The sequence below is a fragment of the Dendropsophus ebraccatus genome, chromosome 7 (genome assembly GCF_027789765.1).
Source record: "Dendropsophus ebraccatus isolate aDenEbr1 chromosome 7, aDenEbr1.pat, whole genome shotgun sequence".
Lineage (NCBI taxonomy): Eukaryota > Metazoa > Chordata > Amphibia > Anura > Hylidae > Dendropsophus > Dendropsophus ebraccatus.
This window is the reverse complement of record NC_091460.1, coordinates 124,993,240-125,054,814: the sequence shown is the minus strand read 5'-3', so window position 1 is coordinate 125,054,814 and position 61,575 is coordinate 124,993,240. Positions and strand designations below refer to the sequence as shown.

Genomic DNA, 61,575 nt, shown 5'->3' with positions numbered 1-61,575 from the left:
TGCAGACGCGTCTGGTAGCCTCGGGGAGCTGCACAGTAAATCTATCCTGTGCCGCTGGGAACCATATCAGCACAATCGTGCCGATTGCTTCCCTTTAAAGCAGTTGTTGCAAAACTACAATTCCTATCATGCCTGGTCAGCCAAAGCTTTAGCTTTGGCTGTCCAGGCATAATGGGAATTGTAGTTTAGCAACAGTCGGAGGCCCAATGGTTCTCCATCCCTGTTTTAAAGCATGCTTGCCAACATTTAACCCTTTCACGACTTGGGGTCATTGTAACTCTTTCACGACTTGGGGTCATTGATGCCTCAATGCCCAGGTCATTTTAGGATATCAGCTTATGGGATCATGATGATCCCATAAGCTGATGTTCCTGGGTCTGCCCCCTCTCCTCAGTCCCCTGCCACTGTTACAATCTTGTGACAGCGGCAGGGGAGAGAGGGGAGGGGCAGAGCTCACGGGCACGCACTCAGCCTTCCCTCCCTCCCCCCACCGGCCTCCGTAGCCAGGAAACCGGAAGCCTGAGGCTTCCGGATCACTTTGCAGAGCCCCGATGGACAGCGGACAGAGAATTCTCCCTCTGTATAGGAAGAATTCTCTGTCAGAAGCCCTATAGATGTTGCGGTCATGCTGACAGCATATCTTTAGGGTTAACTCTCAGCACCGGAGCACGGCTCCAGTGCAGAGAGTTGCAGCGGGTCTCCAGCTATCAATGATAGCCAGGACCCGCCGCGGATAACACAGGCGCAGCTCCTGCGCCTGTGTCATCTGGGATCGTAAATTAACGTCGCTGTAGCATCAGGCATAGGCTGCAGCAACGTTAATTTACAGTGCAGCGGCGGGAGGGGGTTAAACTAAGAATCAGGAAGATCCTGGCTTTAGCTTTGGCTGTCCAGGCATGATGGAAATTTTAGTTTAGCAACAGTCGGAGGGCCAGAGGTTCCCCATCCCTGTTTTAAAGCATCCTTGCCAATGTTTAAAATAAGAATCAGGAAGATCCTGGAAAAAGTAACAATGCCAGAGATGCCACACCAGATCTCCCCAAAAAAGATGTATTCACCAAACTCCCTCCACACTATACTCACTCCAGCCTAACCCTTTATACATATTCCAACCCTACCCTGAAGTAGATATCTACAGGCAAGGTTATCCAGACAGAATTTCATCTTTTAGGCTGCTACCATGGAGACCTCACCAGAGCTGGTTGGTCATCATGGGGACGTGATGCTGCTTGGCTGGACTAGGTTTACAGCTTCTAGTGGCAAAAAGCCATCATATTGTAGTTATGTTTCTTCAAGGGCATAAAATAATTTCATACCCACCCCCTTCTTGGTCGAACTTGATGGACATGTGTCTTTTTTCAACCAAACTAACTATGTAACAATGTAAAAAGATAATATTACGGGCCACCACCAGGAGAAGAAAGATAATTAAAAACATGCTATCATTTTTATCAAGTGACATCTAGAAGCTCCAGATCTACTTTATACTTCTACCATTATAGCAAGTGCATGTTTTGTATTGTTAATCACAACTTGGCAATTTATTTAAATTGATACAAACTCTAGTTCAACAATGTTGTCTGAGAGACTGTGGAGCCAAGAGCCAATTACCTGATAGCAGTAATAATGTCCAGGGACGCTGTTCACTGTTTGCAGCCAATTATTCTGGGTCAAATCTACTTCTAACTGCTATTTTAATTCTGTACATTTCCAATCTAATATAATTGATTTTAAGCTGCTTCTAGTGCAGTAAGGTCATGGTTTTTTTGTTCGGCTTGGTATAGTATCTAGCATAAAATGATCTCCTCCTGACTAAAGATTAAATAATCTCGCGCATGCTTGGGTTAGTCCAAACACGAGCCTATGGCATTCGATTACCAGTGGCTGCAGAAGTTGGATTCAGCCCTGAGGCTGCCTGGAAAACATGGATACAGCCATTTGAAGCCACTCATATTCAAATATTTTCACTGTCTATTTGCTTCTTAAATTAAACAACTTTTTAAGAAGTCTTTATTAAAATTTCCTACCATTTTGCAGCTCAACGATCTGTCTAAATAGTTTACATAGATGGCTGAACTTCTGCTTCTGGAATACATAAGATAGTGTCTGGGTTCTGTTCTTTTAAAGGGAACCTGTCACCGGGGACGCGGCACAGAGCCCGCCCGCCCGACCCCCCAATGCAGCCCCCTCATACTTACCCTTTCCGGCGAGTCCCACTCCTGGAGCCCGTCCCGGGACGAAGCTCCAGTCATTCTCTATGGGCATCGGACTCATCTCGGGTAATTTACATACAGCGCACGCGCGGCATGGGGCGCTGATGTCTTTATCCCGGGACCCGTTCCAGGAGAGGGACTCGCCGGAAAGGCTAAGTATCCGGGGGCTGCACCGGGGGGGTCGGGCGGGCTCTCTGCCCGCGTCCCCGGTGACAGGTTCCCTTTAAATATATTTGTAAGTAACATGGAAGAAGGTTTGGTAGATAAAGTTTGTCTGTTTGCTGATGATACAAAAGTGTGCAACAGGGTTGATATTCCTGGAGGTGTCAGTAATATGGAAAATGATTTAGTTTTACTAGATAAGTGGTCCAAAAAATGGATATTTACGTTCAATGTTTCCAAATGTAAAATAATGCACTTGAGGAGAAGGAATCTTGTATCAGAGTATCATACAGGCAATTCTGTGTTGGCAAAGACTTCAGAAGAGAAGGATTTAGAGGTAGTGATTTCTGACAGCTTTAAAGTCACCAGTGCAACCAGGCGGTGGGAAAATATTATGTTCTCATAATATTCAGGTCTGTGATGTAACTGTGGGTTGTTCTTCTGTTAATGTGGCAGCCATAGGCCTCTTGAAGACCTTTTACTATGCCACTTCAACTGTAGCTCCGAGGATCCCCTATTTCCCATGATCATCTCTGAGATCATGGTCATGGTTTCTACATCTCAAATGGAGTCTACCTGTGGTAATGTCAGTTGTCTGGAAATTATTTTTAAAGACACATCTGTCTGCCTAAGTTATTTTTATTTTTTATTAAATTATTTTTAAAGACATGTCTGTCTATATAAGTTCTCACAGCTGACAATGAAGATCAGAACGAAAACCATGTCACGAGGTGGAAAGAACTGCCAGTAGAGGCCATATACAGGATTGGGTGGAGGCAAAGATGAACTGAGAGTCCAAAAGAGCACATCAGACTCCATAATTCTTAAATAAAAAAAAAAATCTGGAGCAATCAGGACTTTTTCTAGAGTTGGCTGCCCTACAAAATTAAAAGAGTAAGCCCTTGATAGCAGAGATAGCAGAGTCCTCTGTACCTCAGACTGGGCTAAAGGTTCACCTTCCAACAAGTAGACAATGGCCCTAAGCATACAGACAAGACAATAAAAGGGTGGCTTAGGGTCCTATTAGACAAAGCAATTTTTAACGATTAACAATAAACATTCGCAAACTAGATCATTTATGGTTAACCTGAAATTGTTCACCATATTACATGGAATGATAGACGTTATAACGATCGTTTACTCTATCTGATCCCAGCAAATGAATGAGCCATGTGGAATTACATCAAACATTTAGCGAACGATTAACAATGATTTTAGGGTCAGATCTAAATGAACGATCAACGACACACAAGCGATTTTCCGATCCTTGCCTGCAATTTTACAGAACGATTATCATTTGAATTTGAACTATTTACCGATTTTCCACACGATAATCGTCCCGTGTAATAGGGCCCTTAGGGACGACTTTGTGAACGTCCTTGAGTGGCCCAGCCAAAGACTTGACTTTAACCCAATCCAACGTCTCTGGAGACCTAAAAATTGCTGACAGAGTTGACAGAACGTGGGAGGATCTGCAGGAAAGAACTGCAGAAAATCTCTAAATCCAGTTGTCCCGAGGTCCCGGATGCATATAGCACCCGGGATCGTGGCAGTTCAGAACGGGATCGCCGCGTGGCCCCCCCTCTGAACTCCCCTAGTGGCACCAGGACATTCAGTAACGTCCTGGTGCAGCTAGGGGTTAAAGGGGCTGGGTTACATACCCGAGTGAAATCCGCTGCGATCCGGTACGTGTGAAGGCACCCTACAGGTGTCCAAGGCCTGTAACATAAACAATAGCTGCCAGCCCTCAGTATTGCTAATTCACTAATGCAGTTCTCTGCCATTAGATTCCTCTAGTTCATTTACCATACATAAAAGGATATAAAGAAATACTCACATATTAAACTTCAACCATTAGCAGTTTATGCACATATTTTCCTATGTCTATTTAATACATATATATCAGACATAATATTGCATACGCAGACACAGTAATCGCGGTAATGATAGGCATCCACCATTCCAGATATCCACATTATGGAAAAATCTACAAATGTTTTCCTATTGTTTCTAAGACTAATTGCCTGTTAAGAAAAAAAGAAAATTCTGTTACCATGGTAATGTGGCCGATTTAAATGTCATCAGTATATACTTTATGACGGTCAGAGTTAGCTGAACATAGTAATCCTGCATAATAAATAAATACATAAAAAAATATATAACATTACATACAAATACTAACATAAATATTTGGGAGAAACTGTAAAAATAAGCACTTGCCCCATGCTCACCACACTATATATTTGGAGGCATCAATGAGTGAAATATATAACAATAAGCGTTAAAGGGCAGCAGTAGCATACAGTGAACATTTCCTTTAAGGGTGCGTTCACACTTACAGGATCCGCAGCAGATATGATGGCCCAGATTTGATTTGATTTGCTTTGAATCTGTGACTTTAAATCTGCACCATCAAATCTGCTGCAGATCCTGTACGTGTGAACGCACCATTAAGGACAAAAAAGTATAAAAAAAAAAAACAACAACACAGGCACACACATACTTTATACTTACGATCCCTCCGGTGACAATTGCCACTTGAATCTCCCGCTGGCCGTGTCCCTTTCAGCTCCAGCCTGCGTATTCGGAACTCCCTCACTTCTGGGTTCCAGTGAAGTGAATAGGAGAGGAAAAGGCTGCCGGTGCGCATGTGTACCGGCAGCCTTTTCATTGGCTGGAGCGCATCATATGGCTTCCAGCAAGCTCAGCCAATAATGGCTGAGCAAGCTGAAAGCCATGTGATGTGCTCCAGCCAATGAGAAGGCTGCTGGTGCGCAAGTGCACCAGCTGCCTTTTCCTCTCCCATTCACTTTACTAGAAGACGCCGAAGAGGAAGATGACCAGGCACAAGACCTGACAACATCGGCTCAAGATGGCGCCCGGGAGAAGAAGACGCGGTCGACAGTTATTGGGTATTATCGGTTATTATTATTTTTGCCAGTATTAGTTGGATCCTGAAAGCCAAGAGCATAGGCTTATTATATGCCATGGAGAGGCCAAAGTACTGTGTAGGATCCATCCCAGCATGAGACCACCTTATCGTTGGTGGGATGGTTTACACTATTTGCAAATGGTATACCAAGAGCCTCATTATTTTTATGCAGTTTTTTTAGCAGTTGGGGGGCTGCTCTTAGTGATTTTCATATGTGTATTGGGTGTGCATCTTGCCATTAGCGGCGAGCTGTTGCACTTTTTGTATTTTGTGTGTTTGCAATTTCAGCCGTAGCAACGTGCTCCTGCCTAGTGTGAATGGTGTTGTAGGAGAGCTGACCAAATTTATCTTTTAGCTGTTAGGTATGTATGCTTTATTTCACTTCCAGAGGGGTGGGGGTGGGGGTGGGAGAGGATAGCTTATTAACTCACATTACATTACAAGTTATAAAACTTGAGTTAAATTAGCTAAAAACACATATCACTGGAGTTGTCCTTTAGATGTACTGAATATAATGTCATTTATATTTATACCCTTGAATAAGTGTAAAGACTGGAGTCGTGGATTCACTGGACCGTCACTAGCGATGGCGTAAGCCGCACCAGGGAGCGGAGTCTAAGGGGCCGCTGGTCTTCACCAGAGCCCGCCGCAAGGCGGGATGGACTTGCTGCGCCAGGCGACCCCCAGGTCGCTACCCCTGGCTTGGCTTGCTCGTGACGGCGGACGAGGTGTAGCAGGAACAGTAGGTAAGCAGGCAGGCAGGTAGGCAGCTGGACACATGGGTAACAGTCATAAGCGGAACCGCAGGTGGCAGAAACAAAGGGCAGGAACAATGGCAGGAACAACAGGTAGCTGGGACTGAACACACTAGGAAGCATGTAGAGGCTACAACACCTGTGGTGGGGCAGGGCTGCAATTTGTAGGAGAGCCTCAGAGCTGCAGCCAATTAAAGGCACACTGACCCTTTAAATCATAGCAGAGTCGGTGCACACGCTCCCTAGGAGACAGGGATGTGCCCGTTGAGCTGACAGGGAGATGGAGGAGGAGGAGCCCCGGCAAAGAGCAGGAGATGGGGCAGCAGTGGCGCGGCGAGAGGTATGTGCCGCCGCGGCGGATGTGACAATAAGTGACAATTGTTAGATTAATGAGCTCTGACTGCTGAGACCACTGCAGGTTATTAGGACCACTGTTTCCTCTAAGTTGTATGTTCTTCTTACCTCTGTAGAGCGAAAAACTTATGATTGGCCTTGACTAGGACATTAAACCGTTTTTCATCTTGTATACAAACAGCCAAATTCATCAGCTAAATGACCCATGAACCATAAAAAGTCCCCTCCACCTCCACCCTTCAACGCGTTTTGTATTCCGTTTTTCCAGGAGCAATAAGATGGAGGGGATGGGGAGAGCTATTTATATCAACACCTCTTGTGAGATGGGCAGTCATGAACTACCGGCGTCATCAATTTCCGACTCTTCCACACGTGGCTGCCACCCCATCACACATCTAATGGCTATGTCCACACTAAGTAAAAAAGAAAAAACAAAGTCTGTTAAAAAAAGGCCTTTATTGCTGCTTTTTAATTGAATGTAATGGAACTCATCAAAGTCAATGGCATATTTGTCATTATCATTATTTTGATGTCTGCACAGATAAGATCCATCATTTTATACACTATTCATTACGTCGAAGTCAATTAAATTGCAGCAATAACGGATGTCTTTTTGAATAGGAAAAGCGGACACATTTTCAGTTTTGTTTCCCATCCTCTCCATTCCTGCTATAATGTGCCTGCACTTACACTCAGCTATACACTGTTGCTATAATGTGCCTGCACTTACACTCAGCTATACACACTGGTGCTATAATGCGCCTGCACTCGCACTTCGCTATACACACTGCTGTTATAATGTGCCTGCACTTACACTCAGCTATACACACTGCTGCTATAATGTTCCTGCACTCACACTTCGCTATACACATTGCTGTTATAATGTGCCTGCACTTACACTCAGCTATACACACTGCTGTATAAAAAAGAAATCATTGCTGTCATGTGAACACACAGACCTCTGACAGCAGCCCTTCTCTTTTCTAGTCTGGAAAGGAAAGAGGAAAAAAGTTTTTTTGTTTTTTTAAATATGGCTTTTTAAACAGGAGGAGTTAAAAAAAATAAATAGCAAAAAAACAAAAATTGGCTGTGTCACGAAGGAGTTAATGTGATAGAGATTTCTCACTTTATTTTGATAAACAAATGACACATGTAGCAGATCATTCATACTAAGCTGAAGAAGTCAAGTGACAGGCAGATTAGATTACTGTAGCTTGTACTGCTGCAGCTAATGTCAAAAGTAAAATAAATCAACGCTGCAGAGTAAGAAGCCAAGCAGGGAAGCCCAGTATTCAGAGTATATTGATGAATGCACAATAGCAAACTACTGAGAAATTAGACCTGTCCATCAGCAACATGAATGGCGGCAGATAAGCTATAGAGAATGAACTATGTGTGTGACACGTGCAGACACACTCTATATTGTATGCATCAAATCATTACATCGCTTGTCTATAATAGTAATTTTGTTGTATGTATTTCTCAATTATCTAACCAGACCATCTTTCACCACTGGACTATTGGAAAGCTGCGTTTGAAAATTAAAGGGGTACTCCGGCAAAAATATTTTTCTTTCAAATCAACTGGTGTCAGAAAATTATACAGTTTTGTAGTTTACTTCTATTTAAAATTCTCATGTGTTCCAGTACTTATCAATTGATGTATGTCCTGCAGGAAGTGTTTTTTTTTTCAGTCTGACACAATGCTCTCTGCTGCCACCTCTGGCCGAGACAGGAACTGTGCAAAGCAGGAGCAAAGCTCCATAGAAAATCTCTCCTGCTCTGGACAGTTCCTGTTTTGGACAGAGGTGGCAGCAGAGAGCACTGTGTCAGACTGAAAAGAAAACAACATTTCCTGCATAAAGAATGGGCAAGGATTTCAATCTAGAGGTGTAAAATGTCAGTAATTGCTAAAAATCATAGTTATAAAAGGCGCATCATAGAGGGATGGGTGTTTCCTACCACTGAGGGTGGGCCGGCCTGCCTCCAGTGCTTTAGCCAGTGCCCAGGAATAGAATGCCGCCGGCCCACCCCCAGTGGGCCCATTCGCTTCAAGCAACTGCAACTACTTAGTCATCATTATCAGCAGTTCCCTGCTTGAACCAGGAATAATTACGTGACAAAACTGACTCAATGCTGTTATTCTGCCACTGTTTACTTCCTTTCTGCTCACACAGCGGTGCATCAATAACCCTTACTCCCCCCCCCCCCTATTTTATGTACAGTTCTGTACTGTAAATTACCCCACAGCACAAAGCCACCTGTTTAATTTAGGAAGTGCATGGTGAGACTAACAATTCCTTTCATACTTGTTATTATCTTTCAGTCTCCTTCCCCCAGTTCTGAGCTGCTGCTTTCTGCTGAAGACATAAATATCTATGTGTGAGCCTTTCCTTCTCTCTCCCTCCTCCCTTCTGAGAAAGCTGATGTAAACAAGTCCCTGACTGGCTTTATCTGCAACATTGTAGCTTCTTTGTAATGCTGGGAGGGATAATCACAGTGAGTTCATTATCAACTTCAGACCTCAGATAAACCCTCCCAGCATTACAAAGAAGCTAAAATATTGCAGATGAAGCCAGTCAGGGTCTTGTTTACATCAGCTGTCTCAGAAGGGGCGGGGGAGAGACAGAGAGAAAAGCTCACACACAGATTTTTGTGTCTTCAGGAGAAAGCAGCAACTCAGAACTGGAGGAAGGAGACTGAATAGATAATAACAAGTATGGAAGGAATTGTAAGCATCAACATAGACAGCAACATATCAAAAGTTATGTTTGAGTGGAATACCTTCTTTAACAGCACATTGTCATGACATGTGTGAGTACTGCTGGCAAACAGCTGAGCTCTGGTCACACCCCCTAAAATAAACAGAAATGATATACAGTGGTATGTTGGTTTAGGAGTAACTTGGATTGAGAGCATTTTGCAAGAAGAGCTCACAGGTTTTCTAAATTGTAACTTGGTTTAAGAGCATTGCTTTGGTTTAAGAGCTCTCTGTACTGGGTGGGAGGGGCATGGTCTACAGCCCTGTACTCTGACCCAGGAAGTCTCCCTCACCTTCCAAATCATAGCAGTTCCACTTCAGGCTGGGGCTTGCATCAGGGGACAGGACTGTGGAAGTAATCTTTCCATAGTTGTAACCTCTTTCTCCCTGGACAGAGAGTGCTGCTATACTGTGCTTACCCTATATCCCTGCTCATTCTTTCCTGCAGTCTCTGTCATCCCTTGTGTTTCCGATCCTCTCCATTCCTGCTATAATGTGTCTGCATTCACACTCAACTATACACTGCTGCTATAATATGCCTGCACTTACACTCAGCTTTGGTTTAAGAGCTCCCTGTACTAGGTGGAAGGGGGAGTGGGGGAGGGGTATGGTCTGCATAGCGTGGTCTACAGCCCTGTACTCTGACCCAGGAGGTCTCCCTCACCTTCCAAATCATAGCAGATCCACGTCAGGCTGGGGCTTGCATCAGAGGACAGGACTGTGGAGGTAATATGACCCCTCTCTCCCTGGACAGAGTGCTGCTATACTTTGCTTACCCTATATCCCTGCTCATTCTTTCCTGCAGCCTATGTCATCCCTTGTGTTTAGCATCCTCTTCATTCCTGCTATAATGTGCCTGCACTTACACTCAGCTATGCACTGCTGCTATAATGTGCCTGCACTTACACTCAGCTATACACACTGCTGCTATAATGTGGCTGCACTTACACTCAGCTATACACACTGCTGCTATAATGTGCCTGCACTTACACTCAGCTATACACACTGCTGCTATAATGTGGCTGCACTTACACTCAGCTATACAAACTTCTGCTATAATGTGGCTGCACTTACACTCAGCTATACACACTGCTGCTATAATGTTCCTGCGCTTACACTCAGCTATACAAACTTCTGCTATAATGTGGCTGCACTTACACTCAGCTATACACACTGCTGCTATAATGTTCCTGCGCTTACACTTAGCTTTGATTTAACAGTGATTTGGATTACAAGCTCTGTCCCAGAACAAATTATGCTCGTAATCCAAGGCACCACTGTATACTGTAGCTGTGCACCAGACAGTACAGGAACCACAAAAGTCACCTTTGTCTTAACTTGCCACCTTAAAGGGTTTATATAACAACCATGCAAAGTTTTAAATTTCTTTGGAAAGTACAGGTAAGTTTTAGTGTAAAGAATAGATCAGATTAGCGGTGTAATAACTGCATCATAAAAAACAATAACGGGAATCCTGTCTCCTTGGAGGCAGAAGGCCTGATGCAGTTAATTTAGGACTCGGTGGTATCAGACAGGTTGTTGTGCCAATAATCTATCTAGCTGGAAAAGCTCTATATTTAGCAGTCATGAGTGAACAAAACAGATGGAAGAGCAGAGATCAGATTTAGTCTAATTTTCAACAAAATGGAACAGGTCCACATCAAACTAATTTTATTAAGTTCCTTCTAAGAGCTTTAGAGGCTTCTGACCGATGCTGTGCTGATTTATCTGCCATATATATAAATGCCGCTGCATTAGGCTGGCGTTTTGTTACGACATCTGGGTTATATGAGCGGGAAGACGTCCTTATTTACAGGGAAACCACCCCGGCTGCTTCATGGAAAAGAAGAACTGTCATGTGAAAAGAACCTGTAACATGGGGACAGGTCCCAGCTGAGACAGTGATGACACGTAGCTGCACAAAGCCGCAAGCTCGCATACACACAGTGCAGAGTTTGTACTAGAGATAACAAGATTTCCTTATTATTCATTGCAGAAATTCAAGAATCTTCCCAGCTGCATATTGTAGCAGTACAGTCACTGGAGGTGAGTACTAGGATATTCAGAGCCTGGGAAATGTATGCCTAAGTGGGACAGCCATAGTGCGCCATTACACAGGTACAGATTACTAATAAGAGAAATGAGGCTGAACATCTACATGCTGGACTGCATGCTGTATGACGTGACATGAATGTTTAAACCCCTTCACCTTTAATGCATTCTAGGATTTAGTGTTACTAAATATAAAACTTTTTCATGTTTTAGATTACTTTTGTTGTTTGTTTGTTTGTTTGTTTTTTTCAAAGCAAATAGGGCAATTACTTATCATATTTATATTTGCTAAGTAGCAAATATGTTTTTAGGCAATATCAACATAAAAAAAAAAAAGAACCTGTGTAAATCGGACGGGGGAAAAGCGTAGGAACAGAAATAATATATTTTGGAAATTGTCTAATCTTTTCATTTTATTGTACATAGATTACAGTTTGTACACCTATTTGTGGTGTGCCCCTGGTGTGATGTTATATCGGAGGATTAGCCGGTTACTTGCTAGCTGTTGTAGTGTGTAGAGTTACATAGTCTCCCTGCTCTTACAGTAAAGAATATAGAGAGTTCTATAGTCTCACTGCTCTTACAGTAAAGAATATAGAGTTCCATAGTCTTACTGCTCTTACAGTAAATATAGAGTTCCATAGTCTCACTGCTCTTACAGTAAAGAATATAGAGTTCCATAGTCTCTCTGCTCTTACAGTAAAGAATATAGAGAGTTCCAGTCTCCCTGCTCTTACAGTAAAGAACATAGAGAGTTCTATAGTCTCACTGCTCTTACAGTAAACAACATAGAGAGTTCCATAGTCTCCCTGCTCTTACAGTAAAGAATATAGAGAGTTCCAGTCTCCCTGCTCTTACAGTAAAGAACAAAGAGAGTTCCATAGTCTCACTGCTCTTACAGTAAAGAATATAGAGTTCCATAGTCTCACTGCTCTTACAGTAAAGAACATAGAGTTCCATAGTCTCACTGCTCTTACAGTAAAGAATAAAGAGTTCCATAGTCTCACTGCTCTTACAGTAAAGAATCTGCATCAGTGTGCTGATGGTGAAACCTCCTTTCCTCTAGACGTAGAGAATGCCGCCTTGTCATAGTTACAGGCCTAGGTGTAAAAAGATCACTAGAAAGATCTCTGTACTGTCCATTCATATATTTGTACATTGTGATCAGATCCCCCCTAAGACATCTTTTTTCTAAACTAAATAGCCCCAAGCTTGACCTGTCTTAGTACTGTAACCCACCCATTCCCTAATGACCTTGGCGCCCTCCTCTTGGTAGAGGATAAATTACCATTAGTGCGTATTAGTCTCCTTATATAAAGATCATCAGTAACATATTAAACCATAGAAACAGATGTAATTCGAAAGGCTCTTTAGGAAGCAACTGAGTTGTGTCCTTCACACAGCGATCCACATGTTGATGCCTGACACAGCTGCCATTGTTGATGTCCAGCCAAGACTATTTCAAGGAAATGTGTTCTTCCAAGTACAACCCCACAAAGTACAACATCTTGTATGGTAATGCCATGAAACATATCCTCTGCTTTATGTCAGCAAACTACATACATCTCAGAAGAATAGCTGAAAAGAAAAACAATGTACGGCCATAATGCTTTTATGCTTGGTCATGCCTACTTCGATGTGGCATGGCCAGTGTAAGATGGCAAAATGACAATTTTTTTTTGCTAACACCAGATGCTCAGGCAAACGTTTGCAATTATTCTACAACAAACCACAGGTGTAAAAGCTTTATTGTGGTGACCCCCTGCGGTGTTATGGCAGAGGTACAGCTGGTCACTTGCCAGATGGTAAAGTGTGACGCCAGCTCTATGGTGGTTGGCCGCAGGGCCGATTCTGGGGTTTCTGAGGTTCTGAGGTTTGCCTCAGGCGGCCGCCCCCTCGCAACCCCCCCCCCCCTCGCCGCCGTAACCGAATCACCCGCGCCTGCACCCCCCGCACACACCCCCCCCCCCCCGCCGTAACCGAATCACCCGCGCCTGCACCCCCCGCACCCCCCCCCCCCCTGGGCCGGCCCTGCAGCCACTCACCTGTCCTGCAGCAGCCGTCCCGTCCCGCTTACCGCTGTCCCTCGCCGACAGTCAGCAGCTGTCATCGCCGCCAACGCTCACCGCTGTCTCCCGACCCTGCAGCCGCTCACCTGTCCTGCCGCAGCCGTCCCGTCCCACCGCCAACGCTCACCGCTGTTCCTTTCCGCGCTCCAGTGCCGTTAGTCAGCAGCTGTCATCGCCCTCCAGAGAGTCGTGAGTGCCTGGGGTCAGCGGGGGCATCGCGGCCCCCGCTGACCCCGGGCACTCACGACTCGCTGGAGGGCGATGACAGCTGCTGACTGACAGCGCGGGACAGCGGTAAGCGTTGGCGGCGGGACGGGACGGCTGCGGCAGGACAGGTGAGCGGCTGCAGGGCTGCTGTCTGCCGCCCCCTGCAGGGGCGCAGAATCTGCCGCCTGAGGCGGAATACGGGCCCAGTGATGTTATGTCGTGCTGCCAGTGCCGGTTGGGCACACAGGTATGGTGGCACACCTGCTTTTATTTTAAAGGGCCAGTTATACCTTGTTCTCCTGTGGTCAGTGACCTGGTGGGCTGTTGTGGGGTTCCTTGGGTTGTAGTCATGGTGGTTCAGAGTGGAGTAATGACCCACCCATACTATTGGCACTGCCACCCACAAAAAGGCGAGATGTCGGGGTTTGTCGGATAGTTTTAGCTTGCATAGGGGGACTAGGCAGGGCTGCCCGTTATCGCTCCTGTTATTTGCCATAGTGGTGGAGCCCTTGGCCTCACTGATTCGTTCATCTGCAGATATAAAAGGGTTTCCCTGGGGGGGAGGGGGGGGAAGGAGGAAAAAGTTTCCCTATACGCGGATGACATGTTGTTATATACGGATGATTATGATCACTCCATTGGCCCTATTATGAATGTCATCACACAGTTTGGCTTTACCATTAATTGGGGAAAATCTGTGGTAATGCCCCTGACGGCCCCGCTATCGTCACTAGGCTCCCCCCAAGTTCCCCTGCAACAGGTAGAACAATTTAAGTATTTAGGGGTGATGGTGTCGACGCAGGCAGGAGACTATATCCGGTATAATCTAGTGCCGATTATTCGGAAAAGTGTTGCCAAGGTGGATGCATGGTGCCGACTGCCCCTATCAACAGTGGGCAGGGGTAATCTTATTAAAATGGTGCTTATGCCGCAATTACTATACATATTGCATAATTCCCCCATATGGATCCCGAATACATATTTTAAAAAGATTAATACCATGTTTAGGGAGCTTACATGGCAGAAGAAATCGGCTACAATTAAGTTGGATACCCTCCAAAGGCCTAAGACCGAGGGAGCCCTGGCGATCCCAGATCCCTTCCTATATTTTATTGCAGCACAACTGCAACACATAAAAGGGTGGGGACAAACAGAGGAGATTGGTATAGTGGGCCGGATGGTTTCCTGGTTAACAGGGCATACGCCACCTTTGGCTGCAGTAGACACGGCCTGTGTTATGGGCAAGGGTAGGTCTATGCCTACTCTGCGCTTACTCAGTAGAGTCTGGAGTCACGCAAAAACTGTGTTAGGTGTGTCTAGTTTTACTAATTTCACCCCATTGTGGAGGAACCCACAGCTGCCAGAATTGTTTCGGCTGGAGGGTTTCTCCCCGTGGAAACATGCAGGAGTCTTTTATGTAGCGCAGGTATGGAGGGATGGTTCAATTGTCTCCTTTGATGCACTCAAGGACATTTTTCTTTTTACAAATGTAATGTTCCATAAGTACTTACAAGTTCGCCACGCGTTACAGGCCCAACATAACCTAACACCTCTAACTATGTCATCTCATCGCCTTCTAGATGCTGTGGGAGAAAAGGGAGCAAGGCGGGGGGCTATATCCCTCGCTTACTCCTCATTATTGCAATCAAAACTCTCTACAGCTCCTCTAGCAATTAGAGATAAGTGGGTTCAAGATGTTGGACCTATTGATGAGGCCCAATGGCGGGAGATACTGGAAATGGTCCCACTATTGTCCTTATGTGAAGCCCAACAGATGCCACAACTATTTCTGTTGCACAGGGTATATAAAACACCACATATTATGCACAAGATAGGGTACCGGCCAACATCTCAGTGTCTGAGGTGTGATGAAGGGGACGCTCATATACTTCATATGTTCTGGGACTGCCGGGTACTCACTGCATATTGGGAGGGGGTGAGAGATATTATTCGGCAGGTCTTTGGTATCTCTATATTATTATCTCCGCAACATTACATATTGGGGGTGATTGGTGCCTTACAACTGGATTATTATACGGTGTTAGGGGTACAAAGGATATTGTATCAGGCACGTAAATGCATTGCTTCCAAATGGATCAATAGAGAGCCTCCGACCATGCCTGACTTCCTGAACAGAATGAACGCTGTTATCAGACTAGAAAGAGGTGTATATGTTAAAAGGAAGTGTCTCCGCAAGTTTGAGCAAATTTGGGGGAGATGGCTGGATACACCGGGTATTCCGACTCAAATATTGCTACAGACTTGTAGAAACCCCCTGCAGCAGTTTCTTACCGCAATGGCCAGATACACGATGTAGTACATTAGGACCAGGGTTAAGGTACCGTATACTAAGACCCTATCTGGGTACTCACGGGTAGACGTGAGGAAGCTCATTATATATGCACAGAGGTGGGGACTCCCCTTGAAGGGAACGCAGGCAAATATGCACAAACACAGTGAGGGCCGCAGAATTTTTTATGTGTTAAAATCTACTTTTTGTGTTTTTCTTTTACTGTTCTTATTTTTCCAATAGTTGGTGTATAGCAATTCCATCACAGGGTATCGTGCAATTTGTAAGGTGTGGTATACCTGATATGATGTTCACAAGCATGTGGGAGAGGGGATCTTTTTACTTGTTTAAGTCCTATCTGTTTGGTTCGGAGGAAAATATAGAAAATGGTGGGATCATTTGAAGATGATGCTTCATGATCCTGGGATATGTAAAATGCACTTGGTATTATATGTTAACTGTTTTACCATTGTTCTTATTTGCACTATTGTATTGACCAGAACTATGTATCAGATATGTTTTCAATATGTGACTGCACTGCAATGAACGTGTTAAAAAAAAATTATCTGATTTAAAAAAAAAAAAAAAAAAAAAGAGAGGCGAGATGTCCCAAGGAGTGTTCGTGTGCTGTGTTGGTGCGGGGTGAGGAATCACAGAGTCTCTTTATCATAAATAAGGTCTTTTTTACTTGGAGAATACTAGTGTACAGCAAATCATACAGCTTTGCCTTGAAATGATACGTCACACTTAATAAGACACTTGATAAGTTAGGATCCAGATCTGTAATGAGCGTACAAGGAGTAGTACAGTCGTGTGGACTGAGTTGCGTGCTAATAGTATAGAGTAAGAGGAATAGAGAGGAGGATGTTGTGAGAGACCCAACCCAATTAGTACTGTGCTCTGCTGAGATGCTGGAGGATGAGGTAGAAGAATACTTGAGAAGAAAGAGAGAATACTTGTGCCTGTGTTTTGACCTTTGGGTCTTTGCACCAACTAATGCCCTACCAGTATCGAGGGACCCTTCCTAGTGGGTGAGACAAGACCCAGACCTTGTCACCTGGGATGAGCGGAACGCTGAGAGTTCCCTGCTGACACCCGCGCTGCGAGATAGAGTTCATAGGCTTCTAACAACTTTGCTCTATTCGGATCAGTTCCTAGCCTTCTGCATTGTGGAGACTGTCCTGCCCTGTGACTCTCCTTGTCCACGGCGTGGGTTGAGATTATCAGTGAAAACCTCGCACAAGTGGCCCCATTATGGAAACTACACCCTACAAGGAATGTAACAAGGGGTGTAGTGAGCATATGGACCCCAAATGTGGAACAATGTGGCGGGAAAATGAAATATTAAATTGTTTACACTATAATGTTGGTCTAGCCTTGATTTTTTCATTTTCACAAGGGGTTAAAAGAGAAAAAAAACACAAAAAATGTAGAGCAATTTCAGTCCATAAATACCCCACATGTGGACATAAAACGCCATGTGGGCGCAGGGCAAGCCTCCGAAGGGAAGGAGCGCCTTTTGGATTTTGGAGGCTGGAGTTGGCTAGAATGGATGATGAACACCATGTCGCATTTACAGAGCCCTCGTGCTGCCAAGACAGTGGAAACCCCCCGAAAGTGACCCCATTCTGGAAACTACACCCCTCAAGGAATCTAACAAGGGGTGCAGTGAGGATTTGGACCCCTTGATGACGGGCACATTTGTGCCCGTCACCAGTGGGGTCCATATGCTCACTGCACCCCTTTTTAGATTCCTTGAGGGGTGTAGTTTCCAGAATGGGGTCACTTGTGGGGGGGTTTCCAGTGTTTTGGCAGCACAAGGGCTCTGTAAATGCAACATGGCCCTTGAAATCCATTCCAGTGAAATCCAGCTTCCAAAAGCCAATTGGCGCTCATTCCCTTTGGACGCTCGTCCTGCGCCCACCTGGCACTTTATGTCCACATGTGGGGTATTTCCGTACTCGGGAGAAACTGCCCTACACGTTTTGTGTGGGTTTTTTTCCCCTTTTATCCCTTTGTGAAAATAAAAAAATGAAGGCTAGAACGTTTTAGTGTAAAAAAAATTTTATTTCTTTTTTCACGCCACATTGTTCTAAAAATCTGTAAAGTACCTGTGGGGTCCAGATGCTCACCGCACCCCTTGTTACATTCCTTGAGGGGTGTAGCTTTCTAAATGGTGTCCCTTTAGGGGTGTTTTTTTATGTTTTGGCACTCCAGAGCCTCTGCCAACCTGAAGTGGTACAGTCAAAAATGACCAAAAATAACGGAGGCGTTGAAATTCACTGGGCGCTCCTTTGTATCTGAGGCTTGTGGTTGCGTCAAACAATGCAATAGGGCCACATATGGGGTATTTCTATAAACTGCAGAAACGGAGCAATCAATATTGGGGTGCATTTCTCTGGTAATAGGTTTATAATTATGAAAGATATTGGATTACAATAAAATTTCTGCACAAAAAAATTAACATCTTTAATTTTTGTACACATTTAGCTTTTATTTCTTTGACTCACCTAAAGGGTTAAAAAAAACTTTCTGGATGTGCTTTTGCAGAGTTTGGGGGGTGCAGTTTCTGAAATGAGGTGCTTTGTGGGGCTTTCTAACAACCAGTCCCCTCAAATACACCTTTAAGGCTATGTTCACACTGCGTATGAGTCCGGCCGCATTTCGTACGCCGCCGTACATGTGCGGCTGAAACTACGGGCGTGGGAAAAATCGACATGCGGCCGGATGCATATGAACCGCGAACATACGCCCGTAGTACAGTTATGCTTCCCTAGCTTGTTTCGAAGCGATCTGAAACAGGTCATTTACTTGGAAATCTTCGCCCAGCCCAATAAAACACACAGAACCTTTTGGATCGAAAAATCAAGTTCAATTTGGCTGAAATAAGTACTTCGTACGGGACCGCATGGAAATCCACGGCCGTGAGTTGGAACATTTCCGTCCTCAAACAATGGTCTTGTTCATTTTTCACAGCGCCGTATACGATCCGTCCGTAAACTCATACGTAGTGTGCATTGTGCGGCCGTATATCGTATACTTTCAAGCGAACGCATCAACCTCAAAACTACGTGCGTATATTCGCGGTTCGCACTACGGCCAGACTCATATGTAGTGTGAACATAGCCTAAGGCTAAGTTCATACTATGTAAAACTACGGCCGTAGTTCTCGCCGCAGAACTACGGCCGTAGTTTTGCCGTGTGTGACATACCCTTATCTTCAATGGGATCCCGGCCGGAGCGTGCACACATCGTATACGCTCCGGACGGGATCTGTGCGGCCCCGCAAATAACTGACATGTCAGTTTTCTGCAGCCGGAATTCAGTGAAGTCCAGTTCACACAGTGAAGCGAGAGGCTCCGGCCGCTTGCTTCACTGTGGGCTATAGGAAGCCCTGATGCGGGCGCGCACTCATGCGCCCGCATCAGAGCTCCGTGGCCGAAAGATCATCCGGCCGATACTTAAGTACTGGCCGAGATGATCCGGCCAGAGACCGGCCGTCCGGTGCCCCGGCCGGGGTCACGGAACGGCCGGTCTCTTACGTAGTGTGAACATAGCCTAACTGGGTTCACACTACGTATATTTCAGTCAGTATTGTGGTCCTCATATTGCAACCAAAACCAGGAGTGGAATAAATACACAGAAAAGATCTGTTCATACAATGTTGAAATTGAGTGGATGGCCGCCATATAACAGTAAATAATGGCCATTATTTCAATATAACAGCCGTTGTTTTAAAATAACAGCAAATATTTGCCATTAAATGACGGCCATCCACTCAATTTCAACATTGTATGAACAGATCCTTTCTGTGTTTTAAATCCACTCCTGGTTTTGGTTGCAATATGAGGACCACAATACTGACTGAAATATACGTAGTGTGAACCCAGTAAACCTGAACAGGTCCCTAAAAACACCTGGAAACACCCAGTAGCCTTGTTTGCTGTCACTGAATGGAAACACACAGAAACCTTGCTTGCTGTCACCAATTTTGGGTTGGTTTATATGCTACCTCTGTTTTAATGGTTCACTGTGTGATCACTGCCAGGCTGTTGCCCAGAGTTTGGCTTAATGGTGCGATTAGGCAGTCTCAGAGACATCCATGCATGCTTCCCCTCCTGTCGCATATGCATCCAGAGGAGTTGGCATCATTTCCTGAGGTTTCATTGTGCACTTTGTGACCTCCAATTCGTCGAATCTTGATTTCCAGGTCCCAAGGATTTTTCTCCCATAGACTATAATGGGATTCGATATTCGTTCGAATAGTCGAATATCGGGAGCTATTTGAATCTAATCCAATTGAATCGAATATTTCACTATTCACTCATCTCTAATAACCAGGTAATTCACCTTTATAATATTGACTTGTGACTTTATTACCATCGATTTTGGGGTGTCAGATGCTTCCCCTGCTGTCCCAGTTACATTCCAGTGGTGTTGGCATCATTTCCTGAGGTGTCATTGTGGACTTGGTGACCTCCAAGTGGTTGAATAGATGCTTTTCAATAAACAAATACTTGTTCCCATAGACTTTAATGGGATCGAATATCAGGAGAAATGCGTACGCATATCGAATATTCGAATATTTCACTATTCGCTCATCACTATTAGCAAGGTTCGTTTTAGGTTCAAACCGAACCGAACTTTTCAAAAGTTCGCTCATCCCTAGTTTCAAAGTTGGAAAAATGCAATTTTTTACGTTATTTTGGTTTTCATAAAGATTCGTTAAAGTATTGACTCCAATTTACCAGAAATGTAAAGTACAATATGTCACGAGAAAACAATCTCAAAATCAGCCGGATAGGTAAAAGCATCCCGAAGTTATTAATGAATAAAGTGACACTGGTCATATTCATAAAATTTGTCTCTGTCCTTAAAGCGACTCTGTACCCACAATCTGACCCCCCCAAACCACTTGTACCTTTGGAGAGCTGCTTTAAATCCAAGATCTGTCCTGCGGTCCGTTCGGCAGGTGATGCAGTTATTGTCCTAAAAAAATACTTTTAAATTTGAAGCCTCTTGCCAAACGAGAGTTTCTGTGCCCTAACTTTGCACAACCTCTCCGTCCCTCCTCCCCACCCTCGTAATCTATAGGAATACTCCAGGCAGATTGCCTCCTATTCCGCAGCTGTTTAGCCCGGCCCATGGGCTGGATCATTACGGACCTGTGCAGTGTTCAGCATGTAGTAAATGTTTCAGTGGCATTCCTAATGATGAAGAGAGTGGGAAGGAGGGACGGAGGGGTGGTGCAAAGTTAGGGCACAGATACTCCCATTTGGCACGGGCTTCAAATTTAAAAGTAAATTTTTAGGACAATAACTGCATCACCTGCCGAACGGACCCCAGGACAGATCTTGGATTAAAGGCAGCTATCTGAAGGTACAAGCGGTTTGGGGGGGGTCAGATTGTGGGTACAGAGTCGCTTTAAGGCCATTTCAGGCCCGGTGCTTAAGGGGTTAATTTAGTTATCTCTTAGTTTACCTTAATTTTTTTTTTAAGAGGCAGGATCAGAGCTATCTCTTATCTCGGCCATAGTAGAAGTGTTAACTGGCAAGACCAAACCTTTTTAATCTAAAGTTTGAAGATTTACAAGGCCTGAGTGTTTAGTGAGATTTAGAGCCCAAGCGAAGGCAGAAGGAAGATCCTTTAGTCATTTCATTCTATTTATTTGTTGTGCTCAGTGAGTATAGCATGTTATGTTATCACATAGTGCTGTAATGCCTGCTACTCGCAGCCGAGAAGAAAATGTTCTTACTGTTCATAAAAAGATATTGCCTTGTACATATGTGCGGAAATTCCCTTCAGCCTATATTACTTCTCTCTTTATTAGATGTTTCTTTGCAGTGGAGGATTTGAGAGAACATAAAGGCCAAGGATTACACACTGCAATCTGGATCCATAGTCAGAACATTATAGCACACAGTACTAAGGCTCTGGTCCTGCTCTGCACCATGGCTTCCACATAAGGCAAACCACATTGCTGTACCTGATCTGTTATAAGACCAACCACACTGACTGCTCTGCTATCCTTCCCATCCAACCTCACAATCTGCAACAGGAGTTCAGACACAAATTAAATACACGGTTATCTGCATCTATTACTATACAGAATAAGCTACACATTTAAAGGGGTACTACAGCGAAAATCTTTTTCTTTCAAATCAACTGGTTTCAGAAAGTTTTATAGATTTGTAATTTACTTTGATTTAAAAATCTCAAGTCTTCCCATACTTATCAGCTGCTATATGTCCTGCAGGAAATGCTGTTTTCTTTTCAGTCTGACACTGCTCTCTGCTGACATCTCTGGCGGAGATAGGAACTGTCCAGAGCAAAAGAGGTTTTTTATGGGAATTTGCTGCTGCCCTAGACAATTCCTGTCTCCTGTCCAGCAGAGAGCACTGTGTCAGAATGAAAAGATAACACAATTTCCTGCAGCTAAGTATGGGATGACTAGACATTTTTAAAGCAATGTAAATTACTAATCTTTATAACTTTCTGAAACCAGTTGATGTGAAAGAAAAAGATTTTTGCTAGACAACCCCTTTAAACTATTCTGTCTATATCTGACAACCAAAGAGGTAAGTATCTAATTTAGTGCAACAAATTGATAATACATAAAATAGTAATGAAGTACTAATGCTGGTTTTACACATGACATTTTTTTTTCTTAGGATGCCTTAAAGGGGTTATCCAGCGCTACAAAAACATGGCCACTTTCCCCCTACTGTTGTCTCCAGTTTGGGTGGGGTTTTGAAACTCAGTTCCATTGAAGTAAATGGAGCTTAATTGCAAACTGCATTTGAACTGGAGACAACAGTAGAGGGAAAAGTGGGCATGTTTTTGTAGTGCTGGATAACCCCTTTAACAGGTACCGTAACACAGCGGATTTGACACTGCAAGTTCCGCAGAGAAATCCGCTGCTATACGCTTTACTGTTAGCCGCAGATTACTTAACTTAACTTAGCAGCTCCTAGGCTTAGGGTGGGTTCACACTACGGAATCCGCACGGATACGTTCCGGCGGATTCCGTGGCTTGTACCCGTTCAAGGCGGCGCGCATACCCGCCTGTGCAATAGACACCATTCTATGGCTGGGCCGATTCCGCATTCCGCCGGAAGAATAGACATATTAGTTCTTTTGGCGGAATGCGGAATCCGCCCGGCCATAGAATGGTGTCTATTGCAAGGGCGGATATGCGCGGCCGTGATCGGGTACGAGTCACGGAATCCAACTGAACGTCTCCGCGCAGATTCCGTGGTGTGAACCTACCCTAACAAGGGAATACATTACCTGTCCACACTCCAGCTTGCTTCTCCAGCTCAGTCAATCAGCGGCTGCGGCAGGACAGCACACTGATTGGCTGGGTGGGACGTCCCTTCATCTCCCCCCTTTCTGCTTGGCTGACACCCAGCCAAGCTCAATCCCAGTACAGATACAATCTGAGGAAGGGAAACATACTTCCCAGAACGTGTCATTGTTTATTTCGCTTTTATTACCTGCTTGTACTTTTGATTTTACATTGGTTTTACTATTGGTTTTATCCAAAACCACATTTTTACCTTCAACTCTACTACTCAGAGATCATTTAAGGCAGCGCCTGGATTTCTTTTGGTCCTTTTTGTTGTTGTTTTTTTTATTTTCTACTAATTCCTGAATAGGCCGTCATTGTGGGAGCATCCCGGCATCTGGATTATCATTATGGCTGTCATTGACGATTGGTGCCCCCTGCCTATTGGGGTTATATGCACATGGGGCACAAAGGTGACAACCAATTAATACTTGTAACTCTACCTACTGCTACATAACAGGATTATACAAGGTGCCATCCTCTCAGTCCTCTTCTTTTCTCCCACACTTCAAGCTCATTCCCAACCAGGCTCAGGTATGGGAGGGGGAGGGAGGAGGTGTTACAGCCTGCTGCACTTCAGGAGCTCGGGAAAGCCTCTTTGTACAATAGAATAAAAGCATTTTTCTATGTTCTGGAAGCACAGACGGATACATGAAAGGTACCATGTTTCTCCTTGACCTAACAGCTATCTAACAGGGTCAGCAGTTTGGAATGTGAATTGCAGCTGATTAAAATTACATTTATAGGGATAATATATCTAACTGCCAAAACATTTTTTCATTTTTTAGCTTCAATCTTATCATGCCTCTCGTTGGGCTACGTATTTAATATATTATTTACTTTGGGGGCGATCTATGAAACATGGTGTGAAATGAAACTGGCTCAGTTGCCCCTAGCAACCAATCAGATTCCACCTTTCCTTTTCCAAAGAGTCTGTGAGGAATGAAAGGTGGAATCTGATTGGTTGCTAGGGGCAACTGAGCCAGTTTCACTTTACACCATGGGGGAGATTTATCAAACATGGTTTAAAGTGAAACTGGCTCAGTTGCCCCTAGCAACCAATCAGATTCCACCTTTCATACCTCACAGACTCTTTGGAAAATGAAAGGTGGAATCTGATTGGTTGCTAGGGGCAACTAAGACAATTCTACTTTACACTAGTTTGGTAAATCTCCCCCTTTGTGTACATACATTCAGAATAACAATTTTATTTATTTTTTTTTATATTATTATTACAGAGACATATCCAGGACACTTAATGGATAATCACACGTCCACTGAACCTAACGTCGGAGATGTTCTATTTTATGTGAGAACCTGTCATCTAGTGACGATGTTGGAGAACAGTTTGTACAGAGCAAAAAGTGCAAAATTGCAGTGTTCAAATGTTCTGGTCCCTAAAGAGTTAACCACGCGGGTGGCCCAGGAGGTGCTCAAGTTATCCCTAAATGAGCCCTGTGGACTGCGAGGCTGCATTATATATGTGAGCCTGGAAAGCAACAATAAGCAAGCCGTCCTGGACACAATGGTATATGACTGCTCAGTTGAACCAACCTTTGAACTGAAGCTTGTTTTAAAGCAGGACACACGCGGATGGGACTACCTAAGAGATCTTATTATCAATAGAACCTGTTTCCCTCAACTCTTTACAAGAGTCATCAAATTAAGTAACAAGTTTCATATCTCCAAAAGGAGACTGTATTTTTCAGTTATTGGGGCAGGAAATGAGGAGTGTTAGAAATTAGAGATGAACGAATTCAGCGTGTTCAGTTCCGACCAAGCCCAAACGTTCAAAATTGGATTACTATGGCTTATGGCTGTATCCATGTTTTCCAGGTAGCCTTAGGGCTACATCCAACTTCTGCAGCCACTGCTAAACGCGTACACTTGGGTTTGGATGGATCCGGGTGTGCTCGAGATTTGCTCATCTCTATTAGTAATAAATACTAATGGGTTCAGAATTGTCAATGTTTTGCTGTACCTGTCAGTGGCATATACATGGTGGTACTTTACAACAAGAGGTTCTCAGGACTTAACCTCAAAACCGCACTCTGGCAGCGTTTTATTGAGTGAATGCACACTGTCCCGGAGAGGTGCTATAGGTGGTGCTGTCCCAATGTAAAATCAACTCATCCAAGATGAAAAACGTGGCACTCACCATGTTAGCAAAAATGATTTTCCTTTATTCCATCACCAACACAGGTAACATAAAGTGGATGAAGTAACTGAGCGACAGCTGTTTCTCACGTCACGTGCTTTATCGCAGCCCTGGGCTGTAATTGACAGAAGTCTTTCATTACTTATCAAGATAGAAGACGGCACTTCGGAAAGTGAGTGGTGCTTTTATTTAGGGGAATAAAGCAGGTACATAAGAAGACGCGTTTCAGCCCATGGCCTTCATCAGCCGTAGGCCGAAACGCGCCCTCTCATGTACCTGCTTTATTCACCTAAATAAAAGAAGCATTATTTAAATTGTGAGTGCCGAGATTTATCTACCATTTCATTACTTCATTACATTAGCTGTTGTATGTCCTGCAGGAAGTAGTATTCCTTCTTATCTAGAGAGCAGGAGAGGTTTTCTATGGGGATTTGCTACTGCTCTGGACAGTTCCTGACATGGACAGAGGTGGCAGCAGAGAGCACTGTGTCAGACTAGAGAGAATACATAACTTCCTGCAGGACATACAGAAGCTGATAAGTACTGGAAGACTTGTGATTTTTTTAAATAGAAGTAAACTACAAATCGGTGGCCCTGTGATTTGAAAGAAAGATTTTGGGGGTGAACAACCCCTTTAATTGTCATGTAAAATATGAATTCCTTAGTTGTCTGATAAATGTTTATGAATGTAGAACATAGACCTGTTAAAGGTATTGTAATATAATGATAATAATAGTTATCAAAGCACTACATCCCATAAATAGCTAGCATTGTCTTCCATCTGCTGTTGCTAAGCATTACTTACCTACAATTAGCAAGACTTCGGACTTTATTGGAAACAAAAGTATGAAACCTGAAGGATCACCCTACACTACAGTGACCACGGTTTGCAAAACAACTATATTACATGTCACAATATTCCTTCTTTGTAATATTTGTAGAAATGCAGCTGCGGGGAATTCTGGTAATACAGATGATTAATGTGTTTTATAAGGTCGAAGTATGTAAAAAAAAAGAGAATGAGGGCACTCACCACTTAAACGTGCTTTGTCTTAATTTCATCTGTAGTAAACATACGATTTAGCAGGTAAAAATCATGTCGGGCACGGATGCCAAACACTTGTTCAATGATTGCAATCACTGAATGAGTGTTTGGCATCCGTGCCTGACATGATTTTTACCTGCTGAATCGTATGTTTACTACAGATGAAATAAAGACAGAGCACGTTTAAGTGGTGAGTGTCCTCATTCTCTTTTTTCTACATACTTTGTATATGCATTACTTTAGTGAATTTTTTATGAGAAGCCCCTTCACACAGCACGTATTTACTACATACAGTACTGTCCTGCACCTGAAAAGAGAGCCATTAAATCAGGTAGTGCCGGTGAACTTATACTCTATTACTTCTCTTGTTTTATAAGGTCCCCACTGGGTTCTAATGTAAAAAATCAATCCCAGCACTCACCATAAATGCTTCATATTTTTATCGTAGAGAATATATACCCATAATAATAACAAATGGACGTTTCGGCGTTAGCCTTTCAACTATAGTTAAAAAAGGCTAACGCCAAAACGTCCTGTTGTGCTTAGTATGGATATATACTCTCTACAATAAAACTATGAAGCATTTATGGTGAGTGCCGGGATAGACTTTTTACAGTATTGCAGGGATTTTTTCCTGCCACATGCACCAGACACAGAAGTGCCGTCTAAAGACTTTTTCCACACTGGGTTTTAAGGCTTCATGTAAAAAAAATTATATTTGAGACAGTTTGTCTTAAAGGAAGGCATCTCTAGTGTGATACTGGCAGCCCTCTTTCCATATAAGTTCTCAGGACTTAAAGGGGTAATATACAATAAAAATTCTTTCTAATCAACTGGTGGAAGAAAGTGCCAGAAATGTGTAATTTATTTATAAACATTTTTATTAAAAACATCTTGAGTCTCCCAGTATTTATCAGCTGCTGTATGTCCTGCAGGAAGTGGTATTCTACTCAGTCTGGAGAGCAGGAGAGGTTTTCTATGGGGATTTGTTTAAAGGGATACCCTGGGCACCTAACTAATATATTATAGAAAATAATATATAATATATTGCTGCCCTTGAGTACAACATAACAAACATGTTATTCTTACCTTACTATGCTTCACCAGGATACTCCTGCAGTGTCTCTGGGTTAGGGTGGGCATTAGCACAGGGCTTACCCGGGCCCTCAGTGCCTCTAGGGGCCCAGAGAAGGAGAGGGGCCCAGTGATCTAATGTTCAAACCACTCACCATAGAGCAGGGTGAGCGCTGAACATCAGAAGACACAGGAGATGGAGCAGGACCTGCATAGAGAGAAAAGGGTGAAGGACCTGATCACATGACCCAAAGATCCTCAACCTTACAGTGGGGAGAGCAGGCTGACAGAGAGGAAGAATAAGCTGTAAGTGCTGTGTGTCGGTGTCTGAGTGTGTCAATGCCTCTGCCACTTCCACTGCACGAGGGTCCTGGAGGAGCGTGGTAAGGTAAGTATAGCATGTTTATTATTTTGTGTCATTATATACACAAGGGCAGCAATATATAAAAAGTTTTCATGGCTGCAGTACCCATTTAAAGTCCCGTTCACTAATAAACAATGAACTATTATCATTGCATTTCATGGAAAGGTCCATTCAAATCAATGGCAGTTTGCTTACAATTCTAGAACACTAAATATTTTTTTTATAGTACAAGCCAGTGCTGCAGCTTAGATTTCTGAGCATATGGCGGACTCTGAAAATAATCACAACAGTGAAAACTCAGAGGGTGTCATAACAACTGAGTGACCAGGGCTTCAGCTGCTAGATAGCTATTTATATAAGGGAAAAAAAGAACATTAACAAATCAAGCTTAGCTTCCATCTCTGAACAGTGCTGGATGTATATATTCTGTATGTATTCTTGGTTCCAACAGTTGTAGTCTATAGAAACACATTGTAGATGTAGATACAGATTTCATTTATCAATAGCGGAAGATGCCAGCAAGTTGAATATCAGAACTGTGATGCAAGAAAACGTCAGGGTGAAGTCCTGTCCTTACACTCCACTTGTAAAGGACAGCGGATGTGGACCTGCTGTGCTACTGAAGCGGGTTGGCTTTGGGCCACATTAGAGAGCAGAGTCAGACCCATTATTCTGCTCCAGGAGATAGACACCGGTTAGCTAGAATGCATTGCCGGATGACTGGTACTCCAGCAAAAAAAAAAAAAAGTCAACTGAAAGTTCCAGAGATTTGTGATTTACTTCTGTTAAAATTTTTTATGTCTTCCAGTACTTATGAGCTGCTGTATGACCTACAGGAAATGGTGTATTCTTTCCAGTCTGGAGAGCATGAGAGGTTTTCTATGGGGATTTGGGTCCCCTGTGCATTACCAACTGTCCAAATACGAACCTAAGCACAAATACTGATGTGGACTAAGGGTACAAACACAGACACCGTATACACAGCGTATTTTCTGCTGCCATACACAGCACATACGCAGCAGATTAGATCTAAATAAATGAACACAGCATCAAACCTGCACCATCAAACTGTGTATTTGCTGCGTATACGGTGTGTGTGTTTGTACCCTTAAAGTGACACTGTCCCCCCCCCCCCCACACACACACTTTTGCATTCTGACTTCTTTGCACAGGTGTAAAAAGTAAATTTAGCAGTTTTCATACCTTATGTTATATCATATGTCATGGTGCTTGTTCAAGTAAAAAGTGATCTTTTATCATCTGCAGATTGTGCTAAGTGGGCGGGGCTTCACTGCCCTGCCCCTCCATGATGTCATAGGCACATAGGCCCCACCTGTCCTGCAGGAAGAGGTTATCTATGGGGATTTGCTAATGCTCTGGACAGTTCCTGACATGGACAGAGGTGGCAGCAGAGAGCACTGTGTCAGACTGAAGAGAGTACACCACTTCCTGTAGGGCATACAGCAGCTGATAAGTACTGGAAGACCTGAGATTTTTTTAATAGAAGTAAATCACAAATCTCTGGAACCAGTTAATTTGAAAGATTTTTTTCTTGCTGGATTACTCCTTTAAGTGCACAATGAAAGATGGTGAACACAAGGTGCTTACTCAGAATAATATTAATAAGTAATGCGTGTTCCCATGGCACAAACTGAATAAACCAGTCGCTGCTTTGGTAACCTGTAATGGTATGTTCACACTAAGTAATTTACTTTTTAAATATCTTTTTTTTATTGTTTAATATATATAACCAGAGCAAGTGGAACATTTCATGTGAACCCTGTATACACTCATAGCTAATGTAAAGTGAGGACCTAACAATCGGCAACAAAAAAATACATAGCAGATTACAGGTTGTAAAATGTCACAGATAACAAATGCTGAACAATACATTGTAGACTGTCATAGAAAGGGAAGGAGGAGGGTGCTACCATTTTTTATGTGATTAGCGTTGTAGTCCTGAACATATGTCTAGAGAGCGGTAACAGATCCTGTCCAGATGAGAGAACAGGTACAGTATGAATAGTTGTGTGAGGAGTGTATAGGAAAAATGGCCGTTCAACCCAACCCAGTGGGAAGGTGTGGAGGGCCATCACTTGTGTTATGGATAGCGAGTCGTTGCACTTTAAAATTCTGCCATGATGAGGATTTCACAACAATCTCCTTGTGAAATTTCTGTGAAAATGTATTCATAAATCTACAATGTGTTAACCAGACAATATTGTCCAGTGTATTAAAGGTAATTGGACTATTCAGATGTAATAAAAGATCACTGTCTATCCCCCGCACATCTTTTCATGTCAGGGTATGTGCACACTGAGTAATTTTGACGGAAACTCCTTTGTGGTATTCTCAGCTCACGCTTGCTCGCACCCCGCCCGTGTCAAAGACTCCATTCTATGCAGGGGCGGATCATTTCATCCTTCCAAAGAATGATCAAGTTAATTTTTTGGACGGAGGGCGGAATCCGCCCGTGCATAGAATGGAGTCTATGACACGGGCGGAGATGCGCGCACCTGCCGCAGGCCGTGGGCGCGAGCTGAGAATTCTGTGACAGAGTTTCCGTCAAAATTACTCAGTGTGCACATACCCTAAGAGAGGATGTGCAGATGATGGCTGATTTCCATGAGTTGGAAAGCAGAAAATGAGTGACGTTTTGGTCTACTCGACCTTCATCAGACTCATACAGACATAAGTCGCTTGGGTAAGAAATCCAGGTATTGCAGTAATATTGTCAGTTTGGATGCTGGGTGTGTATGTCTAAATAAAATTACAACCAGTTAGGTCCTGTATATTGGAGGGTCTGGGCGCTGGCTGAGCAGCGTGTGCCTTGCCAGGAGTGCAGAGACGCTGTGCCCCCCAGCTGCCACCCGGACCCTCCATTACACAGGTAATACGTCCCAATTGATGGAGGGGTCACCAAACACTAGCTGTGGCTGCACTTCCATGCCCTGCACATACAATGGAGGTCACGTTTACATGTTCTTTAGCCCCACTTATAAAGTCTTATTTCCTCTTAGCTCTGATAGGATCACTACTATAGTTCAAGAATGTGAAATGTCAAAATAATACTAGAGACAATGACTGGTTTCACATTCTCTTTGATGGATAAGTTTACATACACGTAGTTAGTATTTGGTAGCATTTTCTTTAGAGGAGAAGTCCGGCGAAAATTTTTATTAAAGTATTGTATTACCCCTGAAAAGTTATACATATGACTAATATACACTTATTACAGGAAATGCTTATAAAGTGCTTTTTTCCCTGCACTTACTACTGCATCAAGGCTTCACTTCCTAAATAACATAGTGATGTCACTTCCTGGATAACATGGTGATGTCACTTCCTGGATAACATGGTGATGCCACTTCCTGGATAACCTGGTGAAGTCACTTCCTGGATAACATGGTGATGTCACGCCTCGACTCCCAGAGCTGTGCAGGGTGGGACTGCTGGATAGGATAATGGCAGAGGGATGCTCAGTGTCCCTCCAGTGCCCTACGTTCCTCAGTGTCCCCCGGCCATCATCCTCTCCAGCAGCCACAGCCCACACACACCATGTTATCCAGGAAGTGACATCACCATATTATCCAGGAAGTGACATCACCATTTTATCCAGGAAGTGACATCACCATGTTATCCAGGAAGTGAAGCCTTGATGAAGTATTAAGTGCAGGGAAAAAAGAACTTTATAAGCATTTCCCGTAATAAAGTGTATATTGGGGATTTGTATATCGTTTGGGGGGCAATACAATACCTTCATAAAAATTTTCGCCAGACTTCTCCTTTAAATTGTCTAACGTTTTCGGTAGCCTTCCAAACTCTTCTCAAAATAAGTTGTTGGAATTTTTGGCCCATTACTCCTGATAAAACTGGTTTGATTTGTAGGTCTCTTTGCTCAGACATGCTTTTAAAGTTCTGCCCCAATACTTTGTATGGGACTGGGGGTTTCAAAGATGGCCACTGCCATAAACATTCTGTAACGCCTGGGGTCGTGGATCCACTGAACCGTCACTAGCGATGGTACTAACCTCACCAGGAAGCGGAGTCTAAGGGGCCGCTGGTTTTCACCAGAGCCTGCCGCAAGGCGGGATGGACTTGCTGCGGCAGGCGACCCCCAGGTCGCTACCCCTGGCTTGGTTGCTAGTGACGGCAGGCGAGGCGTGGCAGGAACAGTAGGCAGGAGATAGTGCAGGCAGAGGTCTGTAGGCGTAATCGCAGGTGGCAGACAGTACTCAGGAAACAACGGGTAAAGCAGCGGACAGGAGCTAGGGACCGGGACAGCGGACAGGAAATAGGAAGAAGGACTGAGGTAAGGAACAACAGGGAGCTGGGCCAAACGCTATGGGAAGCATGTAGAGGCTCCAACACGAGGGACAGGGCATGCTGGGATTTATAGGGAGTGATTAGCGCAACTTCCAATTAGGGGTGGACTGGCCCTTTAAATCTGAGACAGCGTGCGCGCCCTAGGGCGCGGGGACGCGCCCGCCGGCCAGCACAGACGGGGACAGGAGCGGGGCGAGGTAAGGCGCCCCCCGGGGCCGAACAGGTAGCAGTGCCGGGTCCCTGCACATGGACCCCGGCGGCTGCATCGGGCAGAGAGAGGTCGCGGCGGCGGCCCGGAGCACGGGACGCCGCCGCGGCCGTGACAGTACCCCCCCTTTGGCCTCCCCCTCTTTCTTGCCTGCAGGAACCTCTTGATGAGATCTTGGTCCAGGATGTTAGTCTCGGGTTCCCAGGACCTCTCCTCAGGACCAAATCCTCTCCAGTCCACTAGGAAGAACCGTCTTCCTCTGACAGTTTTCATGGCCAGAATGTCTTTAACAATGTAGACGTCGTCCGAGACGGCTTGTGGAGCAGCGAACGAAGACTTATTGGAGAATCGGTTGAGGACCACTGGCTTTAAGAGGGAAACATGGAAGGAGTTCGGAATCCGCATAGTAGGGGGTAGACGGAGTTTGTAGGTGACTGGGTTGATGCGTTTTAGCACCGAGAAAGGACCGAGGAATCAAGGTCCCAACTTGTAGCTGGGAATCTTGAGTCGGACATATTTGGCCGAGAGCCAGACTTTGTCACCTGGGAGAAAGTTTGTGGCAGGCCTTCTTCTCTTATCCGCTTGGTCCTTCATGCAATCAGATGCCTTGAGCAAAGATTGTCGAGTCTGTTCCCAGATCGACTGAAGGTCAGACAACAATTCCTCCACAGCTGGGACCTCGGAAGATGAAGAGAGAGGCAGAGGAGGACGAGGGTGACGCCCATAGACCACATAGAAGGGTGACTTGCCTGTGGAACTCGAGTCCAGATGGTTGTAGGAAAACTCTGCCCATGGAAGCAGACTGGACCAGTTGTCCTGGCGAGCAGAGACGAAGTGTCGTAGATAATTGCCAAGGACTTGATTGACCCTCTCCACTTGCCCGTTGGTCTGGGGATGATAGGCTGACGAGAAGTCCAGCTTCACTTGGAGTTGTGAACAGAGAGCACGCCAGAATCTGGAGACAAATTGTGAGCCTCTGTCTGACACAATATGAAGTCCAGGGAGGCCATGTAGGCGGAAGATATGCTGAAAGAACAACTGGGCCAGACGAGGAGCGGATAGTAGTCCAGGAAGAGACATGAAGTGAGACATTTTGAAGAAAGCGGTCTGTAACAACCCAAATAACAGTGTTACCCGCAGATGGAGGCAAGTCTGTGACAAAGTCCATGCCTATATGGCACCAGGGACGGTCTGGAACTGGCAAGGGCTGTAGTAGGCCGGCAGGTCTTAGACGGGAGGACTTGTTCCTGGCACAGATGGTACAGGAAGCCACAAAGTCCTTGACATCTTGGAGTAGGCTGGGCCGCCAGTAGTGGCGGGAGATCAGTTGCCCGGTCTTTTGAGCTCCCGGATGCACGGCCACCAAAGAGAAATGACCCCAACTCAAAATTCGTCTTCGAAGTGCAGGGCGCACATAGGTCTTTCCGGGAGGCACTCTCTGAAGAGTAGAGGTGGCGACTGGCACTAGGCGATCGGGAGGTATAATGTGGCGAGGGGATTCCTCTTGCCCCATAACATCAGAGGCTCGGGAAAGTGCATCGGCTTTCACGTTCTTCTCAGCCGGACGGAAATGAATGACGAAGTTGAATCGTGAGAAGAAGAGCGTCCACCTGGCCTGCCAGGGATTGAGGCGTTGGGCCGATTGGAGGTAGAGAAGGTTCTTGTGGTCCGTGTAGATGTTGACCGGATGCCTAGCCCCCTCTAGGAGATGACGCCACTCCTCCAGTGCCAACTTAATCGCCAAGAGTTCTCGGTCACCAATAGTATAGTTCCTCTCGGCAGGGGAGAAGGTCTTTGAGAAGAACCCACAGGTTCTGGTCTTGCCTGATGCATCCCTTTGCGAGAGGACGGCTCCAGCGCCCACAGAAGATGCATCGACCTCAAGTGAAAACGGCTTGGTGGCATCCGGGCGGACTAGAGCACTAGCAGAGGCAAAGGCAGACTTTAGGCTAGTGAAGGCTTGCTCGGCCTCAGGGGGCCAATGCCTGGGATCCGCCTTCTTCTTAGTGAGAGCCACGATGGGTGCGACCAGGGTACAGAAATGTGGGATGAACTGCCGATAGTAGTTGGAAAATCCTAGGAGGCGTTGGATAGCTCTGAGTCCCAGAGGACGTGGCCATTGGAGAACAGCTGAGAGTTTGGCTCAATACATTTGTAGACCCCGATCGGAGACAATATACCCAAGAAACGGAAGGCTGCGCTGATGGAAAACGCACTTCTCCTGCTTGGCATATAAATGATTGGCCCGTAGTCTTCGTAGGACCTGACATACTTGTGTCACATGAGTCTGCTGGTCAGGGGAGAAGACCAGAATGTCGTCAAGATAGACGATGACGCAGACATAGAGGAGGTCACGGAATATGTCGTTGACGAATTCCTGGAAGACCGCTGGGGCATTGCATAGGCCGAATGGCATGACCAGGTATTCGTAGTGCCCATCTCTGGTGTTAAAAGCGGTCTTCCATTCGTCTCCTTCACGAATACGGATTAAATTGTACGCTCCCCTGAGATCCAGCTTAGAGAAGATCTTGGCTCCACGGAGACGGTCGAATAGTTCGGGGATAAGCGGAAGAGGATATCGGTTCTTGACAGTCACCTTATTTAGGCCCCGGTAGTCTATGCATGGGCGGAGACATCAGTCCTTCTTCTGCACAAAGAAGAATCCTGCGCCAGCAGGGGACGTGGATTTGCGGATGAAACCCTTCTGTAGGTTCTCCCGGATGTAGGAGGACATGGCCTCAGTCTCGGGTACGGAGAGAGGGTACAACCGACCTCGTGGAGGAGAAGTTCCAGGAAGGAGGTCTATGGGACAATCATACGTCCGGTGAGGGGGTAGAGAGTCCGCCCCTTTGGCAGAAAAGACGTCAGCCAAGTCTTGGTAATCTGCCGGTAGGCCGGGTAGCGGCTCGACGGAGTCAGGTGACGTCATAGAGCACTTGGGCTGAGGAGGCTTCAGACCCCGGTTAGGACAGTCCAGACCCCAACTGAGAATCTCCCCGGTTCTCCAGTCTAGCTTAGGGGTATGTAATTGCAACCAAGGGAGACCCAGCAGGATGTCGGAAGAGGAATGGCGCAAGACGTAGGAGATCTTCTCCTGATGTAAAGCGCCCACTTGGAGAACTAGAGGTGCAGTCTGGTAGTGTACAGCTTCAGTAAGAGTCTCGCCCGTGACTGAGGAGATAGACAGGGATCGGGCTAGCTGGGTCACGGGTAGCCGCCATCTTTGGACCAATGTGGCTGCAATGAAACTGCCTGCAGACCCAGAGTCGATGAAGGCAGTAGTCTGGTGAGTTTGTCCTGAGGGTGTCTGGATGGACACTGGCATAGACAACCTTGGAGAGGTAGCATTCACACCTAGGGAGGCCTCTCCTACCGGACCTAGGTGCGAGCGTTTCCCAGATGCTGAGGACGTTGGGGACATCTCTGCCGGAAATGATCAGAGCCACCGCAATAGAGGCAGAGATTCAGCTCCAGTCGACGAGCTCTCTCATCAGACGTCAGGCGAGCTCGTTCTACCTGCATGGGAACTTCAGGAGTCGACTGGGGTACTGGAACAACGGGATTCTGGAAAACCGGTGCCAACCGGTGATGGCAACAAGGCAGGCTTAGTCGCCGTTCTTGCCGGACCTCCTCCTCTCTCTCGGAAAACCGGTTGTCGACTCTGGTAGCCAGTAGGATGAGATCGTTCAAGGAGGTAGGAAGATCTCGGGCGGAGAGCACATCTTTCGACCGACTGGACAGGCCCTTCTTGAAGGTAGCTATTATAGCGGCCTCATTCCAGTCTAATTCTGCTGCCAGGGTGCGGAACTGGATGGCGTAGTCGCCAACGGTGGAACTCCCTTGAGAGGGATTGAGGAGAGCTTTCTCAGCCGAAGACGCACAGGCAGGTTCCTCAAAGATGGAGCGAAACTTGGCCAGGAAGGTTCGGAGATTGGCAGCAGCAGGGTCATCTCGGTCCCAGAGAGGCGTGGCCCAAGCCAGAGCTCTACCCTCCAGTAGGCTACTGATGAAAGCCACTTTAGAGCGCTCGATGGAAAACTGACTACTTAAAAGTTCAATATGCATGGTGCATTGAGTCAGGAATCCTTTGCACAACTTGGGATCACCTCCGTATTTACTCGGGAGAGCTAGTCGAAGTCTCAAAGGGGCTGCAGGAGATGGTGAGCGCTGGGCTGTAGTATGCTGCTGTAAGTCGGCAGTCAGTTGCTGAATCTGCTGCGACTGTTTCTGGATCTGTTGCGTCTGTTGGGCGACCACTCGGGCTACATCACGGATATCAGGCACCTCGCCAGTGTTCCATGGTTGGAGCCTACTGTAACGCCTGGGGTCGTGGATCCACTGAACCGTCACTAGCGATGGCACTAACCTCACCAGGGAGCGGAGTCTAAGGGGCCGCTGGTTTTCACCAGAGATCGCCGCAAGGCGGGATGGACTTGCTGCAGCAGGTGACCCCCAGGTCGCTACCCCTGGCTTGGTTGCTAGTGACGGCAGGCGAGGCATGGCAGGAACAGTAGGCAGGAGATCTGTAGGCGTGATCGCAGGTGGCAGACAGTACTCAGGAAACAACGGGTAAAGCAGCGGCCAGGAGCTAGGGACCGGGACAGCGGACAGGAACTAGGAAGAAGGACTGAGATCAGGAACAACAGGGAGCTGGGCCAAACGCTATGGGAAGCATGTAGAGGCTCCAACATGAGGGACAGGGCATGCTGGGATTTATAGGGAGTGATTAGTGCAACTTCCAATTAGGGACGGACTGGCCCTTTAAATCTGAGACAGCCGGCGCGCGCGCGCTCCCTAGGAGGCGGGGACGCACGCGCCGGCCGGCACAGACGGAGACAGGAGCGGGGCGAGGTAAGGCGCCCCCCGGGGCCGAACAGGTAGCAGCGCGGGGTCCCTGCACATGGACCCCGGAGGCTGCATGGGGCAGAGAGAGGTCGCGGCGGCGGCCCGGAGCACGGGACGCCGCCGCGGCCGTGACACATTCCTTATGGTTGAGAAAGAGTACTTTGGACCTCATCTAACTGCATTACACTGGAGAAAACCATGGCTCATAATCGTAATCCCGAAAGTACACTCCACTAAGTGGCATGGCTATCACAGGTTTGTGTTGAAGACTTTAGGGGTCTGGATGTATAGTGTTAGGAAGAAGTCTTGGAAGAATGACGTGTAGCACTCAACACTCAATTTTTAGTGTCAGAATTCCCAGTACTACTACAGGAAGTAGTTTACACAGGGAGATGTGAGGCAGATAGCGATTGTACAAAAGATGCGATCAGCTGATGAGTGGCTCTCGCTCATCACAGGTCACTTTCAAGGACAAAAGAGAGCAGCAAAGGCCTACAGCAGAGAAAGGCATAGTGGTGCTATAGCCCAGGAAACAATGGGCCCCATCTCAATGACTCTATTAATAGCCTGAATAAAGGTGTTTATGAGAACATAAATACAAACACAGAAAACAAAGGTATGTTCTGAATGCTTATATCCAGTGGTGCCGCCACCTTGGTAGGTGGTCAGGGGGTGACAGATTTGCTTTAAATATTGACTGTTTAAACTCCTGATTCAAGAGTTGACCCCTTTCCTCATGAAAAGTGTTGATGGGCTGTGCCAAAAAAAAACGGGGGTCCTGACCGGACAACCCCTTTATATACACACAAGAGAGAAAAAAGGATATTGACAAACCAACTGTCATGATCGCGCCTGAAAAGGCATCAGTGCCACCCTCTGCTGCGAAGTTTGGACCTCTGCGCCAAAGACTGCGCTTTTGGCCATGATCCGTTCCTTGTTTTACTGTGCTCTCTACTTGTGTCTTCTGTGTTCCGGTCCATGTTTTCTCAGTTTTCCATGCACTTTCCTTGTTGTGGTCTGTTCACTAATTGTGTCTGCTGTGGTGTGATTGACAGGTCTCTTCACCTCTGGATTTCTTGTGTGTTTCTCCTGCTCCACCTATCCGCTTGGAGTCCGGGACTTCTGTTCCCTTATAACAGGGGTGGGGAACCTTTTCCATGTCGAGGGCCGGTCGGGCATTAATAAAATCATTCAAGGGCCGCATACCGTGTGCGGCAGTTAGTAGCGTGGGTTTGCAGCACCCAGGGCAAGGCAAAGTATTGTTCCCCTAGTTCCACTGCTATTGTAGTTAACCCCCAGTGATGCCCTGCTATTGTAGTTAACCCCCCCAGTGATGCCCCTTGTAGTCTAGTTAACCCCCAAGTCATGTCCCTGGTAGCCTAGTTAACCCCCCCCAGTGATGCCTCTGGTAGGCCTAGTTAACCCCCATCAGTCATGTCCCTGGTAGCCTAGTTAACCCCCATCAGGCATGTCCCTGGTGGCCTAGTTAACCCCCATCAGGCATGTCCCTGGTGGCCTATTTAATCCTCCATCAGGCATATCCCTGGTGGCCTAGTTAACCCCCATCAGGCATATCCCTGGTGGCCTAGTTAACCCCCATCAGGTATGTCCCTGGTGGCCTAGTTAACCCCCAAATAAAAAAAATAAACATCCCACTCACCTTACCTCCGTTCCCACGCTGCCCATGTCCTCTTCTGTCCCAGGTCCTCTGTGCCGGTCTTTCTCCTGCAGGCGGCGCACGATGAAATGATGTCATCGCGCGCGGCCCGCAGGAGACTGAAGACACGCGCTGCTCTGCTGGGGAAGAAGCCGGCATAGACAGCATCCTCCTGTGTCCGGTAGCTGTCACAGACACCGGAGGATGCTGTGTATGCCGGCTCTTTCCTCCTCCAGAGCGGCGTGCATCACAGGGGAGCTGCGGGCCGCATCGGGAGGTCTCAGGGGCCGGATGCGGCCCGCGGGCCGGAGGTTCCCCACCCCTGCCTTATAAGCTTCTCCCTCCCTTCACTCAGGGCTCTTGATAGCTTTGTCCAGCTTGTCTGTTTCTGCTAGATCCCGCCTCTTGCCTTATTGTCTGTTTTCCTGATCCCTTTGCTTGTTCCTTGCCTTGTCCTCTAGTTACCTGGTTATTGTCTCTGGTTTCTGTTTCTCCCTGTACCTTGTTTACTGTCTGTTATTGCGTTTAGTTCCTTGTACCTTTCCTTGTATCTCTGTTCCGTGTTTATTAGTGTTTCTGACCTGGATTTCGTGACCTCGACTTTGCTTGTGGATTCTGACTCTGTACTTCTGCTGCCCGTTTGTTGCCAACCTTGCCCGCCGACTATTTTTTATTGTGTTAGTTTGTCTTGTTTTGTTTAGTGTTTGCACTTACTGCAGCGTAGGGAACGCCGCCCAGTTGCGGACGGTCATTTAGGGCCTGCTCTGCAAGCAGGTAGGGACAGTGTGGGGGGTCTTAGCCATAGGGCCCACTTGTCCTGTGTCTCTGTGTTCCCTGGGGCCCTAACACCAACACAGCTAACACGTTTCAGGTCATTATAACACATAGTAATGTGCAAGTCTGGAGAAAAAGAAGATGGCTGCACATCTTACTAAAGCTTCTTAGCTACATTTAAAAGCAACATCAGAAGTTAGTATATAATTTGATTAAACAATATTGCCTCATGTACCACGTGCAGGTCTTCTCACTCTAACAATTGTGCAGTGTCAATCAGCAATCACCACTGCAAAGCCAGCGCCCACAGGGTGGAGAGTGTTCAGCTTAGCGGTTCAGCGACCTCAATGACGCAGGACAAAGCCTCCCAGGGCCGAACCTTAGTAATACCATGGTAAACTCATCGTATCCTTATGAGGGGAGTGGGCTACAAAAAAATTCATGCTGCATACTTTTGTTGCATGTTATTTCAAATTTCTTAATTTTTTTCCAGACCTGTGCCCAAAGGACCAAACGTGGTGTGAACAGACCCTTACTAATTCATGTATGGCTACAAAGTAATCAATTTTATGGGAAATCCTAAAGAGCAAATGCAATTAAAAGGAAATACACAGTTGTTTTTATAGCGCCTACCTATAAACAACCAGTGCGCTTTTAGGCTGGGTTCACACTACGTACTGTATATTTGAGGCTGTATATTTCAGGCCTCATAGCAACCAAAAACAGGAGTGGATTGAAAACAAAGAAAGGATCTGTTCACACAATGTTGAAACTGAGTGGATGGCCGTCATATAACGGTAAATAACGGCCATTATTTCAATATAACAGCCATTGTTTTAAAATAACAGCAAATATTTGCCATTAAATGACGGCCATCCACTCAATTACAACATTATGTGAACAGAGCCTTTCTGTGTTTTCAATCCACTCCTGGTTTTGGTTGCTATAAAGATCTGACTTGAGGACCAAATACAGCCTCAAATATACGTGGTGTGAACATAGCCTTATAAGACATATTTTTGGCATCCCAATTTTCTGGTGTCCTGGGGACTGCTCAGAGGGCATGGGCTAAATCTTGCCATATAATTTTACATTTTTGACACGTTAGAACATTCAATTATTTTGTATGCCAGGAATAAATCAGCCAAATCTTGGAATAACCTAATTTATGAAGTCTGCGGCTGCCACATTTGGTGCTATACACTGCAGAAACATGGCAAATGCCTGTCATTAGGGATTCATTTAATTTGCTGTGTTGCTATAATTTGTACATTGGTTTTTCATGGCCCTGATGCTCGTTCTGTGATGTTGGCAACTGGTTATGCATTATTAATTACAAAGGACGGTTGCCAGAGGATTGGGTTAGCGAAATGCATTCCATGGCATGAAATCTGTTTACTTGTATGAATATTAAAAAAAAACTAAAATGACATATGAAGAGTATAATTTTCCTGGACGAGGAGTTGGTATTAAAATGCATTTTACATAATCCCATTAGTTGTAGTAAAAATATTGCACCACATTCTAGTAATCCTAAAAAAAAAAAAAAAAAAAAAAATAATAATAATAAACTGAGCATTTTATAGACTTGCAGTGACATCTAGTGTTATTAGTTCACAGTGCATCTTCACGTCTTTTTATGGCTTTTTTCAGGTTGTAAATATTTCTGTGCTAGGCTTGGTTCACACACAGTATTTCACAACCAAAACAAGGAGTGGATTGAAAAAACAGAAAGGCTATGCTTGCACACTGTTGAAATGTAGCAGATGGGAGTCATTTAACAGAAAATAACAACTGTTATTTCAAAACAACGGCTGATGACAGGCAGATAAGGCTATGGTCACATGTGGTATGAGACCAGCCATTCCATGATCTGGCTGGGTCACGGAACGGCCGGTCTCAGAAGAGATCATCCCAGCTGGTACTGCAGTTCTGATGCAGGCGCATTCGCGCATGCCCGCATCAGAACTCCTAACAGCACACAATGAAGGCCAGAGCACAGGGTTTTCTGCATCCGCTATTTACTGAACAGCGGCTGCAGAAAACTGACATGTCAGTTTTCTATGGCGCCACTAGGGATCCCGGCCGGAGTGTATACTATGGGGGAAATTTATTAAAAGACTAAAATGCCTTTTTTAGGCGCAGATGGGCCCGATCGGCGTAAAAATATTCGCAAATGGTCTATGTGCAAATATTTTATTCGCATTGGGCCGATCTGCACCTTCTGCGCCAGTGGGGCGGAGAGGGGGAGTTACGGGGGTGCGGCTGCACGCAGAGGGGATGCAGTCTTTGCGTGCGCCGCATTTAACATTTTTCTGGGGGAAACCTACGCCAGCTCTGAGCATGGGATTTATGTAGAGGCAGTGCACCTCTACATAAATCCTCTGAGCTCCGGAGATGCGGGGACATTTGTAAGTCCGGGGTAAAAGATGCCAGACCTAACAAATGTCCCCCTATGTGTATACACATCGTCCGGGATTCCCTCAGCCTGCAGCACTACGTAAGTACCGCAGAAATCATGGCCGTTGTAACAATGGCTGTGATTTCTGCAGAACTTACACAGTGTGAACATAGCCTAAGGTTATATGGACACTGAGTAAATATCGCAGATTCTGCCGCTCGCCCCCCTGCGCTCCCGCTTGGCTCTCCACCCGTCACATAGACTCCATTCTATGGTCAGACGTATTCCGCTGTCTGTCTGTGGTTGGATAGGAGAGTCTGTATTAAGGTGAAGATCTGTTTTGAAGTGGGGGGTCTGTATTGGGGTGAAGTGATGGGTTCTGTTTTAAGGTGGGGTTGAGAGAGTGGTTTGTATTGTATTGTGTTGTATTGCACTTCTATTGGGATATCTGTGCCGCAATCCTCCATTTTAATTTAAAATAACGGCCATTGTTTTCTATCTTCAACGATTTCCATTGAAGTCTATGGACACAAAGGCTGCTGGTCCACACAATGTATAAAATAACGACCACTGTTTGCAGCGACCATCACATGAATGTTTGTGTCATTAATTTGTGGCCGTTATTTTGAGGTGTTCACACATAGTTGTTTTTTTCAAATGTCTTTTCAATTAAATTCAATGGATCTTTTAAAATTAGCCCCACCCAAAAGGGTAATCATCAACGTCAACTAGAATAATGTACCGATGGCCGTCATTGTAATGACAGCCGCCAAACTATGTTGTTTTGAGTATCAAATAACGGCGGTTGGAAATCATTGTGTCAACATAGCCTAAGGGCCCTATTCCACCGGACGATTATCGTTCAGATTATCGTTAAATCGTTCGAATCTAAACGATAATCGTTCGTTTGAATAGCAGTTAACGACTAACGACCAAACGAGAAATCGTTGATCGTTTATTAAGACCTGGATCTTTTTTTATCGTTGCCCGTTTGCAAATCGTTCGCATTGAATAAGAAGTCGTTTGGTCGTTCGCAGTAGTGACGAACGCAATAGCGACGACAAGACGACTGCAAGAACAATCATAAGTAACGATTATCTTTCCATGTAAATGGGTGAACGATTTTAGGTCTTTCGTAATAGCGGTTGTTTGGATCGTTTATCGTTAACGATTATGCGAACGATAATCGTCCGGTGGAATAGGGCCCTAACAGTGTACTGCAACACATATGTATTGCAGTGACTGTACAGGTGGTCATGTAGTAAAGCCTGTTAGGGGGACTAAAAATAAAAATAAAAAGATTAAGAAAAAAATGGATTAAAAAGGTAATAAGAAAACAAATATAAAACTTAAAAAATAAATCCCCCATATTATTAATTAAAGAGGTCATTCAGAAAAAGATGGCCGCTTCCAAAAACAGCACTACTCTTGTCTCCAGTTTGGGTGGAAATCTGCAACATAGTTCCACTGAAGTGAATAATGCTAATTGTAAAACCACGCCTGACCTGGACACAAGAGTGGTGCTGTTGCTAAATAAGCCCTTTGAAATCACCTCCTCTCCATATTTTTCAGGCAAAACTGTCCAAAAAATTACCATAAATCATATCACCATATACAAATTTCCACGCGTGTTCCATAGTGGGAACATACACTTAGGCCAGATTCACACGTACCGGATCCACAGCGGATTTCACACAACCAATTCGCAGTGAAATCCACTGCGGATCCCTTGCCTGTTAGTTTCTATGAGAATCCATACGAGAGTCCATGCGACTACGTAAGTGACAGCCCCCTCAACCCCCTGCCGGCCGGAGCATACATTACCTGCTCCATGCTCCGGCTTGCTTCAGGGGCTCCCGGTGTCTGGACGTCCCACTCAGCCAATTAGTGGCTGCGGCGGGGCTGTGCACTGGTTGGCTGAACGGGACGTCCAGCCGGGAATCCCCGAAGCAAGCCGGAGCATGGAGCAGGTAATGTATGCTCCGGCCAGTGGGGGTTTAGGGGGCTGTCACTCACGTACACAGTATGGATTCTCATACAAACTAACAGGCAAGGGATCCGCAGCGGATTTCGCTGCAAATTCCCAGCGTGAAATCCGCTGTGGATCTGGTACGTGTGAATGTGGCCTAAAAATTTTAAGATTTGTCCAGTTTCTGTGTTTTTAACCTACTCCTGGTTTTGGTTAAAAAAAAGACTGAAGAAAATACTACATGTGTAAACATAGTAATATAGTGTGACTCTCTATATCACCATTAGCGGTCCATGGTCATTGTTATATTATATATCTGACTGACATTACAAAAAGACTGAGACAATAGGTGTTGCAGCCAGTCTTACCCACCTCTTTCAGATAAGCAATGTTCTACAAGCTACATATGAATTCTCTGTCTAGCGTTTATGCTTAAAGCACAGGTCAATCTTTATCTGAATGACTGAGATATGCACATTTTATACAATGCCGCACCAATTTGCATGACATTATCGGCTGTTTTTACGCTTTTGTTAAGAATGTGGTCTGTTCAGTTTATCACTTACATTTGAATAGATCTATTTTGCTGTCCTCCTGCTGTGATTTTACTCTGATACAAGTAAGTTACCTGTTGAATCCCCAGCAGCCTTTGTGATTGTTTCCATTCTAAACAGATGTATTTAATTTCCTGTGTTATACAGTATGTAAAGGCCTGGGAATGCGGCTACACACAGTTGTCTGGAAATATGTGTTTGTAGCAGTAGCGGAGTATAACAGGCCCCGGGGCCCAGAGCTCCTGGAGGGCCCATGGCCCCCCAAACAGACTTTTACTTTCAGTGGTGTATTATCTCCTGGCTACAGTTTTGCCATGACATGCATAAAAATTGCTGCTTTTTAACGCAATTTTGCAGAAATCAGGGCAAAACTGCAGCCAGGAAACATTTGACAATGATGTCACTCCAGGTCCTTTACAGGCTGCATTATGGAGGAAAAAGACTAAGGGTCCTATTCCACGGGCCGAGCAGGGCCCGATGAACGATGTATACTGCTATGTATGTCTGCTAGATCGGCGCTCGTTTACTGGGCCTATTCCACGGCCCGACAATCGTTAGCGAGGGCTGCAGGGACATCGTTACCGATGTCCTTGCAGCCCTTGCAGCATACATTACCTAGCAGGACTTCTCCTCTGCTCCGTCTTCCTCCCCTGGTCCTGCAGCGCAGCATCAGTTTCGGTGCAGCCTGACTGAGCTGTCAGACCGCTCAGCCAATCACTGGCCACGTGTGGTCCTGGCCAGTGATTGGCTGAGCGGTCTGACAGCTCAGTCAAGCGGCACCAAAGCTGAGCTACGCCGCCAGACCCGGAGAGGAAGACGGAGCGGAGGAGAAGCTCTGCTAGGTAATGTATGCTGCTTCTTAAATCGTCGGTCGCCTGACCACACCGCTATTCCACGAAGTGATGCGCAGTGGGTGACCGATGATTTTAGGTTTGGGCCTAAATAAACAATCAGCCAATGACGCGATCATTGGTTGATCCTTTTACTCTATTCCACCGAGCGATAATCGGCCGAATCGGCTCCGTAGAATAGGCCCCTAAAGCTAGTGTCGCCATAGTTACTGTGGGGTGGGGGGCCCAAGCTTGGTGAACAGCTCAGGGCCCATGGTGAAGTTAATCCGCCCCTGGTTTGTAGGCTCAGCATCATGCACTATGCTCAGATAGATGTTCACACAATTGACTATATATACATTAGGCTGTATCGCATTAAATTGGTGCCCAATTGGTATACCTCGCAAGCCTGTCAAAAGGGATGCCAACATCTATCACGGCACACTGAAAGGCCCCATTCACTTTAAGGCTAGGTTCACACATATAAAAAATAAAAGCCTAATATGGCTGTAATTTAGAGTGAAAATAAAACAATGTGAACAGAAAGAGGGTTTAGCTAAGGGTCCTATTACCCGGAGCGACTTTTAACGACTAAGGGGTGTTTAAGGGGTTTAAGGTGTTAATGACACACTGCAGCGCGATCGCTGGAGCCTGTCATTAACGGTGAAGGCCTGGCTGCTCGCTGCAGCCGGCCCCCACCTGCTATGAAGCGCGCTCCGCTCCGGAGCGTGCTTCATAGGCCAGGACGTACCGGTATGCCCAGGGTCGTCTGAGGCCCGAGGTCTCTGTTATGCCTCCTGTTGCTGCCTGACACTGCAATCGATATCGATGTACCAATAATCAAGCTGAAGGATCCATGCAGTACATAGGTACTGCATTGATCTTTATAAACAATCCTGTTTCTGCTGATAGATGTCACCTAGGCAGACTACAAGAAACAAAAAAGTATACCATTTTTTTTATATATATATATATATATATATATATATATATATATATATATATATATAAATAATTGCACCCCTTAATAAAAGTTTAAATCAGCCTTACTTTTTTCCATTAACCCCTTCAAGACCGAGCCCTTTGATGCACAAAAGTCCGGGTCAAATTAATGCTATGTTCCTCCAGAGCCATAGCGCTTTTATTTTTGCACCTATAGGGCTGGTTGGGGTGTCACTTTTTGCGCCATGTTCTCTTGTTTTTATTAATATCATATTGGTGTAACAGAAAAATTTTGATTGCTTTTTATAAATTTTATTCTGATATATAATTAAAAAAAATCAGCAATCCTGGGTTGTTTTTATTTTTTTTTTGTTTGTTTCCACCCTTCACCGAGTAGGAAGAATATTGTAATATCTTAATAGATCGGACAATTCCGCACGCTACGATATATAATATGTTTATTTATTTTATTTTTTAAAATAGTTTTATCTTTATAATGAGCAAGGGGATATATTAAACTTTTATTGGAGTGGGGGACGGCTGACGTATAGGGGTTAAAAAAAGAGTAAAAAAAAAAAAATCTGACAAATCTAAACATATCTGGTATCACTGCGGAAGAGTCCTATCTACTAAAATATGTTGTCAAAAGTGAACGGTGAATGGTGTAAATGTAAAAAAAATACAGAATGACAGAATTGATTTTCACTCCTATCATATCCCACAGAAACATTGAATAAAAGATGATCTATGGAGGCATTGTACCAATAAAAGTGACATATATTGGTTAAAAAAGTATAGGAGTCAAAAAATAGCAATTTAATCTCTTTTATTTAAAGAAAAATGTTTAATTTTTTGTAAGTAGTAAAACATGATAGAAACTGGGTATTGGATATTCGGTATCGTTTTCTAATCTAATGCTGCGTTTACACAGAGCGATAATTCGCCCGATTATACGATTAACGTTTTCGAAGTAACGATTTTTTTTTTAATAACGATCAGCGTTTAGAAGGAACGATATATCGTACGGAAAAATCGTTTTGCGATCGCTTAAGCCTATCTCGCACATAGGTTAAATTGGTGAACGACTGTTTACACTGAACGATCTGCAAATTTTTTGAGAACGACCAAGGACGATTTGAGTTCAATGATCAAAATGAACGATTTCTCGCTCGTCACTTGATCGTTCGCTGTGTTTACATGTACGATTATCGTTCGAATTCGATCGTTATCGTGCAAATTCGCACGCTAATCGTTCCGTGTAAACGCAGCATAAGGAATACACATTATGCGTCCAGGGCCGCCATCAGGAATTTCGGGGCCCCATACAACCAAAGTGTCTGGGCCCCCCACATTAATAAAAAAAAAAAAAAAAAATTGTGTGTTTGCCCCACGCCTTGCTGGGAGGTATAATTTGGTTCAGATCAATTTTAGAGAACTGGCTCATATTCCCCATTTTCCCCAGTGGCTTAAAATGTAACCTCTGTTATACAGTTATAAAATTGTAGAAATTAAATGTGAACAAGGTGCAATTCAAATAGACACTTACTTGTATAGCTGTCTCTTGTGCTCTGTATGCAGTGCATTATATTCACCCCTGCAACGTACAATTTATAGCGTGTCTACAAGCCCAGCGGGGCTCATTATGATGGAGACTAAAACTTATACAAGAGTGGGGTAGGGGTTCCCCTGTATTCAGAATGCTGTCGAGTACTAGGCAATGCCCCGTTTGGGGTTATTGAATTTCGAGGGTCTGGGGGGCTGTTTGATTTGTATATGTTCACCAATATCCCCCCCCCCCCCCGGTATGCTCACTAACATAGAATATGTTGATAAGGCTAATATAATGAGGCTGTTCCATGTTAGTGAGCATATACAAATCACCCCCCCCCCCCAGGCAGACTAGTTTAGCTCACCCAAGCCAGTGATAGCGAATACATGGCGGTGAGAACGCTTTCTAGGAGATCCTGTTTGTGCAGCAGAGGTGTCTTTATCCTGCTCTGCATAGACCCTCGAAATTCAATAATCCGAGACGGGGCATTGCCTAGCACTCAACAGCATTCTGAATACAGGGGAACCCCTACCCCACTCTTGTATAAGTTTTAGTCTCCATCATAATGAGCCCCGCTGGGCTTGTAGACACGCTATAAATGGTACGTTGCAAGGGTGAATATAATGCACTGCATACAGAGCACAAGAGGCAGCTATACAAGTAAGTGTCTATTTGAATTGCACCTTGTTCACATTTAATTTCTACAATTTTATAACTGTATAACAGAGGTTACATTTTAAGCCACTGGGGAAAATGGGGTATATGTGCCAGTTCTCTAGAATTGATCTCACACACAGACACCAGCACACATGTATACAGACACCAGCACACATGTATACAGACATACAGACACCAGCACACATGTATACACACATACAGACACCAGCACACCAGGGCACGATGAAGTTTGAACTTCTGCAACCTGGAGAAATCACCTGATATCACCTGCAGTCCTATGTAACACCACATAACACAGTGGTATCTCTGAGTACAGATAATGTAGTAGATTTCACCTGCAGTCCTATGTAACAGCACAGATAACACAGTGATACCTCTGAGTATAGATCATGTAGTAGATGTCACCTGCAGTCCTATGTAACAGCACAGATAACACAGTGATATCCCTCTGAGTACAGATAATGTAGATGTCACCTGCAGTCCTATGTAACACCACAGATAACACAGTGATATCTCTGAGTACAGATAATGTAGTAGTCACCTGCAGTCCTATGTAACACCACAGATAACACAGTGATATCTCTTGAGTACAGATAATGTAGTAGCTGTCACCTGCAGTCCTATGTAACACTACAGATAACACAGTGATATCTCTGAGTACAGATAATGTAGTAGTCACCTGCAGTCCTATGTAACACAACAGATAACACAGTGATATCTCTGAGTACAGATAATGTAGTAGCTGTCACCTCGGGGCACCCCTATTAAATGATGTTCTACAAAATAAGAAAAGTGTCATACAGTGACTCACCGGTGACGTCTTCTTTGATCTGAGGCGTCACTTTCCCTTTTCCTCTCCATCCGGCCCAGACCTCCATGATGATTCCTTCCAGATACGTTTCATCCCCTTAGAACCTGCGAGACAAACAATTTAGGCTCCGCACATTTCTAGCAACTTCCTTTCCTTTCTCCCCCCTGTAGGCTCCCATAGTAACTGCGCTGTGTGGGATGTCCCCTGTATGTAGGATCCCCTGCTGTGCCCCCTGTATGTAGGATTCCCAGCTGTGCCCCCATGAGCTAATAATGCCCCTAGAGGTGGCCCCCATGAACTAATAATGCCCCCAGAGGTACCCCCATGCACTAATAATGCCCCCAGAGATGCCCCCATGAGCTAATAATGCCCCCAGAGGTGCCCCCATATACTAATAATGCCCCCAGAGGTTCCCCCATGAGCTAATAATGCCCCCAGAGGTGCCCCCATTTACTAATAATGCCCCCAGAGGTGGCCCCATATACTAATAATGCCCCCAGAGGTGCCCCCATATACTAATAATGCCCCCAGAGGTGCCCCCATATACTAATAATGCCCCCAAAGGTGCCCCCATTTACTAATAATGCCCCCAAAGGTGCCCCCATGAACTAATAATGCCCCCAGAGGTGCCCCCATGAACTAATAATGCCCCCAGAGGTGCCCCCCATATACTAATAATGCCCCCAGAGGTTCCCCCATGAGCTAATAATGCCCCCAGAGGTGCGCCCATACACTAATAATGCCCCCAGAGGTGCGCCCATACACTAATAATGCCCCCAGAGGTGCCCCCATATACCAATAATGCCCCCAGAGGTGCCCCCATACACCAATAATGCCCCCAGAGGTGCCCCCATACACCAATAATGCCCCCAGAGGTGCCCCCATATACCAATAATGCCCCCAGAGGTGCCCCCATATACTAATAATGCCCCCAGAGGTGCCCCCATACACCAATAATGCCCCCAGAGGTGGCCCCATATACTAATAATGCCCCCAGAGGTGCCCCCATACACTAATAATGCCCCCATACACCAATAATGCCCCCAGAGGTGGCCCCATATACTAATAATGCCCCCAGAGGTGCCCCCATACACCAATAATGCCCCCATACACCAATAATGCCCCCAGAGGTGCCCCCATACACTAATAATGCCCCCAGAGGTGCCCCCGTAGACCAATAATGCCCCCAGAGGTGCCCCCATATACTAATACTGCCCCCCAGAGGTGCCCCCATACACTAATAATGCCCCCAGAGGTGCCCCCATACACTAATAATGCCCCCAGAGGTGCCCCCATACACTAATAATGCCCCCAGAGGTGCCCCCATACACTAATAATGCCCCCAGAGGTGCCCCCATATACTAATACTGCCCCCAGAGGTGCCCCCATACACTAATAATGCCCCCAGAGGTGCCCCCATATACTAATAATGTCCCCAGAGGTGCCCCCATACACTAATAATGCCCCCAGAGGTGCCCCCATACACTAATAACGCCCCCAGAGGTGCCCCTAAAAAAAACAAACATCCTACTCACCTAATCCGCGCTGTGCAGGCAGCAGCTCTTCCTCCTCTTCTTCGGGCTCCATCTTGCGAGCCGCAGGGACGGGACTTCCGGCAGACGTGATGACGTCACATCATCACGCCTGCCGGAGGGGCACATGACCACGGCCCGGCCTCCCATAGGCTGCTGGTATGAAGTGCCGGCAGCCTATGGGAGAGAATACAGGAGGAGGACGCTGACAGGTCCTTCTCCTGTATTCTGATCGCTTTGATGTTCCGCCCGCTGTGCGGGCGGAACATTAAAGCGATCAGTGCATCCCGAGAAGCTGCGTGGCCGCAGCTTTTCGGGATGCTCAAAAACAGTTGGCAAGGGGGGCCGTGCGGGCCCCCCTAGCGTAGCGGTCGGGGGGCGGCGGCCGGCGGGCCCGGCGGGCCCGGCGGGCCCGCCGGGCCCCCCCCCGTGTCTCTTAGGGTCCGGGCCCCATACGGCAGTACCAGTTGTACTGCCCTATCGGCGGCCCTGTATGCGTCAGTGCATAATGGACAGGTAACTTATTTTTATTATTATTATTATTTATTTTTTTTTTTCAATTTTTCCTCACAATTTTTTTGTTTTGTTGTATAATTTATGGTAAAATGAAGGACATTATTACAAATACATTTGGTCCTGCAAAAAAAACAAACCAGAAAAACTGCTCACACACATTTACACGCTTTTGTGTTGTTGCTAGTTTTCGGAGTCTGTGGGAGGAAAAGCACCACAAACTTGGTGAAAAAAACACCATCACCAGAGCATGCTGTGTTTTAAAAGATCTGTCATATCTCCCAATTGACTCCCAGCTAACATGAATTATCTGTCTGATCAAAAATCCATTAGGGTGCGTTTACACAGAAAGATTTATCTGACAGATTTTGGAAGCCAAAGCCAGGAATGGATTTGAAAAGAGGATAGATCCCAGTCTTTCCTTTAAAACCTGATCCCTGTTTATAGTCTGTTCCTGGCTTTGGCTTCAAAGATCTGTCAGATAAATCTGTCTGTGTAAACGCACCATTAAGCTATGTTCACACTACGTAAAACTACGGCCGTAGTTCTCGCTGCAGAACTATGGCCGTAGTTTTGCGGGGTGGAACATAACCTTACTGTCAATGGGATCCCGGCCGGAGCGTACACGCATCGTATACGCTCCGGCCGCGATCTATGCGGCGCCGTAAATAACTGACATGTCAGTTTTCTGCGGCCGCAATTCAGTGAATTCCGGCCGCAGAAAGACCTGTCAGTTCACACAGTGAAGCGAGTGGCTCCGGCCGCTTGCTTCACTGTGTGCTATGGCAAGCTCTAATGCGGGCGCGCGCTGATGCGCCCACATCAGAGCTCCGCGGCCGAAAGATCATCTGGTCGGTACTTAAGTATCGTCAGAGATGATCCGGCCAGCCGGTCTCATACGTAGTGTGAACATGGCCTTATCATGTATTTCACAGTCAAAATGCAACACTAACGGCCCTATTATTCTGCGTTTACACGAAGCGATAATTCGCCCGATCGATCGTTTAACTATTTTGAAGCAACGATTTGGATTTTATAACGATCAGCGTTTAGACAAATAAATCATTAGAAAAATCACTAGAAAATTTGTTCGAAAAAAACGTTATTGCGATCGTTTTTAAGATCGCTTAAGCCCATCTTTCACATAGGGTGAATCTTTGAAAGACTGTTTACACGAAGTGATCTGTGAATATTTAGTGACCGACGATTTGAGAACAAAATGAACGATTTCTAGCTCGTCGCTTAATCGTTTGCTGTGTTTACACGGAACGATTACTGCTCAAATGCGATCGTTATTGCGAAAATTCGAACAATAAGCGTTCCTATAAACGCAGCAATACACGGAGCGATTATCGTTTAATAATTTGCTATAACAATCGAAATTGAGCGATTATCTGTCCATGTAATAACACCCACCGATCTAACGACAAACAAAAAATCACTTATTTTTGTCTTTCAACATGTTGAAATTTTTTCGTTGGGAGTTCGTCGATGGTTCGCATATCTGTTTGTGTACTATAAAAGTTGTTTGCCTATAAAACATGTTGTGTGGGTTGTCCTGAGAAACAATTAGCGACCATAAAACGATCATAAGAGTAATTAGAGAATGTAAAAACCTCAGAATCGTTCGCTACAAAATTGCTAGTTTTCACTAGCAATCGACCGATAATTGCTTAACAATAATGGCTATGTGTAATAGGGCCTTAAGGGCCCTATTCCACCGGACGATTATCGCTCAGATTATCGTTAAATTGTTCGAATCTAAACGATAACCGTTCGTTTGAATAGCAGTTAACGATTAACGACCGAACGAGAAATCGTTGATCGCTTTATAAGACCTAGACCAATTTTTATCGTTGCTCGTTCGCAAAACGTTCGCAAATCGATCGCATTGAATAAGACGTTCAGTTGTTCGCAGTAGATACGAACGCAATAGCAAAGAAAAAACAATCGCAAATACGATCATAAGTAACGATTATCGTTCCATGGAAATGAGTGAATGTTTTCAGGTCTTTCGCAATAGCGGTCGTTTGAGATTGTTAATCGTTAACAATTATGTGAACGATAATCGTCCGGTGGAATAGGGCCCTAAGTGCAAAGTCGTCATGTAGCCCTTTATTCCCACACTTTATGCCCACAATGGCATTTGGCGGAAAAATTATGTAGTGTCCATCAGACATATACTTTGGGGAGACCCATACCTATGATACACAGTTAGACCATAACGCCCAACTTTTTGGACGGCCAAAGAGGGACACTTTTGGTTCAGTCTAGGAAAATTTTACAGACCTTTCTATACTTTTTGATTCAATGATACAGTCACACATCCAGGACCTGCTGGAGATTGATGCATTTCGTTACACTGATATCTGTAAATGTGCAGCAGATTCTGTATGTGTGACTGCATCCCTAGATCCCATTCACACATAGTAACCCTGTCTATCATTGCGGAACCACGGACATGATCACGAATATTTCAGTAACTGTGCGAATTTGCAGGGACCCACGACTCAGATACGAGACACGGACACACAATGGGTTAATCATTTTTTGGCGACACAAATCATGTCCCCAAAACGGATTTGTAACACCTACAGATGTGTATGGGGCCAGTGATCTGCATGTGTGAAAGAGGCCATAATGTCCCATGATTTATCTGAATATAGTTGTAGGATCCAACTTGATGGAATAATATGCAAGTTTGGGTCTATTATACAGTAAGAAACCAGAAACTTACTAGAGCAACATAAAAAGTATATTAAGGCCAATCTCATTTCTAGGTCAAAAAAAGGGACATGTACGGGGGAAGGAGGGACCGAGGGATGTGAGTCAAAAGAGGGACACTTGGGAGGATGAGTTAGACTACATTTACACAGCCACAAGTGCTGTCTGCAATCACTGATCCGCACAATTGTGGTCATCACGTTGTACTTATACATTGGTCTGCAAGTTACCGACCACTACAACTGCATACGTGTGGGTAGGCACATAGAAACCTATTGGTTTCAAATTTGGGGGCATATCAATGAGGCCAATGATGCGTTAACACAGAACAATTATCGTTCGAATTTTCACGATAACGATCGCATTTGAGCGATAATCGGCTCGTGTAAACACAGCGAACGATCGAGCCACGAGTGAGAAATCGTTCATCGTGATCCTTCAGCTTGTTCTCGAATTGTCGGCGGTCGTTCGCCAAAAATTTGCAGATCGTTTCGTGTAAGCAGTCTTTCAAAGATTCACCCTATGTGTGAGATGGGCTTAAGCGATCTTAAAAACACAATGACGATTTTTCTAACGATATATCGTTCCGTCTAAACACTGATCTTTATAAAAACCAATTTGTTGCTTCAAAATCGTTAAACGATCAATTGGGCGAATTATCGCTTCGTATAAAAGGACCACTAGGCGGCATCCTTCAGTCACAGGGCTCCATATTAAATCCATACAACAGTGATTCCTCTCATAAGCTTTTGCATTAGCTCATCACATTGGCTACACAAAGGTCCCAGCTATAACATCGTCAATAGCGGGTTACAATGTATTTTGTAGCCGTGAGAGACATGTTTGTATTTCCCTCACAGAGGATCGTCCCTAGTTACAAGCTGTGTCCCCTCAGACGCGGATCTCCCTCTCTATTATGTTATACAAGGTTTGAAACTTTTCCCGCTCAAGGCACAGCGAACCGACGCGCTTTGTGTGTAGCCCCGCCCACCGCGCGTCATCTCCCCGCCCCTAAGCTAAGAGACCGAAAGCCATTGGTCCGCTTCTGAGCCTGAATGCCCGGATGCTACAACTCTATATAAACGGTAGCAGTAGCCGCGGGAGGATTTGAGCTTTGAATTCGGAGCAGCGTGTGAGGTGACGGCGTGTAAACATGGTAAGTGTGCGCGGTTACGTGGTGACTCAGTACGTGGGGTACAATGTGCGCGGCCGCCCTGGTCTCTTTGTTATCGGTTTTTCCTCCTTCGTTCCCCGTGTACTGTGTCTGTGTGTGGAGCCGTGTCGGGCTTGTTCGGTGTCCTCCATTGATGCATCATCTGGTTGTGTTACCACAGGCTTGTTACCTCATGTCTCAGTCTGTTCTGCTATCATCCTGGGCAGCTCTCTTGTGATCTCCCTGCTTCTTGTAGTGCATGTTGGGTCTCCCACTATAGGCTGACCACAGGGGGGCGCTCTGCCCCTGGGCATACAGCTGTAATGACTGGCTATATGCTGGGCTCCATCAGGTGCCCTGGGCAGTAGATCAGGGTGGTGGAGGGGGCACTGAGAGGGTCTTTGTATTCCTGATCCCTAATGATACACGTATATTCCTTCCCCAGTATTGGGGTCCTATTACACAGAGCGATTTTTAACGATAATCGATCGCAAACGAGATTGTTTATCGTTAACCTGAAATCGTTCACCATATTACACAATGATGGTTGTTACATACAATTGTTACTATGATCGTTATTGTCATCGTTACTATGATCGTTTATTCCATCTGATCCCAGCAAAACAATGAGCAATGTGCAATTACACTGAACGATTAGTGAACAAATGCGAAACTTGGGCGAGCGAACATGGAATTACAGTGAACGATTAATGATTTTAGGTTTAGCGCTAAATTGACGACATGCTAACGATTTGTCGATAGTTGCATGCGATTACACAGAACGATTATCGTTAAAATCTGAACGATATAACGAAATTTGAACGATTTTATGTATGTGTAATAGGGCCCTAAGGCTTGTCAGGGTGTACCGTGATATAGTCCCAGTAAGCCCATAGTTTTATGACCCTGATCATGTCCTGACTACAATCCAATGTATACCTCTTCTTTGCATGGGAGATCTGCCCAAGACCTATATACAGATGGCTTGCTCCAGTAAAGGCTGCATGCCCATTGGGGTTTGTGGTGCATTATACTTGAATAATCCTTTTTTGATGGGTTGCTGACATGGCCTATATTCCCACTATTTTTGGCAGTTTTAGGTCAAATAACGGCCATTGTAGTAACGTAGCCATGTACTGCAACGTGTGTAGGAATGATGTGAATGAGGTCTGATACCCACTTGTACTATATACAATGGATGATACATCTGAGACTATTTTGTTTTACAGGCTGGTGGTAAGGCTGGTAAAGATTCTGGCAAATCGAAAGCAACTTCCATCACCCGCTCTTCAAGAGCAGGACTGCAGGTAAGCTGGAGTTTAACTTAAGGTTCTTACTGTAACAACTTGTGTATGGGTAGAATGTAATTGTAGGGCTGTAGCTAAGTTACGTGTTTTTAAATCCTTTCTTTTACAGAAAATATGGCTTAAAGTGACTGTACCACCAGGCCCAGGCTGAAGCACTGGAGGCAGGCCAACCCACCCTTAGTGGGAGGAAACCCCTGCCCCTCTATGATGAGGTTCCATTGATTTTAATGGCAGTCACGACATGGAGGGGCTGGAGTTTCTTCCCACTGGGGGTGGGTCGGCCGCCTCCAGTGCTTCAGCCTGTTTAAAAGCACCCATACAGCTAGCAATTACTCACCTAAACCTAATTTTACTTCTTTAGTTTCCAGTGGGTCGTATACATCGGCTTATGAAAAACAGAACAACCAGTCATGGACGTGTCGGTGGCACAGCTGCGGTTTACACAGCGGCAATTCTGGAGTATCTTACTGCTGAGGTAAAACTTGTGTGAAAGGAGTCCTTGTCCTAAATGTTTAGTGATGTAAAGCATTTTATTAAAGTAAAATGGTAAATATTTGACCCACTGAGTAAGGTTAATGTCTTCTACCACATTGAAGAACTCACATGGTGTAAAATTATTTTTAATTGACAGAAGTATATGTAAAATAATGGGTATGAAAAAGTAAAATCTGATTTGCTAAACCTCATATGACTGGCAATGGAAATAAAAGTTCCAGTTAGAGCAACTTTTTTTTTTTTTCCTCCTCACATTCTAACTTGACTGATAACTGGTCAGTGATGACTAGCCCACTGCGCAATCTTAGTTCACTATGAACAATATGGTAGAAACAGTGCTGTATGTGTTCTGAGACCAGTTATTAATGTAAAGCGCCAATGTCCACAAACTTAATTCCATGACCTAAAATACAGAACCGTCCGGAATGCATTGTATAATGGAGACCTCATTTGTTTGCTTTAAAGGTACTTGAATTGGCAGGAAACGCATCGAAAGATCTCAAAGTCAAGCGTATTACACCACGTCACTTGCAGCTTGCTATAAGGGGTGATGAAGAACTGGATGCCCTCATTAAGGCTACCATTGCTGGTGGTGGTAAGTGTGTTGCTGGCTACCTTCAGGTCTACTACTGCTTACATATGCAGGCTTGTTACTGGGGACATCTATCCAAAAATCTAGTACAACACATACATGACAGGGTTACTTCTGTGGGTTTATGAACTCTGAAACGATTTAAGTTGAAATACCTATTTAAAGGGGTTTTTAGATTAAAACTGGTCCCCTATCTTCCCTGGGAGCGTCGGGTACCGATGCTCCCAGAGAATCGGATTACAGCCAACTCCATGCAATCTGACTAGTTTGGTGTTGAATGCCCACATGACTAGTTAAGGGTAATTTGCATATGGTGCGGTGGGTGTTGAAAATGCAAGCTTAAAGGGGTTAGGCTAGGTTCACACTGCATTTTTGCAATCCGTTTTTTGCAAAAGATGGATGAAAAAAACTGATGCATTTGTGTGCATTCGTTTTGATCAGTTTTTCCATTGACTTCCATTGTAAAAAAATCCTTTTTTTTGACACAAAAACGTAGCTGACATTACATTTATGTCCGTCAAAAAAGGATCTGTTTTGATCCTTTTTTTTTTTTTTTTTACAATGGAAAAACTGATGCACACAAATGCATCGGTTTTTACAAAAAACGGATTGCAAAAACGCAGTGTGAACCTAGCCTTATCCAGCGCTACAAAAACATGGGCACTTTTTCACCTCTCGTCTCCAGTTCAGGGGTGGTTTGCAATTAAGCTCAATTTACTTCAATGGAACGTAGTTTGAAACCCCACCCAATCTGGTGACGAGAGGGGGAAAAGTGGGCATGTTTTTGTAGCGCTGGATAAACCCCTTTAAAGGGAACCTGTCACACCAAGCCCCCCCCCCCCCCCCCAACTCACCTGATCCCACCGGGTCCTGCTTCTGGATCCGGTCGGGTCACTGAGATATCAGCCGCCGCAGCCCCGCGCGCGTGCTGAGAGATGAGTCAAACGCTCATAGAGAATGACTGAGTCCAGCGCTCCGTCATTCTCTATGAGCAGGTTCCCTTTAAGGCTGGGTTCACACTGAATTCTTGCAGTCTGTTTTATGCAACAAAAATGCATTTGTGTGCATCCATTTTGATCCATCCGTTGTCCATTGACTTTCATTTTAAAATGGGTCAGAAATGGCTCAATGTTTTTTTGTACACAAAATGTGGTCAGTTATTGCAAAATGCAATGTGAATAATTGAACTGGATAAACGAAGGGTCCATTTACACAAAGATTCTACCAAAGATCTAAAGCCAAAGCCGGGAACAGACTATAAACAAGGAACAGGTCATAAAGGAAAGCCTGAGAGTTCTCTTCAAATCCATTACTGGCTTTGGCTTCAAATCTTTGGCAGATAATCTGCCATTTAATCTGTCTGTGGACATGGGCCATAAGCCAGGGGGTCAATCTTGTGGCCCTCCAGCTTTTGCAAAACTACTTATCAAAGCTTTGAATTTTCAGGGATGGTGGGAATTGTAGTTTTGAAACAGCTGGGGAGGGCCATGAGTTTGACAACTAAACTTCACTTACGGACATCTTTGAAAGTATCAGACATGTGACTCAGATAATGACTGATCATTGTTGCAGTTTTTAACATCTAGTTTTTTTTCTCCCCTAGGTGTCATTCCTCATATTCACAAGTCTTTGATTGGCAAGAAGGGGCAGCAGAAAACCGTATAACTGAGACGTGGACTTGCCTCTTGGAATTTGCTTGACTTCTCATCTGAGTTACAACCAAGCACTTGGGAATGTAACCAGTTTTAAGTTTTTGGCTTCAAAGAAGCCGGTTCTGCATTGCATCGGCTGGGAATTTTTTAAAACCTTCTTAAGCTTTGGAGTTTTCTTTTTCTATGGAACGATTTGTTTTGCTGACCTCAAATAAACGTTAACTATTCCTTGGTCCTGTGTAGATGTGTTGAGATCTAGTTGGATGGCACGAAGGCTAACTTTGTTGCTCTATGGAATAATCAGTGCAAGCGAGCAATGTTATCAATAAATGAAAATGGACAGGCTCCTCTTGTATAAGATCTTGAGCACAGCATAGACTCTGCCAGCCTTAGTGATTTGTTCTGTAAAGTACACTAGAAAAATGAATTGCATGTCCATACTAGACTTTTAAGTGTTACAACAAATTGGCAAGGAGTTGTTCACTAAGTTGTTTTACTAAATCCCTGTATGTGATAATAAATATAACATGTTATGCTAAATTGTGTAGAAAACTTTTTTCTACTGCTGCTTTCATGATATGCTGTGTTACAACTGGTGAGCTAGTGTTTATTAATGCAAATGTTCCAAATGCTGTGCACACTGGCTTACATCTGGCCATCTGGACCCCGGAAACTTGGTTTCACTATTTCAGTTTTTTTTTTTTTGCAGAAATCGATAGTACAGGCAATTTTAAGTAACTTTGTAATTGGGTTTATTAGCCAAAAAATGCTTTTTTTTTGTCATGAAAAAGCAGTTTAAAGGGAACCATCACCCAGAAAATCAATGTAAAGACAAGGATATGTGCTGATAGATCACCCAGCACACTTCCCAAATATGCCCCTGTAACCTCTGTGCCCCCCTCAATTAGACAGTAATCTTACTTTGTTCAGGTCACGCGCTGTATGTAAATTTTTGCTAAGTAGTCCTGGTGGGCGTATGTAGTCCTGGTGGGCGTATGTAGTCCTGGTGGGCGTATGTAGTCCTGGTGGGCGTATGTAGTCCTGGTGGGCGTATGTAGTCCTGGTGGGCGTATGTAGTCCTGGTGGGCGTATGTAGTCCTGGTCTGGGGCTGTAATCACGCCCAGAGGGGCGTGATTCGGAGGCTTGCGTTCCGCGTCGCGGCCGCGCCGACGTGTTCGGGAACCCGTGCATGCGCAGTACGTCAGCGTCTCCTGCCGTACTGCGCATGCGCGGGTTCCCGAACACGTTGGCGCGGCCGCGACGCGGAACGCAAGCCGCCGGATGACGTCACTGGACCGCAAGCTTCTGAATCACGCCCCTCTGGGTGTGATTACAGCCCCGGACCAGGACTAGATACGCCCCCGGACCAGGACTAGATACGCCCCCGGACCAGGACTAGATACGCCCCCGGACCAGGACTAGATACGCCCCCGGACCAGGACTAGATACGCCCCCGGACCAGGACTAGATACGCCCCCGGACCAGGACTAGATACGCCCCCGGACCAGGACTAGATACGCCCCCGGACCAGGACTAGATACGCCCCCGGACCAGGACTAGATACGCCCCCGGACCAGGACTAGATACGCCCCCGGACCAGGACTAGATACGCCCCCGGACCAGGACTAGATACGCCCCCGGACCAGGACTAGATACGCCCCCGGACCAGGACTACTTAGCAAAAATTTACATACAGCGCGTGACCTGAACAAAGTAAGATTACTGTCTAATTGAGGGGGGCACAGAGGTTACAGGGGCATATTTGGGAAGTGTGCTGGGTGATCTATCAGCACATATCCTTGTCTTTACATTGATTTTCTGGGTGATTGGTTCCCTTTAAAGCCCCCCCCCCTTGATTCTCTTATGGAGAGGGGAGGGGTTGAGGGAGATGAGGCACCAAAACAGGACAACAAAGGGTTATTTACAGCTACATCACCGGGCTATCTACTCTGAAATCAGCACTGACCTCTGGGTACTGGCTTTCACACAGGTCTCACTGTGTAATCCTTTGTTCTCTGGCGACTAATCCCCCCCCCCCCCCCCCCCCTCTCCATAGAACATACATGACCTGACTGATGTATGGGTCGAGATTTCCTGATAATAAGCAGTGAAAGAGAGAAGGGGGGGGGAACCTGGGGAAGTCTTTTTGAAAGCAGATAATGGCATATTTGGCTAATAAGCCCAATTACAAAGTTTCTTAAAATTGCCTGGACTATTGATTTCTGCAAAAAAAGAGTGACACTAAATTGTGAGGTGAAATTAAAGAACTGCAGTTTTTA

The 61,575-nt window shown here is 45.2% G+C and overlaps 2 protein-coding genes and 1 non-coding gene across 3 annotated transcripts; all 3 read left to right on the top strand.

Moving 5' to 3' along the window:
• Nucleotides 1–11,045: 11,045 nt before the first annotated feature.
• DDIT4L (DNA damage inducible transcript 4 like) lies at nt 11,046–25,485 on the top strand. The gene is made up of 2 exons (XM_069976795.1): nt 11,046–11,222; nt 24,381–25,485. The coding sequence occupies exon 2, from the start codon at nt 24,401–24,403 to the stop codon at nt 24,878–24,880; it is 480 nt and encodes a 159-aa protein (XP_069832896.1). The 5' UTR covers nt 11,046–11,222; nt 24,381–24,400; the 3' UTR covers nt 24,881–25,485.
• Nucleotides 25,486–55,121: 29,636 nt separating this feature from the next.
• H2AZ1 (H2A.Z variant histone 1) lies at nt 55,122–59,835 on the top strand. Its single transcript, XM_069976796.1, has 5 exons — nt 55,122–55,252; nt 56,479–56,556; nt 56,918–57,031; nt 57,517–57,646; nt 59,247–59,835. The coding sequence occupies exons 1-5, from the start codon at nt 55,250–55,252 to the stop codon at nt 59,306–59,308; spliced, it is 387 nt and encodes a 128-aa protein (XP_069832897.1). The 5' UTR covers nt 55,122–55,249; the 3' UTR covers nt 59,309–59,835.
• Nucleotides 57,325–57,409, top strand: LOC138797942 (small Cajal body-specific RNA 18). The gene has a single exon (XR_011364031.1). It is a non-coding gene; the product is annotated as a small Cajal body-specific RNA 18 (non-coding RNA).
• Nucleotides 59,836–61,575: the final 1,740 nt, after the last annotated feature.

Coding starts and splice junctions, on each gene's coding strand:
- H2AZ1 (XM_069976796.1), top strand. Junction 56,557..56,917: donor CTTCAAGAGCAGGACTGCAG/GTAAGCTGGAGT, acceptor TTACTTCTTTAG/TTTCCAGTGGGTCGTATACA. Junction 57,647..59,246: donor GGCTACCATTGCTGGTGGTG/GTAAGTGTGTTG, acceptor TTTCTCCCCTAG/GTGTCATTCCTCATATTCAC.
- DDIT4L (XM_069976795.1), top strand. CDS start 24,401: ATGGATAATCACACGTCCACTGAACCTAACGTCGGAGATGTTCTATTT.